At 45.9% G+C, this 72,089-nt stretch overlaps 1 protein-coding gene and 2 long non-coding RNA genes across 3 annotated transcripts; 1 reads left to right on the top strand and 2 right to left on the bottom strand.

Moving 5' to 3' along the window:
• Positions 1–1,763: 1,763 nt before the first annotated feature.
• On the bottom strand, positions 1,764–18,249 carry LOC108580772. The gene is made up of 3 exons (XR_002515410.2): positions 17,712–18,249; positions 3,251–3,428; positions 1,764–2,143 (listed from the first exon to the last, which is right to left on the bottom strand). It is a non-coding gene; the product is annotated as an uncharacterized LOC108580772 (long non-coding RNA).
• A 5,510-nt stretch (positions 18,250–23,759) lies between these two features.
• Positions 23,760–27,806, bottom strand: LOC116270723. The gene is made up of 3 exons (XR_004178886.1): positions 27,388–27,806; positions 26,780–26,878; positions 23,760–26,404 (listed from the first exon to the last, which is right to left on the bottom strand). It is a non-coding gene; the product is annotated as an uncharacterized LOC116270723 (long non-coding RNA).
• A 536-nt stretch (positions 27,807–28,342) lies between these two features.
• On the top strand, positions 28,343–33,994 carry RTL6 (retrotransposon Gag like 6). Its single transcript, XM_003905683.5, has 2 exons — positions 28,343–28,576; positions 28,814–33,994. The coding sequence occupies exon 2, from the start codon at positions 29,078–29,080 to the stop codon at positions 29,795–29,797; it is 720 nt and encodes a 239-aa protein (XP_003905732.1). The 5' UTR covers positions 28,343–28,576; positions 28,814–29,077; the 3' UTR covers positions 29,798–33,994.
• Positions 33,995–72,089: the final 38,095 nt, after the last annotated feature.

The following is a 72,089-nucleotide window of genomic DNA, read 5'->3' on the forward strand; positions in this document are numbered from 1 at the left end:
TTCTGTTGTTTCAGCCCCATCTAATGCATTCTGTTCCAGCAGCCTCCCCACACTGACGAAGACAGAATTTGATTTAACGGCAATCTAGTTCCAGCTTCCCATTTTTCAGGTAAGTAAAAGGTCAGAAGGAGTGATAACTTGTCCACATCTGTGCAGTTTGCCAGTGGCAGAGCTACAACTCCAATTTAGGGTGTTCTTCCACCCTGATATGTGTGTGTGTGTGTGTGTGTGTGTGTGTGTGTGTGACTGGGGGAGTTTGGAGAGAGTGGTGATTCCATTGGGGTCATAGTTGTTGAAGGAAAAAAGCAATTCACCCTTATCTGTATTCATGCCCCGCAAATGGGCTAGCTATATTAAAACAACTCTTAGTAAAACAAATGTAATGATCTGTGTTCATGCCCCCCAAATGGACCAGCTATATTAAAATAACTCTTAAACAAACATGCAGTTTCACCCCAGTCTGCCACTCCAAGAAGCCAACCCTGGGTGTTTGCCTCTACCCGCTGTCTGCCCTCCGTCATTTGAGTAACAATTTGGCACAATGTTTCTGCACCAGGGGCTGAGCCACGCTCTCTACCTAACTTGCTCTTGCCATCCTCCTGGCAAGCTGCAAGGTGTGGTTATTGCCCTCCCTGTTGTAGGAGGAGGGACCTGCAGCTCAGGGGACTGAGGCTCTTTGCCTGCAGTTATATGACAGTAGGTGGCTGCTTGGCATCCCAGGCAGGTTGAAGTGCGATTAGGGTCTGGACCCTGGTTCTTGCAGCCTTGGCAGTTGCTTCTGCTGCTGCCTGGAAAACTGAACTCCCAAATACTTACGCGGCTGGTACCTGCTCCTCATCTAGGTCTCAAATCAAAGGTCAATGCCTTCAGGAAGTCTTCCTTAACCCATTCCATCTCAGCCTCCAGCACTTTCCAGTACATTCCGTCTTCTATTGTCTTCAGAACCCTTGTTTTATTAATTTATCTTGTTTACTTATGTGTTTATTATCCCTATTAGAATGTAGGTCAAGGCCGGGGGCAGTGGCTCACGCCTATAATCCCAGCACTTTGGGAGGCTGAGGCAGGCGGATCACCTGGGGTCAGAAGTTGAAGACCAGCCTGGCCAACATGGTGAAACCCCATCTCTACTAAAAATACAAAAATTAGCTGGGTGTGGTGGTGGGCGCCTGTAATCCCAGCTACTTGAGAGGCTGAGACAGGAGAATCACTTGAACCTGGGATACAGAAGTTGCAGTGAACTGAGATTGCACCACTGCACTCCAGCCTGGGTGAAAAAAAATGTAAGTCAAGAAAGAAGGAACCTCGGCCAGGTGCAGTGGCTGATGGCTGTTATCCCAGTACTCTGGGAGGCCAAGGTGGATAGATCACCTGAGGTCAGGAGTTCGAGACCAGCGTGATCAACATGGAGAAACCCGTCTCTACTAAAAATACAAAATTAGCCAGGCATGGTGGCGCATGCCTGTAATCCGAGCTACTCGGGAGGCTGAGGCGGGAGAATCGCTTGAACCCTGGAGGCGGAGGTTGTGGTGAGCTGAGATAGCACTATTGCACTCCAGCCTGGGCAACAAGAGTGAAGCAAACAAACAAACAAAAAATAAAAAAAAGCAAGCAAGCAAGCAAGAAAGACAGAAAGAGTGAGCCTCATTTATATACTCATTTATATGCTCCTGTTAAACCAACATATATTGAATATATGTTGAATACATAAGTGAATGAGTAAAGGAATGAATGTCCCCTCATCCTGTGCCTTTCCACTAATTTCCAATAGTCTGCGCTTTCCTGCTATAGCCTTTTACTTGGGAACTTAGGTCATTTCCATTTTTGCACTATTGCATATCCTGTTACAATCAATGGGCATTTTTGTAAAATCATGACTGTGTGTACCCCATGAATAAAGACGCTTAAAACAACAACTAAGATGAATGTTTTATGAGGGTTCTTGTCACAAGAGGCCCCCCATGTTCCAAAGCCCTGCTCTATTCCAGGCTCCAGGTACACTCTTTCTTCCTGCCTCATTTTGTCCTTGCCTTGCTTTCCTGCTCTGAGAATCAAAGAGGAGAATCTTTTATATGCAAACGACGTGGTTTCACCAATAAGATGTAGAAAGAGCTCCGCCAGGCCATGGGTTCTGCTATCTGAATTCCTGAGGTAAAGAAGAGTGGGCTCTGTTCAGCTCTTCTGAAACAAGAGCCAGCCAAGAGCAATTCTGAAATTGCTGCCCCTGGAAATTAAATCACTGTCTGTGGTGGAGATTAGTGAGTTGGTGATGAGCTTGGGTGTGGGGGCTGGCCTTCGGGTCGCGGCTCTGCCACTTGTGAGCTCGTGCAGCTGAGTGAGTCCCTTCAGCTCTCAGCATCTCCCATCTCCTCATCGGTAAAATCGGGCTAACGAGGGAAGCGGCTACAGAGGGCTGCTGAGAGCATCACATGAGAGGCTGTGAAGTGCCTGGCAGCTGGTGTTTGCACTAGAAACATTCTCCAACAGGCAGTCTCGGGGCTCCCGCCACTGTCTGAGGTCTGTAATAATGACACATTAGTCCTGAGAGCCTCTGCTCCCTGGGCTGCCCTCCTGGCCCCATGATCCCCCATATCCTACCTTCCTGTGGCCACCTGCTAAATCAGCCAGGTCCCTGGACCCTTGGGATTTAACCAAAAGGTCCTTAGAAGGGGTGACAGCTCCCAAAGATGTGACTTGGACACTGCACTTGCAGATGTAGCACTGCCAGGTGGCTATGACTGCCAGATGCCACATGGCATTCTTCTTCATTCATTCAACTATGTGCCTGTGTGGTTGGAGACCCTGGGGCCCGTCCATCCATGGAAGACACAAAGGACACCTGGACTACAGGGGTTGCCGCTGCCCGGGGTGCTGCAGGGAGCACGGGGCTACCAGGTGGCGGTTTGTCTCTGTGCTATACTTTCACATCATGTTCCTCTAATTATTTCCTTGAGTTAATTTACATTTATCATCGTTACAATTCGCTGTGTTGTGCTCCTAATTTGCAGAAATGCTTCAGCAGCTCAGAACTGATCCATTAACGCACAACGGTGTGATTAAGTCAGTGGAACGACGACGAGAACACAGAATGAGTTCGCAATCGTAAACCAAGTGAGAGGTGTCTGTGTTGGTCCTGGGAGGAGAACCTCCTGAAAGATGACTTTGCACAGGCAGCCCAAACACACAAGCATGAGTTAAAATACAGCAAGTCCCTATTTCTGAAAAATGGATTGCATCGTAGCAGTGAACTCACCCGTCAGACCTTGTACTTTGTTATCTGTTGTGAAGCTTTATCAAACAGCCTCCTGAAGCGGAGGAACGCTTCAACTCTTTTTCAAGGAAAGTGTGGGGATCTCTTGGGCAAGCAAATCGCATTTCAAGCACAAAACCAGGCGTGCCCATGCAAAATTGAGTAATTTCACGAATAAAGGCTGAAATGAGACAAAAGCAACATCAGTCAAAGTTGGTCGTTCTGTAGCCAAAGCAGAGGAGGTGAAGTGGCTGCTGAGGAGGCAATAAAAGCAACCCCCAAATTAATGCCAAATGTGATGCTCAGGGAGAAAACTAAAGGACCGGCAAAATCCTCTATCAAATGGCACTCTGGGATATATTGTGGAAGAGCAATTCCTGGACGTGTGCCTGCCAGCAGTCACTTCTCTTTACGCAGGAAAACCTGAGGCAAAGAGGGTGAATTGGGTCCTGGCAGGTTCGGTAGGAAGAGAGGGTGAATCAGGTCCTGGCAGGTTTGGTATGAAGCATGATGGTTTTGAGGAAAGTGATCGTGATCACGGCCAGCATTTTGTGAGTATGTGCTTGGCCCAGGAAGTGCTAAAAGCACTTTACAGCATTCAGCCACATTTCCTTCTATTTTATTTATGTATTTATTTAATACGGATACTTTTATTATTTAGATTTTATAACTGACAAGCCAAGGGACATGGAGGCAGGCTACCTTGCCCACCGTGACACAGCTAGCTAGCAGTGGAGAGGTGCATGCCCTGCCAACTAGCTCCATACACACACTTAACCACCGTGCCAAACAGCTTCTGGCCAAACCTGAGAGAGAAGTGACTTTTTCTTCCCTGACTTTTGAAAGCTCATGTTTCAGGAAAAGAGGTTTTTCACAGAGTTAAGTTATGAGGATGATAATTTTCTGGTAGCCATGGTGTGGACTGGAAAAGGCATGTTCCCGTTGGTTCTGACAATGTGTCACCATCTAATTCCCTGTAGGGGCAACCATCAAACCCGTGCTCTGGCTGGGCGTGGGGGCTCACGCCTGTAATCCCAGCACTTTGGGTGGATCACTTGAGATCAGGAGTTTGAGACCAGTTGGCCAACATAGTGAAATCTCGTCTGTACTAAAAATACAAAAATTAGCCTGGCGTGGTGGTGCATGCTTGTAATCCCAGCTACTTGGGAGGCCAAAACGGGAGGATTGCCTGGGTGACAGAGTGAGACTCTGCCTTAAAAAAAAAAAAAAAAAATCGGTGCCCTAACTTTGTCTCACATCAAAGGAATTAACTTGAATCACTGACAGCAGGACGAAGCACAGCTGCTGAGGCATCTGAATTCTCCCTGGGAGGTCATTGACAGCAGGCACCACATTCTCACGAAGAGATTTGAAACAAAACAGCACATAAGCCTCTGCTTCTTGACACGGATAAAGTGAGTGGATGTCTCTGCCAGATGCCCAGGGGCTCAAGGAGGATCCATTTAGTGTCTGTTTAGTACCAGGAAGGCCCCAGGTCCGTTGTTTCAGGCCAGGAAAGTCACAGATGCTTCAAAAAGACCAAATCATAGTGAGAACTGCTGGGAAAAGCAGCTGAGGATCAGACACCAGGGATCCCATCCACGAGCTGCAACCAAACGTGAACGATGTCCAGAGCTGAGCACAGTGAAAAAGCGGATGAGGAGCCTGTTTCCTGTCTTATCTTTCTCACAGCCTCCTCTCCAGCATTCGACTGAGTCTGGCAGTGGCAGAATCCGTTTTCTGCAAGAAATCTGTCAAAAGTGACTGTCTCTTGTCTGATCTCAGCCTGTCTTTTCCAGAAGGGGCCACCGTGTGCTGCCTGCCATTGTCAAAGGTCGGGAATTGTGAGATGGGATTTTCTAATTCAGTAGAAATGAGGAGTTGGAAAGAAAAGGAATCCACAACTCAATCTCTCTGGCCTTGGGACCATAGCCACCTTGATACACATTTAATCTCTCAAACTTACAGGAAACAGTCATGATTTATGACTTGATTTTCAGTATCACCTTCACTTCAATTGCTTTCAAAAATTGTGATGAATTGGCCGGGTGCAGTGGCTCATGCCTGTAATCCCAGCACTTTGGGAGGCCAAGGCGGGCGCATCACTTGAGGTCAGGCGTTCGAGGCCAGCCTGGCCAAAATGGTGAAACCCCGTCTTTACTAAAAATACAAAAAAATTAGCCGGGCATGGTGGCCCACGCCTGTAGTCCCAGCTATTTGGGAGGCCGAGGCAGGAGAATTGCTTGAACCGAGGAAGCAGAGGTTGCAGTGAGCCGAGATTGTGTCATTGTACTCCAGCCTGGGCAACAGAGCAAAACGTCTCAAAAAAAAAAAAAAAAAAAAATTGTGATGACTCTCTAGTGAAAACAATCCCCTAAACTGTCTGGGCTGGGGGATCTCCTGACTTTTCTCTGGACATGGAGTCTTCCCTTCAAGAGGTCACAGCCAGGCTGGTAGCCTCAGGGCAGGGCAGGATGTGGTCCCCACATCTGGTTCTTCGCCAGAGCTCTCCATCTCCATGGCTGGGACCACCACCCACTCAGCCGCTCTGTCTAGAGGTCGTACTTAACATTTTCCTCTTCCTCATCTTCTTTTCCTGCTTTATCACCGAATCTTGAGGACTTTGCTTCTTCACGGTATCCAGTCTGCCTGTCTCCCCACATCTTCATCACAGCCCCTGATCCCAGGCCCCATCTCCTGGCTGGACCATCCCAACAGCAACTTCTAGGACATGCTCTGAGTTCCCCCAGGACCACTGTCATTCAATGGCCTGGGCGGCTGCTTCAGAGCACGAATGGGCGCCCTCCCTTCTCTCCTCTCTTGCCCTTGCACCGCAGACCTCTCAGTCACAGCTCCTGCCCTGCCCTGAGCTGTGTAACTCACCGAATCCCACAGCAAGCCCACGAGGGAGGCAGCTCTGTGTGGGCCACCGGGGAAGCAGATGCTGGTACAGGTTGCAGTCCCAGGAAGCAGGGTGAGGCAGGCCAGGAGGGAAGCCCAGAGCGTGTTACTGCTGCAGGGGATACCCAGCCCCTCCGGGGCCCTACGGCTGTGTAGAAGGCACCTTGACGATAAGACGCAGAGCTGTTCTCCACTGACCCCAATCCCACGAGTTGAGGTTTGTCCCGAAGGGTGGTGACTCCCCTCCACGTCCAGGCTCCCCATAGGGGGAAGGCTGAGTAAGCTCCTGGCTTCAGAAAAAGCCTGAAAGCACAGAGGTGGGGACATTTTGAGGGCACTAGGGGCAGGGCATTGGCAGTGGCCTGGGTCCCGGCATTGGCGGTGCTCTGCTGAGCCTGCCAGGGTGAGCTGAGGGGGTGGCGTGGGGCCAAAACGGTCTCCTACACCAGAAGGTGGTGTCTCCATTTTGCAGATGTGGAAACAGAGGCACAGGGAGGCCAGTGGCTTGTTCAGGCTCATGCCATCGCTAAAGACCAACACCATCCATTTGGTTGGCAGCATCTCTGCAAGAGCTGGTCCCGCTCAGAAGTGCTGAAGAGGCCGGGCATGGTGGCTCCTACCTATAATCTCAGCACTTTGGGAGGCGGAGGCAGGCAAATCGCTTGAGCCCTGGAGTTCAAGACCAGCCTGGGCAACATAGTGAGACCTGATCTCTACAAAAACAAACAGATGAATAAATAAATAAATAAATAAATAAATAAATAAATAAATGTAAATAAATTAGCCAGGCAGGGTGGCACCCACCTGTCGTCTCAGCTACGTGGGAGGCTGAGGCAAGAGGATCATTTGAGCACGAGAAGTTGAGGCTGCAGTGAGCTATGATCTTGCCTCTGCACTCCAGCTTGGGTGACAGAGACCTTGTCTCTAAAAAAAAAAAGAAAGTTCTGAAGAATTCACACCCCTGGAACACCCCTCATCCAGCGAGTGCTGAGGGTGGAGGATAGACACTGCCAGGGGTCCCTGAGGCACCAGCTCTCAAGGGACTCCCAGAGTCCCCAGCTTTTGGGATGAATACAGAATAGAAGCACGCTTATCTGCAGCCGAGACATGGGCCCTCGACCATAGGAGACCCCACCCGCCCAATCACAGTCCCTGGCCCCTTTTGGCTCAGTCTTGTCCTTTTTGGTGTGGGACAAAGACCCAGGCAGCTGGCACTTTCAGCTCCTCTTCCATTCACTGTGTATGTCAGTAATAAACTGTCTCCAAGAGTGGTTTATTGTGTGCACACTGGCTGAATCTGACCGTCAGACCTCGGCTTTGTCCAGCCTGCTGTGAACTTTTGAAGAGGCCCAAACTAAGACAGCTTCTCATTTATTCCAACGTACACTAGAAAAAAATATAACTAGAACCACACACCCTAAGCTAAATCAAGCATTTCAGTTTCAGTGAATTTTGATTCGAAGGTGAGAGTCCTGACCAGGTGGCGCCATGGACACAGGACAAATGGAGAGGCGGGTCTTGAAGCTGCTGGCTGAGAAAGGCCCCTGAGCGTTGGCCTCTGGGCCACACGGGAGGTGGGCATGTTCCTGGGATACATCCCAGATGGCTCCTGGTGCTTCCATGACCAGATCCCAGATCTCCGTCCTCCAGGTACGGGGACGCCTCTCACCTTTTCTGGTTAAATGATCCTGAGTCACCGCGGTCCCCAGATTTGTAGGTTGCCCTGCCCTCATACGGTAGAACATACACATTGTCTTCCTTCCTTCCTTCCTTCCTTCCTTCCTTCCTTCCTTCCTTCCTTTCTCTCTCTCTCCTTTCTTTTCTTTTCTTTTCTTTTCTTTTTTCTTCTCTTTTCTTTCTTTTTGAGACAGGGTCTTAGTGTGTGGCCTAGGTTAGAGTGCAGTGGTGCAATCATGGCTCACTGCAGCCTCTACCTCTCAGGCTCCAGCCATCCTCCCACCTCAGCCTCCTGAGTAGCTAGGACCACCATGACCAATACTTTTTTTTTTTTTTGGTAGAGACAGGGTTTCCCTGTATTGCCCAGGCTGGTCTCAAACTCCTGGGCTCAAGCAATCCACCCGCCTTAGCCTCTCAAAGTGCTGGGATTACAGGCATGAGCCACTGCGCCCGGCCCACACCGTGTTTTCTTTCTCTCCGTCCCTCCACCCACTTGCAGCTTTCTTCCCAAATTAGATTCGTGGTGGCATACAAAATCCATTCCTCATCCCTAAGATGCCCCCAGGCATGGGAGGCAACACTAATTTGATAGTTTTCCAGGACACTAGCAAACACGACTATAATTCCAAGATTTAAAAAAAAAAAAACAACCTCAGTGACAAGTGCATACCTCCAACCACACAATTCCATCCCGATTGCTCAATTTCTTTTTGGTGATCATTATCAAGATTTGAGCCCACGATTTCTTCTGAATCCCACTTGGCCACTGCATGTAACATCACACTTTGCTTTCCAAACCCTGTTTGTGATCTGCCTGCCCCCGCACTCTCAGAACTGGCAGAATGGATCTGAGTGGCATTGAGGAATCCAGGGGGTTTGTATAGGAGCGAGAGTTTCATTTTCCCCTTAATTGAATTACTTATCACTGGAAGTTAAATGGCTCTTTCTGAAAAGCAGCCAGACACTTTAGACAGAGGGATGTTTGGCTCCTGAGTGATATTCCTTTTTAGCACATGAATTGGTCACCAAAACCTCTCCAAGCCTCAGAAATGCTAGACTCTATTCTGAGAGATTTGGCAATTTTACCTGCCTTTTAATGCATCGGCAGGTGTGTGACAAGCATGGGGCTTACGCACAAAATGAATTTTCGGCCTTTTTGTCTATTATTGTAGCTCAGGAATACACTCACAGAATTGGGAGACTATGGTTGGGATGGCCCAACATAAAATTCCAAGAAGTAATTGCAAAATTCACTTGGGGGTGGGGTGGAGGGAGTTGAGGCAGCACTCAAAGACAGAGGCACTCATCCTCCTGAACAACCAACACTGAAGTGCTTCAATAGGTCCATGTGACTGCTGTGATATTGTGATATAATTAGAAACGTATATTTTGGTCTTTGTCCCTGGCTGCGGGCCAGAGCTCTGAAAACCCTTGTAATCTTCTGAGTGACAGGGGTGCTAGGAAAACCTTTTGTTCTAACATTTGGTCTGCGACCCTGGTTCCTGACAGTGATTCTGAATCCCTTGGAATTTCTGGGGAGACAGAAACACCTTTTATTCTAATGAGGTGATGCTTGGTGGCTCCTGGGTGGGGGTTGAGGGCTAGAAAGACCCAGACATGATTAGAAGCCTGGAGCTTTCAGCTCCACCCACCACTCTCCAGGCAGGGGAGAGGGGCTGGAGACTGAGCTAATAACCGGACTTGCCTCCATGATGAAGCCTGAACTACAGGTGCAGAGAGCTTCCAGGTGGGTGAGCACATCCAGGTGCTGGGTGGTGCTGCACCCCAACTCCGGGGCGACAGAAGCTCCTGCTCTTGGGGCCTTCCCAGGCCTCGCCCTGTATGCCTCCTCCTCTGCTATTCACCTGCCCCCTTTATCGTCTCCTTTATAACAGACCAGGGAGCACAAGTGCAGCGTTTCCCTGAGATCTGAGTCCTGGCGAATTAATCGAAACCGAGGAGAGGGTCATGGGTGACTTAGTCAATTTAGAGCCAAGTTGAATGGAAATGTGGGTGACGTGGGGATTCAATACTTGCAACTGGTGTCTGAAGTGGGGGACAGTCTTGTGGGACTGGCCTTTACCTGGTGGGGTCTGCACTAATGCCAGGTACATAGTGTCAGAACTGAGTTAAATTGTGGAAAAACCAGCCAGTGTCCAGGGAGCTGCAGAATTGATTCGTTTGGAAACACATATTTGATGTCAGATGGGAAGTGGTGGTGAGACTATAGAAACTTTTTTTTTTTTTTGAGACGGGTGTTTCACTCTGTCACCTAGGCTGGAGTGAGGTGGCACGATCTTGGCTCACTGCAACCTCTGCCTCCTGTGTTCAAGCGATTCTCCTGCCTCAGCCTCCCGAGTAGTTGGGATTATAGGTGCCCACCACCATTCCTGGCTAATTTTTGTATTTTTAGTAGAGACAGGGTTTCACCACATTGGCCAGGCTGGTCTCGAACTCCTGACCTCAAGTGATCCACCTGCCTTGGCCTCCCAAAGTGCTGGGATTACAGGTGTGAGCCACTGCACCTGGCCTATTTTTAGTTTTTAATTGCCAATTAAGAGAGACAGGCTATGAGTATAAAGATGCTGACATAGATTAGATTATTGTTCCAGAATATTCACCCCCTGCCCCGCACCCCCATGGGGGATGGCACTTCTTCACCCCTTGGTGCTGGACCTGGACATGTGACCTACATCGGTTCCACAGTGGGTGGAGCCCAGTTGCCCACTTATTGGTGTGACTTGTTTTGGTCAAATGGAAATGAGTAGCTTTGCCACTGCAAAGACCTGAAATGCTCGGAAGAAGTGGCCTCACCACACTGCGCTTCTACCATCCATGAGAAGGTTGCCCCGAGGTAGCTGCTGCTTCTTTGGCTTGCAGCCGCAAACAAACACAGGTGGAGCACACCTGGATTCAACCTGCAGCTTAGAGTCAAGCCTGGCCCAGTCCTTGTTCACTGACCTCCAACTAACCACAGGCATGCGGGAGAGAAGACTTGATTATTGTTTGAAGCTGTTGAGTTTGGGGTGGTTTGTTAGGCAGCATCACTGACTATAGCTGACTGATACAAATGCCAACATGGTTTCAAACATAAGCCTCAAAGGTAAGGGGGTCTGGCTGCAGTGGCTCACGCCTGTAATCCCAGCACTTTGGGAGGCCAAGGCAGGTGGATCACTAGAGGTCAGGAGTTGGAGACCATCCTGGCCAACATGGTGAAACCCTGTCTCTACTAAAAATACAAAAACTGTCTGAGAGTGGTGGTGTGTGCCTGTAATCCCAGCTACTCAGGAGGCTGAGGCAGGAGAATCGCTTGAATTGGGAGGCAGAGGTTGCAGTGAGCCGAGATCGCGTCACTGCTCTCCAGCCTGGGCAACAGAGTGAAACTCCATCTCAAAAAAATAAAAAAAGATAAGGGGAACCCCCCTGTCCCCGGCCAAGTGCAGGCATCAACTCGTGACGAAGCTGCTGATGGCAGGGACAGCTCTGCAGATGCCCCATTTCCATGTGGACAGCGCCTCATTTCTCCAGGCAGCCTGCACTGACTGAAGAGAAACAAATGTTTGGCTTTACTACTTCACCATCTTGTCCCATGAAACCCAATTTTAAAGTCAAATTAGCTGTGCACACTTAGGTTTCAGTCCAAATGCTGTGGTGCTACCAACGTCCACAAATTAACTGAAGTGATGAGGTTGAGGGGACACCAAGTGGGCTGAGGTCACACCCTCTGGCCTATGCAGCTGGGTCACCCTTGTGTAGGATGACTTGCTCGTCCCACGTTTAAAACGGAAATTCCCCAATCCCAGGACCCCTCTTAGTTTTGGGGGGTGGGGTCCCTCTATGCCCATCTAGGCTTGGGACTGGCCAGGTCTTTGACAGCCACTGTAAGATGAATTCATTCATTTCAGAAACATTTACACTTTGAAAAATTTGTGTCTTAGGATTATGGAGACATTATTCCTGCAGTAAACAAGATAAAAATAGATGCAGACATTAGGATGGAAATTAGGCTGGTAAAGATGGTGTATGAAACACACACTATTTCTCACTCTCCCTCTTCAAACCCACTAGCATGACATTCAGTGGATTTTTACAGATGTTTATCCACAAGGACAAAGAGAACAGGACAGGAGACGATGGAAATAAGATTTGAGAAGCAGAAAGAGACACGCAGCACCTGACCCAGTAGCTCTGAGAAAGATGAATCAGAACAGGTGTGGGGGGAATCTGAGAAGCCCTGACTTACCCCACAGAATCCCCCGGAAGAGGGATGAAGGGTGCCTGGCTAAGACGCAGTTTGATCCTGATTCTTCTCCCTGGTGCCATGCTGGGGTGGTGCCCTCCTATACCCTGAAGCTTATGCTGGCAGAGGAAACGCAAATTTGGTTGTAGTAAAGAAAGCTTTATTCAAAAGGGCTATTGCAAGTGGGTGGAGGGGAACTATTGTAATAGAATGAGGTCTGCAAGCATCTCCGGAGTTAGACAAAAAGAACTTTTCTTTTCTAGAGAGGAGTAAGCAAAGCTAGAAAGAGCCAGGTGTAGGGAAATGGGATGAAAGAATGGTGCGTGGCCATGTGCAGTGGCTCATGCCTGTAGTCCTAGCACTTTGGGAGGCCGAGGTGGGCGGATCACTTGAGCTCAGGAGTGACCCGCCTGCCTTGGTCTCCCAAAGTGTGGGATTGATTACAGGCATGAGCCACTGCACCTGGTCACAATTTCTTGATTGTTAGTCAAATTGAACTTTTCTTTCCTCTTTTTTTTTTTTTTTTTTCCAGTCTGTTTGCTGGCCTTTTGGGTTTCCTCTTCTAAGAAGTAACTCTTCAGAGTCTTTCCTTAGTTTTCTATTGGATGTACTCCTGGTCATAATTTAAACAACGATCTTCTCTCATCTTGACTTTGGCGTGTCTTCATTTTGTGTTATTTGTGTGTGTGCATGCTTGCACATGAGGAATTGTTACACATTTCAATTAACTGAATTTCCCTAACTCTCTTGGTAGTTTGAGTTTTGGTGTCTTACTTAAGGGAGACTTCATAACCCTGAGACCAAATGATACTGTCCTATATTTGCTTCTAAAAGTTTTAGAATTTTGCTACTCATCTTTAGGTCTTTTACCCATGTGTTACTGATTTTTGCAAAATATATGGAAATAAATGTGTCGCATCTTCCAATACAGCAGGGGAAAGTGAAAAAAAAACCAATGAACTGGAAACTATACCTGAAAAAAGTATCTAGAACATGGCACGGTGGGACAAAGTGGCAGGAAATCTGAAAGAGGCATTGAGAGACATAGATAATAGACATGGAGCATAGACCGAGAAGGATGAGAAGAGTTAGCATCCCCTGTGTTCCAGAAGGGGATTAGGGAGTCCATGTGAGTGAGCAACATGGGAGATGTTTAGACAGATTTCCAGAATGAATGTGAGACACCAATCCTTGAAATCAGGAAATCCTATAAATTTCCAACAAAATAAATAAAAGAAATTCACACTTAGGTAAAGAATAACAGGGATGGAAGGAAGAGTGGGGGCGAGACAGAGAGAGAGAGAGAGAGAGAGAGAGATGTGGGGAAGGAGGGAGAGAGAAAAAAAAGGAGGAGGGGTAGGAGGGACCAATGGCTGGCTCTCAGTAGCAAAAATGGTAATCTGAAAATAGTGAAAAATATCTTCAATACGCATAAAGAAAATATCTATCTAGCAAAAATGACTTTCAAGAATGAACGTAAAGCTCAGCACTTTGGGAGGCTGAGGCAGGAGGATCACTTGAGACCTGGAGTTTAAGGTCAGCCCGGGCAATGAAGTGAGAGCTTGTCTCTATAAACAAAAAAGGCCACATGTGGTGGTTCATGCCTATAATCCCAGAACTTTGGGAAGCCAAGGCAGGAGGATCACTTGAGGCCAGGAGTTCGAGACTAGCCTGACCAACATGGCGAACCCCTGTCTGTACTAAAAATATAAAAAATTAGCCAAGCATGGTGGCAGGTGCTTGTAATCTAGTGACTCAGGAGGCTGAGGCACAAGAATTGCCTGAATCTGGAGGCGAAGGTTGCAGTGAGACAAGATTGTACCACTGTACTCCAGCCTTGGTGACAGAGTGAGACTGTGTCTTAAAAAAAAAAAAAAAAAAAAAAGAGAGAAAAAGAAAAAAATGAAAGTAAAAATAAAGACATCTTCAAATATTTAAAAATCTGCAGGAATTTGCCCCGAAAGATTGTCACTAGAAAGAATTCTAAAGAAAAGTCAGATAAATAAGGAAGAATGATGAGCAAAAACAGTGCTCAATATGTGAGTAAATCAAGACAAAACTGATTACATAGAAAACCAACATTTTGTGGGGTTTTAAAAGATACGTGTTTACCTTATTCATCGATATTACACAGCAGGAAAAGACTGATCAGAGTTTGAGTGTTTAAGGTTCTTGTGTTATTTAGAAAAAGTTAAAGATTGTGATGAATCTCAGAATTCCTTACTAAAATTACTAGGGCAACCACTAAAGGAATAAAAGTAGAAGCTATAACTTCCAAATTAATAGAGGGAGATACTGGAATGAGGAAAAGGAATTTAATCCAACAGGAGTTAAGGAAGGTTAGAAAAAACAAAATTGGTAGCACAATTTGAAAGCATGTAATGCGTTGGTGGAAATGAATCCAAATAAAACTATAACTACAATAAATATAAATGAAGTAAACTTGTAAAACTCTACAGTTAAAGATTGTCATACTGAAATTAAAAAAAAAGAGTTTGAAACCAGCCTGGTCAACATGGTGATGGTGAAACCCCATCTCTACTAAAAATACAAAAATTAGCCAGACGTGGTGGCATGTGCCTGTAATCCCAGCTACTTGGGAGGCTGAGGCAGGAGAATTGCTTGAACCCAGGAGGTGGAGGTTGCAGTGAGCCAATATTGCGCCATTGTACCCCAGCTCTTGGCAACAGAGCAAGACTCTGTCACAGAAAAAAAAAAAAAAATCTATCTATAGGGTATTAACAATAGACACACCTAAAACATAAAGGCATAGAAAAATTGAATGCCACTTACTAAAAGAAAGTTATAGCTATATTAATATCAGACCAATTGACTTTAATGTAAACCACTTGACCAGAGACTAAAAGTGCTGCTCATAATGAACAGTTCAATTAACTAGGCGTCTGTAACAATTAAAATTTTGTATGTGTCTAATAATATAAATAAAAATACAAAAAGCAAAAATTGATAGAATTACAGAGAGATAAATTCACTACCATGTGGGGAAGTTTTAGTATACCTCTCTCAGCCATTGATAGATTAGGAAGATAAAAATTTAGGAAAGATGAGAATATTAGAATAACAAAATAACTAAGCTCAAAAGGAAAACAAAAGACAAACTTAATCCTGGTAGAGGAGGAGCGCCTGCAGCAGCATCCTGATAAAAAGCAATGTTCTCACCACGTTAGGAGACCTGCAGAGCAGAGGTGTACTTGGCATTGGTTGAGGTGAACCTGTTATTCATATTTGCAGTCAAAGCATCTCTGATATTTTATCTGCTATTTTAACAGTAGAAGCTGTTACAAATGTTTACAATTTTTTTTTTTTTGAGATGGAGTCTTGCTCTGTCCACTAGGCATGTGGCGTGGTCTTGGTTCACTGCAACCTCCGCCTTCCTGGTTCAAGCAATTCTCTGCTTCAGCCTCCTGAGTAGCTGGGACTACAGGCACATGCCACCATGCCCAGCTAATTTTTGTATTTTTTAGTAGAGATGGAGTTTCACCATGTTGGCCAGGCTGGTCTTGAACTCCTGACCTCAGGTGATCTGCCCACCTGGGCCTCCCAAAATACTGGGATTACAGGCATGAGCCACTGCACCCAGCCTTACAAATATTTTTATATATACAGTTCTGGAAATTGGGCTACAAAAAACATTGTGACAAAGTTCATGCTGAGTACCAAAATAGACTTCAGCCTCCAAGGCATCCTGTCTTTGCTGCAGTCATTAATCAGACCCTCGAGATGTTGGAGCCCTTTGTACATCAACCTAATGTCCTTGAGAGGGACGCAACTTTTTGTAAATAAGTCCTCTAAATTTTTGTCGCACTGTTTTCAAATTTGTTGGAAGTCTTTAATCAATGTGTTCAATAAATGAGTGCCAAGAATTTTGAGCTTTGAAGCTCTAGTGAATTATAATTATCAGAAACAATCCTTGCCAATAGAGAAACATGGAAATTCATTCCTACAAAAGCAAGGGAGGAGATGAAGAAATTAAATGCTGAGAGCTCCAATGGTGTACGAGGTATAATTTTTAAATCCCATAATTGTTTTTGGAATAGCTCAACATGTGGGGAAGAAACTTTTGATGAGATTCTTAGTTTTAATTGGAAAAATTTATATTCAGTACTGGAATGGAAGGAAATCAAGAAGGTCTACTGTTTTGCAGCATCTAAATTTGATTAAACATTCGAAAGGATAATCAATTTTGCCAGAGGGGAGGGGATAAGTTTTGGCTTATAAAAATATTTGTTGATGAAAATTACCCTGGATGGAACCAACATGATTGAAATCTATGGAGATATTTGAGCTGGAATATTTACACATTTCAATTAAAAAAAAAACTCAGAATATCCTCCATTTAGTAGAGTTTTTTTCTGAGCTTACCTATTACCTCAGCACCTATAGGAAGAGGATTTTCTCAAGTAAAATATGGTCTCCAGAAAACAGTTAATTAATGTCCACAGATGTAATTTATAACAAAAGAATACAACTTTGAGTAAGACTCTAAGTGATTTTATCAAAGAAGTAAGAATAGTAAGACCATACTTAAGAAAAAAATGTTTTTAGGAAAATGCCAGTGGCATTTATAGGTCCACCACTATAACAATCTAATTTTTGTTTGTTTGTTTGTTTTTTTGAGATAGAATCTTGCTCTGTCGCCCAGGCTGGAGTGCAGTGGCGTGATCTCGGCTCACTGCAACCTCCGCCTCTCGGGTTCAAGCGATTCTCCTGCCTCAGCCTCCCGAGTAGCTGGGACTACAGGTGCCCGCCACCACGCCTGGCTAGTTTTTGTATTTTTAGTAGAGGTGGAGTTTCACCATATTGGCCAGGCTGGTCTCGAACTCCTGACCTTGTGATCCGCCCTCCTCAGCCTCCCAAAGTGCTGGGATTACAGGCATGAGCCACTGTGCCTGGCCAACAATCTAATTTGTCAGGCAATACATAATATTTCAGAAAATGCATTACTTTAATTATCTCTAGCAACTTGTTTTTCTCTCAAAAGCATCCTAGCTTGAATGGTAACCCTAACTTTCCTAAGACCTTGACATGGTCGGTCACCCCATCTCCTCCTGGAAGCCTTTCCTTGGCTTCTGAGGCTCAGCAGTTGCCTGGTTTTTCATCTGCCCCATTGGCCAATCCTCAACTGACATCTCTGGTAGCTCCTCCTCAACCCCTAGGCCTCTAAACCATGGCCTGCACAATTTTCAGCCTTCTTCTTTTTCCTGTTTACACTCTCTGCCAAGGTGATCACAGGATTGGGCTTTAAATACCGGTTATTAGTGATTCTCCAAAGGACCTCTTTCCAGAACTCCAGAATCCCATATTCCAGAGCCAGCCTGATACCATTCCATTGGGAGAATTTGTTTATTAAATTTTTTATTTCCATAGGTAATTGGGGAACAGGTGGTGTTTGGTTACATGAGGAAGTTCTTTAGTGTTGATTTGTGGGATTTTGGTGCACCCGTCACCCAAACAGTATATACTGCACCCAATTTGTAGTCTTTTATCCCTCACCCCCCCCACCCTTTTCCCCTGAGTCCCCAAAGTCCATTGTGTCATTCTTATGCCTTTACATCCTCATAGCTTAGCTCCCACTCCAAGCTCAACCATCTGTGATCTTCTCCTCACCAAGCCTATTTGTCTCACCTTTGTTGCTGCTTCAGTTGATGCCTCCACTTTTATAGAACCTGGGGGCAGTCTTAAGTCCTTGCTGTTTCTCACACTTCACATCCGGCCCATCAGCAAGTCCTGTTGGCTCTGCATTCAAAATATAGCAATAAAAATGGGGACTTAACGAATTACAAATAGGGGTAGTTTGTTACGCAGCGATGGCTAACTAATACAGCCTGGATTTAATGAATGTGGACACTTTAATATTGGACTCCTATCTTTCTCCAGTTCTGGAAAAGTTTTCAGCTATTTTATCTTATCAGATATTGTTTCTCTTCCTTCTTTGTTCTTTTCTATCCTTCAAGTGTTTTACCTTTTTCATATTTTTCAAAATATCTGCCTCTTTGCTGCCTTCTGGAGGAGTTATTCAGTACTTCCTTCTAATTCATGATTTATTTAGCTGTGTCCAGCCTAAATTTTACACTCTCTATTAAGTATTTACTTCAGTTATTTTCTTATTTTCTTTTTTTGTTTGTTTTTTTAGATGAGGTCTTGCTCTATTGCCCACAGGGCTGGAATGCAGTGGTATGATCACAGCTCACTGCAGCCTTGACCTCCTGGGCTCAAGCAATCCTCCTACCTCAGACTCTTTTTTTTTTTTTTTTTTTTTTTTTTGAGACGGAGTCTTGCTCTGTCACCCAGGCTGGAGTGCAGTGGCCGGATCTCAGCTCACTGCAAGCTCCGCCTCCCAGGTTTACACCATTCTCCTGTCTCAGCCTCCCGAGTAGCTGGGACTACAGGCGCCCGCCACCTCGCCCGGCTAGTTTTTTTTTTTTTTGTATTTTTAGTAGAGACGGGGTTTCACCGTGTTAGCCAGGATGGTCTCGATCTCCTGACCTCGTGATCCGCCCGTCTCGGCCTCCCAAAGTGCTGGGATTACAGGCTTGAGCCACCGCGCCCGGCCCTACCTCAGACTCTTGAGTATCTGTGTCTACTGGCATGTGCCACTGGACCCAGCTAATTTTCTAAATTTTTGTAGGGACAGGGTCTCCCTATGTTGCCCAGGCTGGTCTCAAACTCCTGAGCTCAAGTAATCCTCCCACCTCAGCCTCCCACAGTGCTGGAATTACAGGCGTGAGCCACCATACCCAGCCACATTTTATTTCTTAAACTTTTTTTTGGTTTCAAGATTATTGTAGGTTCACATGCAGTTGTTGAGAAATAATATAGGAAGATCCATCATACCCTTTACTCAATTTCCCCTGGTTGTTACATCTTGCAAAATTATAGTGCAATATCACAGCCAGGATCTTGACATTGATGTAGTCATGACACCAGAAAGGCTGTCTGTTGCTCTTGTAGAGTCACACCCACTTTTCCTCTGCCCCAACCCCCTCCTTAAGGCCTGGCAACCACTAATCTGTCATTTTGTAACTTCAAGAATGTTACATACAATACATCCATGTAAGGCACAGGTACATTTGCATCCTGGATCTAAAATTTTTAAAAGGGGAATCATATCTTTTGGGACTAGCATTTTATTGATTGATTGATTGAGACTGAGTCTCGCTCTGTCACCCAGGCTGGAGTGCAGTGGCACAATTTCAGCTCACTGCAACCTCTGTCTCCTGGGTTCAAGTGATTCTCCTGCCTCAGCCTCTCGAATAACTGGGATTACAGGCATGTGCCATCATATCCGGCTAATTGTTGTATTTTTAGTAGAGACGGGGTTTCGCCACATTGGCCTGGCTGGTCTCGAACTCCTGACCTCAGGTGATCCGCCCACCTCAGCCTCCCAAAGTGCTGGGATTACAGGTGTCAGCCACTGCACCCGGCTGGGATTGACAGTTTTCACTCAGCATAATTCTCTACAAACTCATCTCATTTGTTGCCTGTATAAAAAGTTTGTTCCTTCTTTTGTTGAGTAGTATTCCATGGTAATGTTATATCATAGTTTTTCTAATCATTAATGTCTAGGTTACTTGCAGGCTTGAGCCATGTAGTTGGTATAAACATTTGTGTACTGTTTTTGGTGTGAACATAATTTTCCGTTTCTCTGGGATAAATACCCAGGAGTGCAATTGCTGAGTTGTACGGTAGTTGCCCGCTTAGTTTTTGTTTGTGTTGTGTTTTGTTTTGTTTTAAGAAACTGCCAGACTGTTTTCCAGAGTGGCTGTACCACTTTGCATTCCCATTAGCAATGTATCCACGTTCTCTGCATCTTTGCCTGCTTTAGGGATTGTCACTATTTTTCATTTTAGCCATTCTTAGATGTGCATGGTGATATTTCACTATGATTTTAATTTTCGTTTTCCTAATAGCTAATGGTGTTAACTACCTTTCCATGGGCTCACTTGCCATTTGTATCTCTTCTTTGGTGAAATGCTAGTTCAACGTCTTTTGCTCATTTTATAATTGGATGTTTGTTACTTTACTGTGGAGTTTGAGAGTTCTTTATACATTCTAGATACTAGTCCTTTGAGGGACATCTGATTTGCAAAAATTTTTCTCTTAGTCTCTAGCTTGTATTTTCATCCTCTTTCACATAGCAGAAGTTTTAAATTGTGATAGAGTCCAATTTATTAATTTTTCCTTTTATGGATCTTGCTTTCGATATTAAGTCTAAAAATTCTTTGCCTCGCCCTACATCCTAAAGATTTCATCCCAGATATATAATTTATCCTGTAGATATAGTTTTATAGCTTTATGTTTTGCATTTGAGTCTGTGATCCATTTTGAGATAATTTTTATAAATGTGAGACTCAGATAGAAGTTCTTCTTTTTTAAACTTATGGATATTTAATTGCTCCAACACCATGTATTGAAAAGACTGTCTTCCTTTAATTGAATTGCTTTTGTAACTTTGTAAAAAATCACTTGGGCATATGTGTGTGAGTTTATTTCTGAGTTTTCTATTTCATTGATCTTTGCGTCAATCCCTCCATCAACATAACATAGTCTTGATTATTGTAGCTACGTAATGTCTTGAAATTGGATAGACTAATACCTCCCATTTTATTTTTCTTTTTAAAAATCATTTCACCTATTCCATTTCCTTTGCCTTTCCATATACATATTAGAATAATCTTCTCTATAGCTACACAAAGTCTTGCTTGGACTTTGGCAGATGTTACTTTAAACTTTCACATCCACTTGGAGGATTGGAGGATAACTGACTTTGTGTGTGTGTGTGTGTGTGTGTGTGTGTGTGTGAGACAGAGTCTCACTCTGTCACCCAGGCTGGAGTGCAGCAGCACGATCTTGGCACACTGCAAACTCTGCCTCCTGGGTTCAAGCGATTCTCCTGCCTCAGCTTCCCGAGTAGCTAGGACTACAGGCACCCACCACCATGCCCGGCTAATTTTTGTATTTTTAGTACAGGCGGGGCTTCACCATGTTGACCAGGCTGGTTTTGAACTCCTGACCTCAAGTGATCCACCCGCCTTGGCCTCCCAAAATGCTGGGATTACAGGTGTCAGCCACCTCGCTCGGCCCACTGACATCTTTACTATGTTGATCCTTCCCATCTGTCTTAGTCTGTTTGTGTTGCTATAAAGGAACACCCGAGGCTGGGTAGTGTATAAAGTAAAAAGGTTTGTTTGGCTCATGGTTCTGGCAGGCTGTACAAGAAGCATGACACTAGCATTTGCTTCTGGTGAGGGTCGCAGGCTGCTTCCACTCTTGGCAGAAGGTGAAGAAGGGCTGGCATGTGCAGATCACATGGTGAGAAGGAAAGCAAGAGAGAGTGGGGAGAGAGACGCCAGGCTCTTCTAACAACCAGTCCTTGTGGGAAGTAACGGTGGAACTCACCACTGTGAGAATGGCACCAAGCCACTCATGAGGGATCCACCCCCGGGGACCCAAACACCTCACATCAGGCCCCAACTCCAAAACCAGGATCAAATTTCAACAGGAGACTTGGCAGAGCCAAACAAATCATATCCAAACCATAGCGCCATCCATGACACACTGTGTTTCTATTTAGGTCTTCTGATTTCTTTCATCAGTTTTTTTTGTTGTTGTTTTCTGCATGTAAGTCCTGTACCTAGTTTGTTAGATTTACATCTGAGTGGTTTTTTTGAGTTATTGTAAATGATATTATGTTTTTTTTTTTTTTTTTTTTTAGAAATAGTCTCACTGTTGCCCAGCCTGGAGTGCAGTAACATTGATCTAGACTCACTGCAACCTCCACCTCCCAGGTTCAAGCAATGCCACCATACCTGGCTAATTTTTGTATTTTCAGTAGAGATGGGGTTTCACCATATTGGCCAGGCTGGCCTTGAACTCCTGACTTCAGGTGATCCACCTGCCTCGGCCTCCCAAAGTGCTGGGATTACAGGCATGAGCCACCGTGCCTGGCCGATGGTGCTGTATTTTTAACTTTTCTGTACATGTGTTCATTGCTAGTTTATATAAATACAATGGATTTTTGCATGTTCATATTGTATTCTGCAACCTTGCTGAACTTATTAGTTGTAGGAAGTTTTTATGTTTGTTTGTTGTATAGATTCCTTGGGATTTTCTACATACACAATTATGCCTCTGAAAATAGGGACAGTTTATTTCTTATTTTCAATCTGTATATATTTTATTTCCTTTTCTTGCCTTATTGCATTGGCTACAACTGCCAGTACTATGTTGAATGAGAATAGTGGGAGTGGACATCATTAGCTGGTTTTCCATCTTAGGAGGAAAGCACTTTGTCTTTGGCTGTTAAGTATAATATCAGTTATAGGGTATTTATAGATACTTCCTATCAAGTTGAGGAAGTTCCCATTTATTCTCATTTTTATGTGAGTTTTGATCATAAATGGCCATTGAATTTTTTCAAAAATATAATTCACATACCATAACATTTTAAATAAACTTAGTAGTTTTTAGTATAGCCACAATGTTGTGCAGCCATTAATATTAATTCTAGAACAATTCATCACTCAAAAGAAACCCTATACTCATTAGCAGTCATTCTCCTTCCTTCCTTCTTCTCAGACCCTGGCAATCACTGCTCAACTTTCTGTCTCTATGGATTTGCCTATTCTGGACATTTTATATAAATAAAAATCATACAGTATGTGACTTTGTTTTGACTTCTTTCACTTAGCACAATGCTTTCAAGGTCCATTCATATTTTAGTATGTATTGGCATTTTATTCCTTTTATAGCTTGCTAATATTCCATTGTATGGTGATACCACATTTTATTGGTCCATTTATCAACTGATGGACATGTGGGTTGGTGCCTTTTCGTGGGAGGGGGAAGCTATTAGGAATAATGCTTGTATGAACATTTTTGTACAAATTTTTGTGTGGATATATGTTTCCAATGTACCTAAGCATACACCTAGGAGTGGTTTAACTTTTTGAGGAATTGCCAAATTATGTTTCATAGTAGCGGCACTATTTTACATTCCCACCAGCAATGCATGAGGTTTCCAATTTTTCAACACATTCACCAACATTTGTTATTGTCTGTCTTTTAGGTTATGGCAATATGGGGGTGGGGGTGTTAAGTGACATCTTATTGTGGTTTTGATTTATATTTCCTTGATGGCTTATGATATTGAGCATTTTTTCATGTGCTTATTGGTCATTCACATATCTTCTTTAGAGAAATGTCTATTTAACTCCTTTGCTCATTTTTATTAGGATATCTTTTTATTGTTGAGTTGTAGTAGTTCTTTACACACTCTGAATATTAGACTCTCATCAGATACGTAGTTTGCAAATATTTTCTTCCATTCTGTGGGTTGGTGTCTTTTGGTTTTCTTGATATGTTCTTTGAAACATAAAAGTTTTTTAAGAACAGAGTGTGGAGAAAAAGCCATATTGTACCAAGATCAGGTACCTGTGAAAAAGTACCTTTTTTGTTGTTATTTTTTTGAGACAGAGTCTTGCTCTGTCACCCATACTGGAGTACAGTGGCGTGATCTCTGCTCACCGCAAGCTCCACCTCCTGGGTTCAAGCCATTCTTCTGCCTCAGCCTCCCGAGTAGCTGGGACTACAGGCGCCCGCCACCATGCCCAGCTAATTTTTTGTATTTTTAGTAGAGACGGGGTTTCACCATGTTGGCCAGGATGGTCTCGATCTCCTGACCTCGTGATCCACCCACCTTGGCCTCCCAAAGTGCTGGGATTACAGGCGTGAGCCACCGCACCTGGCCCCACTCTGTTCTTTTCACAAATATTATTCCTTCCTTGTTCTCACTGAGCATCCCAAATACACTTACTTTAAAGTCTTTTTTTCAGACTCTTTATTATTTTAATTTTCTCTGGAGTTAATTCACATTATAATTATTGATTTTTCTTTACTATTCTTAGCATAAGATGTCTTCATGGGCTTCAGAGTTTTGAATCTCAGGCTCATTTTGTGTTGAAAGACTTTGTCTCTCTTTCTCTCTTGGTACTCCCTTCCCCCATCTAGCAGTTTTGGGTGGCTCCATTTGATGCCTGGTCTGTGGTAAAGAAACATATATACACACACATATGTATATTATATATATACACACATACACATATATACATATATATATGTGTATATTTTGTTGTGTGTGTGTGTATATATATGTATATATGTGTATATATATTTTGTTGGTGGTTTGGAATCCTGACCCTCTTGGTCTATTTGTTAAACCAGGGGGCAGGAGATTAATAAGACTGTATCTGTGTTCTCCTTTGCCCCAGGGCCACACTTTCACATAAACTGTCACACCCCACCCCCATGAAATGACTGAATCCAATTTTCAGACTTTTTTTTTGACATACGGTGACTCCTCTGTCCCCCATCCCCTGGCTTCAAATAGGAAGCCTGGCTGTGTTCCCAGCCTTGGGTCCCTATTATGTCTCAGGTCCAGAGCCCGGCAGGCCCATGTCAATACTCAGAAGTTTGTGTTTCTGGACCATTGTGAAGTTTATCTTGTTTATCTTTTTCAGCCCACTTATATCCTTTCAATAGTTTCTTTGCATATTTTATTGTTCTGTGTTCACAGCCCAGACAGGCGCCTCAGGGCATGAATCATAGCTTCATCTGGATGAGCAGTCACATATTCTTCTCCTGTTTTTATTTTAAAAATTCCATTAATTTTTATTTTGCTCTATTTTTATGGGCTGCCATCTAATTTCCCCTTGGAAGTAAAGTGAAATACAGATAAATTATTTATTTCTTTAAATGTTTTATAATTTCTGAAACTGGGGTGCACCTTACATTCAATGCACCTGGGAATTTAAGATTTATGGTGTCAACCACACTTGGAATTGTGGCAGACACTTCACACATGTGCACAGTATCCAGGGGCCTAGAGAGACAGAGAGACAGATGGAGTGACTCCAAGGACTGGATGGCATTCCTCTGTGTATTTAGAAGAACTTGGAGGGATAGAAGGCTGCAGGCTCATTTCTGTTTTTGAAGTCATTGACTTCAGTCAAGGTTAACACAGCTCCTGCCCCCATCTGATTTGGAAGGTCTCATGGAAGAAGTTTAAGGACACAGTCTTCCTTATTTCCCTCTTGCTTCATGCTCTAGAAGTTTTCACCTGGTCACAAAGGGGGCACACTTTGGCACACTGGGGTACAAGTATCCTTTCCAAGTTCTGACACTGTAGTTGTAGGACCAGCCCAAACTGGGCCTACCCTGTTGATAACAAAATGTCAAGCTGCCTTTTAGGTAGAACAGAGCCCAAAACTGCAAGTCATGTAGCCTGGGCATGTGCCATAACAAAAGTTTTGACCTCTAACAATACCCAGAACCAGTGATTCCTCCCCTTAGAACCAAGAAGACTGGGACATGACCAGAGCTTGCACACCAGAACTCATTCACAAGCAAGGGGGTCCATCGGCCTGGAAGGTCTGGGGCTAAAATCTACTTTAACATACATTACCACATATGGTCAAATTTGAAGCCCTCCAATCAGATCCTGGAAAGTCAGCATTCCTAAATACTTTCTCTTGCCACCTGATCCCTTAAAACTTGCCCCACGCCTGAAATCAGGGAGATGGATTTGAGCCCACCTCCTCTCTCCTTGCTGGTCAGCTTTGCAATAAAGCTTTTCTTTTCTCAAAAGCTGGTGCCATATTTATTGGCTTCTGTGTGCATCAGGCAGCAAGACCACTTGCTCAGTAACAACATCCTCATGCCCTAATTCTCTTGAGTGGAAACTGTAGGTCTGAGTGAATCCAGCTCTTGCTGGGTATCGTTAACTGAAGAATGACGAAGTTCATAAACCTGGAAAGGAGAGTTTTATTTCTCATAAAAGGTTGCATCCTGCAGAGTGGCCGTTTGAATAGGCTGGGAAGTGTAGCCTCTGGCCAGAAGCCATAAACAGGCACTTCAAGGGTTGGAAGAGTAAGACAGGAATTTATGTTGAACAGGGTGGCCAAATATACATATTCAATAAGCTACAGGAGGAGTCATAAATATTTATGAGAAGAGAAATATGCACATGTGCAACTGAGCTTCATGCCCCTTCATGGGTAGCATCTACAAAAAATGGCAGTGTTAGCATGATCTGAGGGTGGAGTTTTCAGCCCTTTAACGTTAAAAGGTGAATCAGAGGATACAAAAGCTTTCACTGCACATCCTCCACAGCCTGGCCAGAACCACTCCAGGGTTGGTGGTCTCTTACCAGGAAAGAATGCTGGTCAGTTGTTGTGTGCCACAAAAAGGGAGGGGCAGTGTCAGATGGTTGGTTGGTATCAATGCTGAAGTCTTTCAAAGGGGCTTGTTTCTGTTTAACCCTTAGGGAAAAAAGCCTAATGGTGGTTATTGGTTATGGAGGGGGGGGCAGTTAATGAGGTGTGTCCAACCTCCCATTCCATCATGGCCAGGAACTTGGCTTCCCAGGTTTCTCTGGGGTCCCCTGGCCAAGAGGCGTCTGTTCAGTTCGTTGGGGGGCTTAAATGTTTATTTTTATTTCTCAGTATCTTTTCTCTCCAGCCATGCCAGTTTGAAACTGACCATGCAGAAGGATCACCTAGGTCAAGCTGGAAATCCAGACCCGGAATCAAACAGTTCTTACCCTTTGGCCACTGTATTAGTCTGTTTTCACGCTGCTGATAAAAACATACCCAAGACTGGGCCATTTACAAAAGAAAGAGGTTTACTGGACTTACAGTTCTGTGTGGCTGCGGAGGCTCACAATCATGGCAGATGGTGAAAGACACGGAGGAGCAAGTCAGGTCTTATATGGATGGCAGCAGGCAAAGAGAGAACTTGTGCAGGGAAACTTCCCTTTTTAAAACCATCAGATCTCTCGAGACTCACTGTCACAAGAAGAGCACAGGAAAGACCCACCCACATAATTCAATCACCTCCCACCAGGTTCCTCCCATGATGTGGGAATTGTGGGAGTTAGGACTCAAGATGAGATTTGGGTGGAGACACAGCCAAACCTTATCAGCCAGGTATCTTCACTCCTTGGTATTTACCCTGGGGAACCCAGCAGAGAAAGGGGTGGGGATTTATATACAAGTGTAGTTTATAAAAACTTTAGCATGGTAAACAAGGTAAGGATCTATCAAAAAGGGTATGGCTAAACACGTTGTGGAACAGGATTTCCATGGACCACAGGCATTAACTGAAAATCAAGCTTCTGAACTATCTTTAATAGGAAAATGCTCAAAATTCAATGTGCTACTATGGTTACAAAATATTCATAAAAATGAATATTTTGTAGAACATATCATAGAAAAATGACTGGATGGAACTACAGAAATATTACTATTTGCTTAGCTGGGTGTGCTGGCCTCTTCCTGTGGTCCCAGCTGCTGGGGAGGCTGAGGTGGGAGGATGACTTGAGCACAGGGTTCCAGGTGGAGGGAGCTATGATGGTGCTACTGCACTCCAGCCTGTGCAACAAAGTGAGACCTTGCCTTAAAAAAAGTAATATATATATACACACACACACACATATATGTACATTATATATATATATGTATTACTATTTGCTATCGTTAGGTGGAGGGAGTCTGAGTAGTATAAAGTTTTACTTCTCTGACATCATTTGTTACATTACATTTATATTGAAATCACAATAAGGGTCTGACGTGGTGGCTCAGGCCTGTAATCCCAGAACTTTGGGAGGCCAAGGCAGGTGGATCCCCTGAGGTCAGGAGTTCGAGACCGGCCAGGGCAACATGGTGAAACCCCATCTCTACTAAAAATACAAAAATTAGCCAGGCATGGCAGCACGTGCCTGTAATCCCAGCTACTTGGCTGGCTGAGGCAGAAGAATCGCTTGAACCCGGGAGGCAGAGGTTGCAGTGAGTCGAGATCGCACCACTGCACTCCAGCCTAGGCGAGAGCGAGACTCCGTCTCAAAAAAAAAAAAAAAAAAAATCACAATAAGAAGAACGGTAAATTATCAAAAAAAAAAAAAACCCCAATGACAACCACAGAAAGAGCCTTGCAAGCCCTCTTGGGAGGAATGGCTGAGAGAACACCAGCAACCCGCCCTAATGAAGACGCCTCAGCAACCACAATCTTCCCTGATTGGCAGCTGGGAAGGACTCGCAGCGACGCCCCGAGCCGGGGGAGGCGGGGACTTTGTGCGTCACTTCCGGAGGCGGGGCTACGGCCATCCCGAACGCGCGGGAGCAGGCGGTCTCCATGGCAACCAGTGGGGCCCGCCTGAGGCCCGCCCGCCGCCGCCACCGCGCCGGCCCCGCCCGCACAAAGGCCGCGCGGTGACCCGCCCTCTGCCGCGACCCCGGCCCCGCCCCGGCCCCGGGCCCTGCACCTGCCGGAGGCCGCCCGCCGCCATCGCCAGCGCCGTCGCCCGGCTGCGCTGACCGGGAAGCAGTTCTCCGAGGGCCGCGCGGTGACTCATCGGCCTGGCCGCGTCCCCCGCGCGGGCCATCTTGGTCACGGCCGGCGGCGGACGGAGCCGCGGAGGAACCGCGAGACCCCAGGTACGCGCGCCCCCGGCCCACTGCCCGGCCCGGCCCGGCCCCGCCACTGTGGTGGCCCCCAGGCCCGCGACCGCGGAGGAGCAGCCCCCTTTGTTCTCCCCCGGGCGGGCGCGGGGCGGGCGCCGCGGGGCTTTGTGCAGCCTCGCCGCCCACGCGCGGGCCCTCCACGCCGCCTCTCACCGTCCTGCCCGCTAGTCGCAATTGAAACCTTAAAAACATCTTTTCTTAATCCTCCAGGGCCCAGAGAAGTCCAGCCGCCCGTCCGGCTCCGTAGCCCGCGAAATCTGCAGTAAAGGAGCCGCGTGGGACCGGGGCTGAAGTCCCCAGGGCCTGCCCCCCGCCTGGCACGCGTGCCCCTCTCTTGGGCCCTCAGCTTGGGGGTCTCGCAGCGCCCTCGCGTTGTGCACCCCACGCTGCCGCCATTTCTACAGGGGCTCACCTGGTCACCACACCCCCTTGGCCCACCCGCGGATCTCAGTCCGTGGCTGACCTCTGGCCAGCATGGTGCAGCCGCAGACGTCCAAAGCTGAAAGCCCGGCCTCGGCAGCGTCTCCGAACGCCCAGATGGATGATGTTATTGACACCCTGACCTCCCTGCGCCTCACCAACTCAGCGCTGAGGCGGGAGGCCTCCACCCTGCGGGCAGAGAAGGCCAATCTCACCAACATGCTGGAGAGCGTGATGGCAGAGCTGACCTTGTTACGCACCAGGGCGCGGATCCCGGGGGCTCTGCAGATCACCCCGCCCATCTCTGCAATTACTTCAAACGGGACTCGACCCATGACCACACCTCCAACCTCTCTGCCCGAGCCCTTTTCCGGGGACCCAGGCCAGTTGGCGGGGTTCCTGATGCAGATGGACAGATTCATGATCTTCCAGGCCTCCCGCTTCCCGGGTGAGGCCGAGCGCGTGGCCTTCCTTGTGTCTCGACTGACTGGGGAGGCGGAGAAGTGGGCTATCCCGCACATGCAACCTGACAGCCCCTTGCGCAACAACTATCAGGGGTTCCTGGCAGAGTTGCGGAGAACCTACAAGTCTCCGCTCCGGCATGCGCGGCGCGCCCAGATCAGAAAGACTTCTGCCTCTAACAGGGCCGTGCGAGAGAGGCAGATGCTCTGCCGTCAGCTGGCCGCTGCGGGCACGGGGCCTTGCCCAGTGCATCCAGCTTCCAACGGGACTAGTCCAGCGCCAGCCCTGCCTGCCCAAGCACGGAATCTTTAAGAATCCGCCACCACTTGGTAGCGTCTGCAGCCACCCAGGTAGCATACGCTCTTTGCTGTGTAGAAGAAATGCCCATAGGACAGCATCGCCCCTGTTTGAAGACCTCCCGTCTTGCCTCTCCAGACGTGTTCCCCAAGGAGATCTTCCTTCCATCCCTCCTGGCGCCCTGGTTGCCCACCTTGCTGCGCTTCCTCTTATGTGCTAGCTTTGTACCTATCGCTCACTGCATGCTCACCTCCCTCTTGCTGGCATCCCGGGCTGTTTCAATGACTACCGCTCTGCTGCTTAGGCACAGGGCCTCTGCCGCACGCTGACAAACCACGAGGGCTGACCCCTCCCAGCCTGACTTGGTTCATGGAGGCTCCTACTCTGCCCTCTCCAAGCTCCCTTGGCGGCTCCCCACCTGGTTGCCCAGTTCCTATTGATGAGCTCTGGACAGAAAGATGCCAGTTTGGCCAGGCTGGTGGCTTGATGGGTGTACCTGGAGAGGGAGTCTGGCTTCCCACCCAAGATGCCTGCCAGCCCTGCCAGGGCCCAGTGCAGCAGGCAGGGCCTCTTCCGTGCTGTAGTGGTCGAGTGGTCACTGCTAGGAGTGTAGTTCTACCATTTCCAGGGGCCAGGTTCCACTCTGCATGTGAGTATGCAGTCTGGGAGGCCCCACTGCTCTCACTGGGAAGGACCCGTGTTGCGTCTCTGTTAATGCCTGGCTTCAGCTGCTGGTGTTCTGATCGAGCCAGAAGTTTGGGGAATCTGGAACTTGCCTGCTAAATAAGGTCATGGTGGACTCTCAGCCACTGGTCAAGTCTATCAGGCTGCAGGTTCCAGCACACTTGCACCTGAGGGCCATAGCAGGCTGAGGGTGGATACCAGTGACTCCCTTTGCTGCCCAGAATCTCCATGGGCAGTGCCACATCGGCTGATGCTCAGTCACTCCTGCTTCTGCACCCTGTCACTGTCTCAAGCCTTGCCCAGCTTGAGACCCGTTCCCATCTCCATTCAGGTGCCATGTGGCCTTCACTGCAGCCCTGCAGCTACTCACACACCATCTGTGGGTCTCCAAAGGCACCTTGTAGCGTGTCCTTCCCATGCCTGGGCAATCAGATGGGCTGCCTTTGTCCAAGAGAAAACAGACTCCCTTTGGGAAACATCCTTAAGTACTTAAGGCCAGGGAGTGTCTGCCTCTGGCAACCCAGCCAGGGTCTTGGTGGCATATGTAAAAGCAAAGAGCTGTGGACTGTCGTCGTCTTAGTGTGGTGACAATGCAGCACCGGCATGCATGTCCTGCTTCTGAAGGACCTGGTCCTTCCTCACAGAGGGGTGACCAAGAAATCATTTTGTGGCTGAGTTTGGCCATGCCCTTTGGATTGAGCTGTTCCGCCATATTTCAATGCCAAATGCAACATATTGACATGACCTCCTGGACCGTAGGGATTCTTGTCCTGGGCTCATCTGCCCCTGTCTGAAGGGTCCTGGCTTGACTGCAGAAGGACAACCTCCGCACCCACCTAAAGACATGTATGTGTCTTGGGACCCCAGAGGTTGGGTCCTTGGACCTGGCTTCTTAAGAGTTTTGATGATGCTGGGAAAAGTGACTGCGATTCTGAAGAACCGCTGCCTTGCAAGGGCAGGGACATTCAGTGGTTGCTGGGGTCCGCAGACTACTGCCACCCACTCATCATCAACTCTGTTAGCCCAATTGCCCTGCTGAACAACTGCCTGAATACAGGCTTTAGGTTCCCCTGGACTCCAGCCAAGGCTGTTCAGGTGGGACCATGGTGCTCTTTAAGTATGGACGGAGGGAGGACACAGTGGGGCCACCATTCCATGAATGGGAGGTGTACAGATTACTTTCTCTTTGTGCCCAGTTCTGTTCTGTCTCCAGCAGCTGTATTGGTAAGACTAGTACCTGCCAGGCAGAGGTGCCCCCAAGTGAAGGGGTACAGTGGCACCTGGGAAAAGGCATCTGGAAGGTTTCCGTGTGGCCCAGCCCAGCATGGAAGCAGGGTGGGAACTCTGCCGTGTCGCCAGCCCTGGCTCTACCCAAGTGGCTTGTTAAAAGCCATACCATGTCTGTGTCAGGCTTGTGCTGCTCCACACCCCAGAGCTGCCTAGGAAAGACCGTCCACACTCCCTGTGCACACCTGCAGCCGGGTCCTCTGCCTATGGGCACCCGATCCAAGCGGCTGCCCCACCTTCGTTTGGCTGGTGATTTGTGTTTTTTCTCTCGGTGCTTATGTGTGCGGGCTTGGGAGGAGTGCTGGTGTGCACTTAGGACCTTCTTGATAGCTCCCTGCACTTGGGAACATGGAGCAGATGAGAGAGGTCGGGGCTTGCCCTTCAACTTGAACTTGGAAGAAGCCCACATTGGAGAGGTGAGGACCCCGTGGTGGCTCTAGTGGAAGATACCTTAGTCTCCAGCTAAGGAGGATGAGGCGTAGCCCCAGAGGGAGACCTCAGTGACTGGGGATCAGGCTGAAGAACAAAGTGGGGGAAGGGAGTGCTTTGTACATATTTTGGGGTTATAATTTCTCTAAATTTTAGGAGAACAGGTATTGATTGGTAAAACGGACAGGCAGTAGTGTTCAACAGCGCATGTGAAGGCAAGTTCTCTTTTCCATGGTTGTGACATCTTTGGACTGTATTGTGACTGCTCTCTGGTCCACATGGTACCCCTCTGGTAAGTAAGCTTCATTGCATACCAGGGCATCACTGGAGATGGAAGTTAGTGAAGGGGTGACTCCGTGGCCTAGTATAGTGTGACCCTGGGACTAACTTAATGTCCTGAAACATTTTGGTGACTTCTAGGAAACAGCAAAGACCTATTTCATTGGCCCCAGGTAAGTATGTATTGATCAGTGAGGAGGAGTGGAAAACAAAACCCAGAAAGTGTGGCAGGACCAGCTCCTGTTGTCATGGCAGACAGAGCTGCCTTGGGTGGGCACCACCCTGGCAGTTCCAGCCTTTAGGGGAATGAAGGGATATGGGTTGAGCTAGGCATGTGCTGAGGTTAACTTAGGGAACAAGCCCTGGGACTGGATGAAAGGGCCTATGCTGCAGCCACCGACTGGGGGCAGAGCTCTGGGTGGAAGAGGGAAGAGATCCTAGCAGAGGCGCCTCCATCTACAACCACAGCCGTAAGGCTCATGGCACCTCTGCTTGGAGAGCACTGGTTTAGGGACTTAGAGAGGTAGGCACAAGGTGGGTCTCCTGGGGAAGGGAAGCAAGAGCAGACTGTTGGGCCAACAGGAGAAGCTCCCCAGAGTAGGGGAGAAGATTGGGGTGTATGGCCTTCCATGTGGAACAGACAGCCCGCGTGTCACTGTTTCTTGGGGACCTGAGGTTGGGTGGGGTGGCAGTCGGCACAGCACAGATGGGGTAGAGATGGGAGGAAACCCAGCTCCTCACTTAACGTGTGCCTCATGCCTTTGCATACACAAGCACCAAACCTACTAGGTCTTCTCATTATCTGTGTAAACCACATGTTAGATAAATTTTTGCAAGTAGAGGAAAGAAGGAAGTAAAACATCACATTTTGGTGTCTCTCAGGCTTTCCCCCCCACTATAGTTTCTTTGCATTTTGTTTTAACATAGTTTTGCTGCTGTCTTCTGTAATAATACAGTTCTGTGCAGCTATTTTAGCATATCGGGGGCATCTCCCCTTCTGATTACTAAATATTTTATTTTGGAGTGGCTGTGTACTCCTCCATCGACTAGATGGACCATCGTGCCAGTTGCCGATCACTAATGCTGTTACTGATTTTTCATTTATAAATTGATGAATATCTGTGCACAGGCTGTTTCCCAATGTCAAGTTATTTTTTTGGGGTAGACTCCCAGAGGTGGGATTCTTGAACTGAAGAATATGAAAACCTTTGAGGCTTTTACTGCATATTGACAAAATGGTTTCCAGAAACATTTGTATCCCCTTACACTGCCACCAGCAAGGATAAACATGTCCATCTTGCCCGTATTGGGAATTATCATCTGGCTAAATATTTGCTAATTTGATAATGAAAACATAGCATTGTGTTTCAGTTGGCATTTCACTGATTTCTAGCACGGTTGAGCATCTTTCATGTGAAGCGATTGTATTTCCTCTTTTGTGGATTGTCAGTGTCCTTTGCTGTATCTTCTGGGGTCTGATAAATTTCTATGAGCTCGGTATATATTAAAGATATTAACCTGGTGTGTGTCATATTTGCTGCAGCTGTTTCTGGGTTTTTACTTAGTGTGTGTGTTTTATCTTATTGAGATTTTGACATAGTCAGTCTGTCTCCACAGCACTGTGTCTGCTAGACAAGAACACAAGGCAGGCAGGTAGAGTTTGTCTGTGTTGTTCATGGCCGTAGCACTAGCACCTATGACAATGCCTGGCACGTGATAGGTACTCAGTACACATTTGTCGAATTAGTTACTCCAGTGGATCTGCAACGCCTTGGGATCCATGGCACGTGATAGGTACTCAGTACACGTTTGTTGAATTAGTTACTCCGATGGACCTGCAATGCCCTGGGACCCGCACATGGATCCAGCAGTCCGCACTGCAGAGCCCACAGGCCAAGGCCAGCTCTCACACATTTTGTATCAGGGCCCTCTTGCACTATCCAAACTCACTGAGGGCCTCAAAGAGCTTCTGCTTACATAGGTTTTATCCAACAATATTTACCATATTATAAATTTAAACAAAGTTTTAAAATAATTATTTGGAAAACAAAAACACAAATAACATTTTAAATAAAAAAACTATTTTCCAAAACAAAACATTAGTGAGGAGAAGCATTGAAGAAGACATTTTTGCAAATGCCTGTAAGGTCTGGCTGAATAGAAGACAGTGGGAGCCTCCTACCTGCTGTGCTTAACCTGCAAGAGCGCATATGCCATGGCGCCTCTGAAAGCCCCACTGCACCCATGAGATGACGTGGAAAAAGCATGTGATATTTTGGGATTCTTATGAAAACGGTTTTACCTCGTGGACCTCCAAAAGGCTCTTGCCCCACTTTGAGAACTGCTGGTCTAAAGAGAGACAAGGATCGGCAGTTCTGCAAACATCAGCAACTGTTCCTTCCATCGCTTTAAACTTCAGGTCTTTCTTCCCCCTCTAGATTAATACACAGTTATTTCTGGGATTAATGTGGCATGTCATGTGAGAGGAGGCTTTGAATAGACTGTCTTTCAAAGATTTAAACAAACACCCTGAGTCCCCTTATTAAAAATTATTTCTCTCCCTTGGTCACGTGTGTTGTTTCCTTCGCACACGGGGAAATCTTACCTACGGTGGGACCAACTTCCCCCCTGTTTATTCAGTCGATCCATTTGCCTTGCCCGGTACTTCCCTATTTTAGCTGATTTGGGTTTTATAATTTCTTTTTCTTTTTTTTTTGAGACCGAGTCTCTGTCGCCCAGGCTGGAGTCCAATGGTATGATCTTGGCTCACTGCAACCTCTGCCTCCTGGGTTCAAGTGATTCTCCTGTCTCAGGCCCCTGAGTAGCTAGGATTACAGGCACCAGCTGTCACTCCCAGCTTATTTATTTATTTATTTATTTATTTATTTGTATTTTTAGTAGAGACAGGATTTTGCCATGTTGACCAGGCTGGTCTTGAACTCCCGACCTCCGGTGATCCACGCCTCAGCCTCCTCCCAAAGTGCTGGGATTACAGGCGTTAGCCACTGCGCCCTGCCAGGTTTTACAATTTCTATTCATATCTAGTAGGACTCTCCCCCCTTCAGATTTTCTTAGCTGTTGTTACTAGATGAACTTGAAAACATTCTACGGTTTCCCCCAAACCCTGGTAACAGGTGCAGGGCCTGGAGAGGCATAAGCGCTTTGGTGAGTTGTGTGCAGGGTGCAGCGTGGGGGGCTCTGTGTAGGGACTCTGCAGTTGTGGGCTGCAGAGTGGAAGGCTCTCCTTCCACCCTGCAGAAAGCCTTGCCCTGAGGTTTCCCCCATGTGCTGCTCTGTGACTGGTGGCTGGTTTGGGAGTGGGAGTGAAAATCAGGGTCCCCCCTGGCTTGCCCATTGCCTAGTCAGTGTCTTCCTCTATGGAAAGGCCTGGAGTGTACGTAGTACCCTCCTGCCTGTCCCCACGTGGCTGATCTGAGAGGTTTACAAGGACCTGGCCTTGCAAGGTCTCTGCCTGACATGGGGGGTCTAGGGCTGAGCCCCCTCCCCATCCCACTGTCTGGCCCCTTTGAGGCAAGAGAACAGATTATGGGTAAGAGCTGGGCCTCCACTCTCTGGCTCTGTGATGCTTGCTCTCACTTTGTGTTCCCATGGGCCCAGCCTGGTGGAATTCCATCCTGTGGCCGTGGAGACTTTCTGGGGAGCCTCCTCTTCTCCATCCAGGGCATCCCCAGCTTGGCGTCTGGGCATCTTTCTTGCCTTACTCCTCTCTCCTGCCCCTGCTCCAGTGCCTGGACATCGTGGTCCTCAATGACTCTCAGGTCAGCCGGGCTCTCTGTCCCCACCACCACTGCCCACTGCAGGTCTGGGCAGCCGGCCTCCCTAACGGCTTCCTTTCTACTGCTCTTATTGTTCTGTTAAGAAGGATCCAGTGTTACTCCCCTTAGGACCCTTCCTGAGCAACCAGGCCGGGCGAGGGGTCCCGTGGCTGTGCTCCTGCCCTGACACCCTCAGGCTCACACCTAGTAAGTGATGGACTTATGCCGTTACTGAGCCTGTCTGTCTCCCCCAACAGACTATGCTCCTAGAGGGCAGGGCTGCTGTGTGAGTCACCTGCGTCCCTAGCACCTCGCCCAGAGCCCGGCGGAGAAGCTACCGGGTGTCTGTTTAGCGGCTGAGCAGAAGGACCACACATCAGAGCACAGCCGGAGTCTCGGGTCCATGTCATGCCAACCAGTCACATTGCAGCTGGCCACCAAGCAGAGCCGGAGACCCCAGCCAGCCGCACACCTGTGTTGTCCTATTTACTTTCCTTTCTTACAGAATGGGACAATATTCTACATGCTTAATATGTGATGAGAACTTGCCGAGGTCATGACATGGTCTTTGAGAATAGGATTTGTAAGTACATAATATCCCATCTCTGGACTGGCCATGCTTCACCCAAATGATCCCTTTGCTTTGGAAGTGTGTTGACAATTTTCGTCATAGAGAACAATGCTGTGAGAAGCATCCTGGTCGCTAAACAATTCTTTGGGCGTAGTTTTCTGCTGTCGGTATGATCCTATGGCGAGTCTCACAGGCTTCCTTCATAGTTACCGAGAGATTGTTGCTGATACATAGGAAAGATTAATGTTGTGTTTTTATTTGACTGCCTCACTGAACATTTAGTCGTTTGAGGGATGTTTCAGCTAATTCCACAGACTGACTGGGTTTCCACCAGAATCATCAGTTTCCAATTAACTGCAATAGTCTGCCCCTGCTATGGATGCCTTGGGCCATCTGGGTTTCCTGCCAGGACTAAAGGGTCTGTTCCCCTGCTCCTGGGAGTGCTGGCCATGAGAGGGCTCGGCTGGGGTCCCTTCTGAACCTTGCCCTTGAGCGAAGGCGCCACTTCACCCAAGGCCATGCGAGCCTCCTTTCTGTAGCAGTGCTCACCCTGGGCCTGGGGGACGCGGGACCACTGTGCAGAGCCAGCCGGATCCAGAGCTCTCCGTGGAACTCATGGAGACTGCAGACATCTCCAGTGCCAGTCCTTGGCCTCATGTCCCACATGTGTCCATCCTGAGAGCATTTTCCATAGCCTTCCCCGAGGCAGATCTCCAGGGAAGGTTACTGGCGACAGTCCCTTCCTTCCCTCCCTCCCTCCCTCCCTTCCCTTCCTTCCCTCCCTTGTTTTCCCCTCCCTCCCCTCCTACCCTTACCTCTCCCTTCCACCCTCCCCTCCCTTCCCCTCCCCTCCCTCCCCCTCTCCTCTCCTCTCCTCTCTTTTCCTTTGCAAAATTTTTGTGTAGAGACAGAGTCTCACTATGTTGCCCAGGCTGGTCTGTAATTCCTGGGCTCAAGTAATCCACCTGCCTCAGGCTTCTAAGGTGCTGGGATTACAGTTGTGAGCTGCTGCGCCCGGCTGTTTCCTTATTTAGACTTTCACCTGTACCTCCTCTTAGGTCACTTGTGGAACTTCCCCAGCACTGCTGTTGCCAGGACTGATGGGTGACACCCTCATCCTGCTCCCAACACTAACGGAAAGCAGAATCGGTGGGCTCCATGGGTGTTCCCTGTGTGGTCGACTGTGCGACTTGCTGATGAATCTATCTCAGTTCATCCTCATAACAACCCCACTTGACAGATGAGAAAATTGGCTTGGAGTGCTGAAGACAATTTTCTGGATCATGATTGAGTTTATACAGAAACCTCCCTCTTCAAGTCCATGCTCTCGAAGTGAATAACACCACACACACAGACACACACGAGAGATGTATGAATGGAGCATTTGAAAATAATGAAAGGATGTTTATATGGACCAGAAGTGAAAACATCTCCCCCAAACTAAAATGCAAGCAATAACTGGGAACCACGTGCTGTCTGCCCACGGGTGGGGGCTGGAAATCTTGTCAGAGTTTGTGGCCAGAAAAGGTTCACCCATGGCCAGGGACAGAAGCAAGTCGTTGACATGAGTCCAGGGTCCATCCTGCATGGCATGAGTGGTGTGCACAGTGCCCTGAAGAGAGGCCTCCTTGACCCTGTGTGCACTGGAGGACCAGGGTGGATACAACCGGGGGACCACAACACATAGACACACAGACCCCAGTTCAGGAAGGAGAGATGCCCTACAGGAGACAGCTGCAGGAACAAACAAAGCATGCAGGACAAAATAGCATTGCGACAGTCACCAGACCACATAGAGGAAGATTCTTGCAGGATAGAGATGATACAGCAACCTGAAGAGGACTTGAGAGTAGTTCTGTTTAAAATCATTATAGGAGGGTGAGCATGGTGGCTCATGCCTGTAATCCCAGTACTTTGGGAGGCCGAGGTGGGCAGATCACTTGAGGTCAGGAGTTCAAGACCAGCCTGGCCAACATGGGGAAACCCCGTCTGTACTAATAACACAAAAATTAGCCAGGTGTGGTGGTGTGTGTCTGTCATCCCAGCTACTCAGGAGGCTGAGGCAGGAGAATTGCTTGAACCCTGAAGGTGGAGGTTGCAGTGAGCTGTTGTGAATTATGTGTAACTAGTTTATTGAGGAATCTCAACTTGTTGGGAATATAAATAGACACAATTTTATATTCCTATTGCACTAGCCTGGGCGATAGAGTGAGACTCTGTCTCAATAAAATATAATAAAATAAATACAATCATAAAAGGAGAATGAGGAAGCCATCTCCATGAAATAAGAAGTAGAGATGGTGAAAGAACAGATGCCATCAGCCTCTGACCTTCCCCTTCCTCCCCGGCCCCTCCACATCCCTCATATGTCCCCATCATTAGGACTGAGCTTCCAGAATTTTCTGTTCTAGGAATCTGCCCTGTGCTTGCACCCCTCCTCCACCCTCCCCACCACCACCTTCTCGTGCAGTGGGATGGACTCCCTGCAGCCCACATTTCCACCCACAGCCAGGGTCCGCCTCACAATGGTTTTATCCGTCCTTCCTCATTTAACATTTCCTGATGAATGGAATTATTTAGCATTTATTGATTTAATTGAATTATAATGGTAATATGTAGGTATTACATACTTTTAAAACTATAAAATATGTGGAGAATAAAAATCATCTGTACTCCCACCACCCAGAAAATATTACAATTTCTGCATCTTCCTTTCTAGTCTATTTTAATTTGCAAATATGCACATGCACACACACATGTACACACATGCACACTCACATGTACACACATGCACACACACGTACACACATGCACACTCACATGTACACACATGCACACACACATGTACACACATGCACACTCACACATACATTCTTACAAATTGGGATCATTCCAGAGAGACTTTAGAATTAAACATAATTACATTAGAATTTTTATTAGCATTTAATCAATTCTATAAACTTCTTTGAAAAACAGACATCTTTGCAATGCTCAGTCATTTACTGTGGGAACAAGTGCCATCTCCCCGTTCATTTAAATCCTATTTCATGTCCTATTTCAAATCCTATTTCATACGAAGTTTGCAGTTTTATCCACATTGCGGTCATTTCTTCAAAGATTGTTGATATGCATGTCTGTTTCCTATTGCAAATGTAAAATAGTTTGCTTTTTTTTTTTTTTTTTTAAACCAAATGGGTTACTCATTGTTTACATTAGAGATATTGATTAAGGTATTATTTTCTTTTCTTTTTTTTTTTTTTGAGATGGACTCTCGCTCTCGTCACCCAGGCTGGAGTGCAGTAGTATGATCTTGGCTCACTGTAACCTCCACCTCCCGGGTTGAAGCAATTCTCCTGTCTCAGCCTCCTGAGTAGCTGGGACTACAGGCGCCCGCCACCACGCCCAGCTAGTCTTTGTATTTTCAGTAGACACGGGGTTTCTCCATGCTGGCCAGGCTCGTCTCAAACTCCTGACCTCAGGTGATCTGCCTGCCTGGGCCTCTCAAAGTGCTGGGATTACAGGCATGAGCCACCACACCTGGCCCAAGGTACTTTTTTCAATGTTGTCACCTGCAGTGGACTGAATGTTTGTGTTCCCTCAATATTTGTGTGTTGAAATCCTAGCCTCCAATGGGATGGCTTTAGGAGGTGGGCCTTTGGGAGGCGGTGAGATCATGTGGGTTGCACCCTCACGAATAGATACAGCAAGAGGACAATCGGTCATCGGCCTGCAACGTGGAAGCAGGTCTCACCAGACACTGAGTCTGCCATCACCTTTATCTTGAATGTCTCAGCCTTCAGGACTGTGAGAAGTAAATGTTTGTGGCTCAAGCCACCTAGTCTGTGGTACCTTGTTAGAGCAGCCCAAATGAGGAAACCATCACATCCTGAAATCTCAATTTTTTTTGTTTTTTTGAGACAAAGTCTCACTCTGTCTCCCAGGCTAGAGTGCAATGGCGCAATCTCAGCTCACTGCAACCTCCGCCTCCCGGATTCAAGCGATTCTCCTGCCTTAGCCTCCCAAGTAGCTGGGATTACAGGCGCCTGCCACCGCGCCCAGCTAATTTTTGTATTTTTAGTAGAGGCAGGGTTTCGCCATGTTGGCCAGGCTGGTGTTAAACTCCTGACCTCAGGGGATCCACCTGCCTCGGCCTCCCAAAGTGTTGGAATTACAGGCGTGAGGCACCATGCCTGGCCTGAAATCTCAATATTTTTTATAAGTTGTAAAGTTGATTATTTTCCATACCTCTTGCACATAATGGTATTTTCATGACTGTGATATTTTGTCATTTTATTTTCTTCTCTCACGGCATTGGTGGAGGTCCGCAGGAGGTCCTTGCAGGCTTGCACTGCCCTGCTGGTTATCACTGCTGGTGACTCATGCAGCCGGCCTGCTGATGCCCTGACCTGGCCCATTCAGTTCGGTGTCCAGAGGGCTCTGCTGCGGGCCCAGGGGAAGGGAACCCACGGACCTTCCTCTGTGGAACTGTGGCTGCTTTCCCCCTTCCTCACCCCATTCTTCATCTGCCCTAGCCTGTGAAGGGAACTCCTCGTGCCTGGGCAGGCTAATGGGTGCTGGGGAGCTGGGGAGCTGGCTCACGCTCTGAGTGCGCTTCCCTGGCCTGTCCTGTGCCCCATCACCAGCCTCGCTCTGTGATCTTTGCCCTGGTGCACTGGGCGGTACCACCTCACCACCTCTTTCAGTGGCCCTTCCGTGTGTCCCAAAACTTCTGGATTTCAAATGTTACTGTGCTCACAGAAACCTGATGGTTACACACCAACCACCACCACCACAACAAAATAATGAGTAGAAACTGCCAACTCCCTCAGATCAGGTCACAGCATTTTCAGAAACAGCAGAACCCATGTGACTTACCCGTGGCTCTCCGAGAGCCATCTTAGTCACAGGACACCTGCCAAAGCCTCCGCCCACCTTTCAAGAAAAGCGATGTATTTTCTAGTTATACATATATAGCAGGATATTGAGTTGGGCTTTTTCTGTTGGCCCCAAATTATAGCGAAGCCCTGAAGCTGAGAACGCAATGCAGTAAACAGGCTGTATTCTGAACCTGGAATGCTGTCCACAGGCCATCAGCTACCGCACTTGAAGGGAATTCCTAGACCTGCCATTCTCCCAGAACACAAATGTTGCACAAACAGACTGGTTCTTTATCAATCCCGTTTTCTCTTCTTCCTGGGCAAAAAGCTCAATGACATCTCTCCGCCCACTCAATGACAAGGTGTGGCTCCATGCTTAGACTCTAGCCAATGGAATGTCGGTGGGGATCCCGTCCCTCCCACTGGCTGGATTCAAGCTAATGGGCAGGGTGACCTTGGAAACAGGCAGCGAAGGCGACAGGTTCGTGCAATGAGGAGGCCTGGGCCCCGAGTTACTGGCTGGAGGAGGACCTCCATCTGCTCAGTAGCATGCACTGTGGACGTCCCCTGAAGGAGACAGAAACACCAGCTCTGGCCGGGCACGGTGGCTCACGCCTGTAATCCCAGCACTTAGCGAGGCCGAAGTGGGTGGATCACTTGAGACCAGGAGTTTGAGACCAGCTTGGCCAACATGGAGAAACCCTGTCTCTACTAAAAATACAAAAATTAGCCAGACGTGGTGGTGGGTGCCTGTAATCCCAGCTACTCGGGAGGCTGAGGCAGGAGAATCACTTGAACCTTGGAGGTGGACACTGCAATGAGCCAAGATCACGCCACTAAATGTCCAGTCCTTGGGTGACAGAAGATGGGACTGTGGGAGTGATCTGCCCGGGGGCTACCATGAGGCTTGGTGGTAAGTGCTGTTTTCTCCTTCATGGGAGAAAGCTAGGGGAGAGCGGGCTTTGAGAACTTCATGTAGGTTGAAGGCACCTCTGAGACAGGGACAGGTGCATTCTGGTCATGTCTGGTTGGCCAGTGGACTCGCCACCTGCCTTCATCCCATGAATCATGGGTTAAGGGACTCAGAAGGAGAGGAGGTTTCCCATTCAAGGGGAGTCAGCATCAACCCCTTTAGCTTCCTGTTTCCAGAATGTATGGAAGCTGGATCCCCACCTGCTGGTGCCTGCTGCCCCCAGGAAGGTGGATGAGACAGGGAACCACGGTGTTGTGGGATCCCCATGGTGGGGAGCACACAAGAATGCATGCATCAGAGCACTGTGGTGTGACCGCCACCAGCCAGGGCCAGCCAGGAGAGGAGGGCAGGTGACATCACGGACCAGAGCCGCCTGGGAGGGCCCAGGTGGGAGCTGAAGTCTTCTCATGCTCAGCGGTGGATGGGAAAGTGGGAGAGGCCACCACCCTTCCAGGGCCCTCTCCCTGCGCCCTCTCTAAGCCGTCCCAACACGTGAATAAACACAGCCTGGTGAGGGCAACAGTTTCGTTGAGTCCAGAGGGGACCTTCCCCACTCCTCCAAGCCACCAGAGCCACAGAGAACTCTGACCACAAGACTTGAATTGTGTTTGAGCTGAACATTCTTTAGAAATAGACAGGGCTTAGTCTTAAACACCAAGAGGCTGTTCTAAAGATGAAAATGAGAAGAAAACCTTGGAATCTGGCCAAGATGTCATTAAGGGACCTCCTACCTAGCAGGAAAGAGGGCTTCAACAGATCCTGTATGGATTGGGGTTGGGGAGAAATAAAATTGCATCTATTTATAGTCTCAACAAGTTGAGGTTCCTCAATAAACTAGTTACACATAATTCACTTAAATTATGAAAAACACAAACAGCAAAGCTATTAAACTACTAAACAGGAAAAGAAAACACTGGTGCCGTCAGTGCTAAAGGAGCTTTTAGGGCATGGAAAGTGTAGTGTCAGAACAATGCTACCCTTAGCACGCCAGCTACCTGGAGCGGTCTAGAAGAAACTTTTGTATCTGAATGAGAAAAACAGCTTGAATAATGCACTGTACTCCAGCCTGGGTGATAAGGGCAAGACTGTCTCAAAAAGAAAAAAGAAAGAAATGTATCTTGTGTGGAAAGCATGTAGATGATAAGAACATACAGCTCTTGTCCCACTTTATTTCTCCATTTACTGGATGCATTTATGGAAGGTACATTACAGGTCTTTGTGGGAAGAAACAGAAAGAAATCACAAAACAATTAAGAGAGCTCAAATCATGGGATTTATGCCAGCTACATACGAGGATCTGCATATCTGAAGGACCCGAAAGTTAGTAATATCAGATGTTGGGAATAAATTCTATCACATTACCACCAACAAACTTATTTTGTAGTTAAAAAAAAATGCAGATGGGATCTTGCTGTGTTGCCCAGGTTGGTCTCAAACTCCTGACCTTAAGCAATCCTCACACCCAGGCCTCCCAAAGTGCTGGGATTACAGGTGTGAGCCATCACGCCCAGCCTCAAGTTTCATTTATTTTCTTTCTTTTTTTTCGAGATGGAGTTTTGCTCTTGTCGCCCAGGCTAGGGTGCAATGGCGTGATCTCGGCTCACTGCAACCTCTACCTCCCGGGTTCAAGCAATTCTCCTGCCTCTGTCTCCCAAGTAGCTGGGATTACAGGTGCCCACCACCACGCCTGGCTAATTTTTGTATTTTTAGTAGAGATGGGGTTTCACCATGTTGGCCAGGCTGGTCTCGAACGCCTGACCTCAGATGATCCACCCACCTCGGCCTCCCAAAGTGCTGGGATTACAGGCATGAGTCACTGCACCTGGTCCTCAAGTTTCTTAAGATGAAAACTATCTTCTGTTTCTATTCCCCAGAAGCTATGGATCTTCGTGGACCTTAGGAGGATTTCCTGCCCTTCCCCCAGTGGCCTGGAGCTCTTGTTTTTATATAAGTAAAGGGTCTGGGAAAAGGTGTTGTTTTTCGTGTCTGTGTGTCAAAAAAGGGGCAGCTTTTGATGCTGTCCTGCCCTGTCTCCAATATATCCAGTGAGCACTCAGAGGATGGGAAGAGTTTGTAGGGAACTGAGGTGACCTTCGCTAGCATCTGGGCTTCCAGTTATTCCAGAAGGTCACAGTATCCCATATTCAGCCCATAAGAATTTGTTACTATTTTAACCATTGTTCTTTGCCTGTCTTTCCAGCAGCCCTATGTTTTCTCCTTGCTTCGCTAACAACGCCACAATTCATGTGCCTTGTCTTCTCTCTCCTCAGTGGGTCTGGGCACTATTTGGAATTCACTTCCTTGTAATCTTAGCTCTCTCGTGGGCTCAAGAAAAATTCTGATTTTGTAGCTTACGCAGACTTTACTCACCGTTAGGTTGTGAGTGGTGTTTTTTTGTGGCCTTCTACATCCGAAGCCTCAGCTGACTTAAAAAAAAAAATTAAGAGGCTGGGTGTGGTGGCTTATGCCTGTAATCCCAGCACTTTGAGAGGCCGAGGTGGGTGGATCACATGAGGTCAGGAGTTTGAGACCAGCCTGGCCAACATGGTGAAATCCTGTCTCCACTAAAAATACAAAAAATTACTCGGGTGTGGTGGTGGGCGCTTGTAATCCCAGCTACTCGGGTAGCTGAGGCAGGAGGATCGCTTGAACCCGGGAGGTGGAGCTTGCAGTCAGCTGAGATCACACCACTGCATTCCAGCCTGGGTGACAGAGCGAGGCTCTGTCTCAAAAAAAAAAAAAAAAAAAAGCAATACAGTATAGCAACTATTTACATAGCATTGACATGGCATCAGGTATTATAAGTAATCTAGAGAAGATTTAAAGTACACCGGAGGGTGTGTTATATGCAGATCCTGCACCGTTAAGTAAGGGACCTGAGCATCTTTGGATTCTGTGGGGGTGGAGGTGTGTGCTGGAACCAATCCTGTAGATACCAAGGGAAGATTGCACTGCATGTCAATACACACGTCCGTTGAAGGCCGTGCTCACTCACGTGGCTGTGCAACCGCAGTGTCACCGCGGAGAGGAAGTGCTCTCTGACATTGGTCTCGTCCTAGTTTCAACCCTGTTCCACAATCAAGTTTTGTATTTTCCTTCAAACAGGTCTTATACATCTCTTGTTATAGCTACTTAGTTTAATTTCATCACATTTACCTTTACAGTCTCTATCTGACTTGTGCTGGGTTTTGTCCTTCTTTTTTCCTGTGACTCTACTTCTCAATTATTCATGACCTAGCTAGATAAACACGTCCTTGGCAGATAAGAGTGTCTGTTTCCTGCTTGAGGAAGCTCACTCCGCTGCCTTATTAAGTCTAATTGGCTGGAATTTCTGGTACTGGGTATCAGAGATGGGAAATAGCATTTTCTTCCCAGATGAGCTACTTCTGCTTTAATCATTTGGGAGGGAATAGAAAACTGTCCATTTCATGGAGATTTTCTAATTGATCAGCAAAGAATCTTGCGTAGTTTCATCTTAGGCTTTGAGAATCCTCTCTGCATTGATCACACCCTCTTTCTTCTGCTTAATTTAATCTATTTTCTTTCTTTATTGATTAGATTTGTCAGAGATTAACTGTTGAACTTATTTATTTTTAAAGAATCAGCTGTTGGTTTAAAATATTCTCTTAGTTTTCTTTCTTATTCATTAATTTCTCACTACAGTTTCACCATTTCTTCTTCCAATGCCAGCAGCTCCTAATAAGTGAGGAAGGGGCCACGTTTTAGTTTATACATTACAAAATATGCTTCCTGGATTGTCACTGGTGTCAGTAAGAAACTGTGTTCCACGGCAGTGAAACCCAGGAAGTAATGGATTAAGTAAAGTTCACACTCTTTTGGGAAGAAACAAGAAGGGAAACAGGAAGCGCATACACTGGAAAGATATTCCCCAGGAGGGAAGGTGAGGACAGAACTGAGAGCAGAGGGGTCCTGAGCCCTGTCACCAGGCAGAGCTCCTGCAGGGGGTGGACTTCACGAGACGCGGCTTTGTGGCCCTTCAAGTGATGACGGGCTACACAGTTCAGACCAACCATTCCTCTGAAGATAAGGAAACAGATGGACGGAAGATTTTAAGATCTTCCTGGAAGAGTGACGAGATAGTGAGTAAAATCCGAGAAGGAAATTCAGAAAGGTGAAGCTTGCATTTGGGGCACCTTCTCCCCGGAGAGCATTAGCTAATCTGGAAGAGGAAAGTCAGAGGCCAGGCAGCAGCTTTGACAGCCTCACAGGGTGACGGGGACAATCACTGGTGTTCAGAGCCTGCCAAGCAAGGGTATGGGTCCTGGCAGACATCCCTGACCCCATATTTAGGGTTGGGCTCCAAAAGGGTGTATGTGAGGTATAAAGAGTACATTGGAATAAAACCAGCTCTTTCATGTCCTATAGCTTAGCTTCCAGTAACCAGGGTAGTGCCAAACATCTCAATCCCTGAAACTGGATTGAGGTAAATCTAGAATGCCCAAGCACCTGGAGAAGGAAAGATAAAGTCATCCTGGCCTTAAATTATTATTATTATTTTGGAGACAGGGTCTCACTCTGTCACCCAGGCTGGAGAGCAGTGTCACTGCAGCCTCAACTCACTGCAGCCTTGACCTCCCAGGCTCAGTGATCCTTCCACCTCAGCCTCCCAAGTAGCTGGGACTACAGGCATGGGCCACCATGCCTGGATAGTTTTTTTAAAGTCTTCGCAGCAACAGGGTTCCGCTGTGTTGCCCATGCTGGTCTTGAACTCCTGGGCTCAAGCAGTCCTCCTGATTCAGCTTCCCAAAGTGCTGGGATTATAGGTGTGAGCCATTATACCCAGTAGATTACTTATACAGAGAGTTTTTCAGACATAATGTCCATCATCACACAATCAAAGACAACCAACACAGAAGGAGGCAAGATAGCAGGAATGAGAACCAAGACAACAACGAAAAGATCCACAGTTATCTCAGATGGTGGAACTACACGACACAGTCTTGACAACATGCTCACTATGGGTGCTCTTGGGGACAAAGTGGGGAGCTTAAAACTAAAAGCAAGGAACTAGAAACTAGAAAAAGTAACAAACATATTGGAAGAACCAACTACAAATTTTAGAAGTAAAGAAACCAATAACCAATATTAAGAATTCAATGGGTGATTTTAACAGCTGAAGAGATAACTGAAAATTTACCATTCAGAATGAAACTCTGAGGGAGAAAGGGATGGAAAACAGAAGAAAGGGTAATAGAAATAGACAATATAGTGAGTATATGAATTTGTAACTGGAGTTCCAGAAGAAAAGGAGAAAGGGTATTGAGCAGAAATAACATTTGAAGAAATAATAACTGATAATTTTCTACTTGATGGCAGATGCAAATCCATGGATTTAAAGAACTCAGTGAACCCCAAGCAAGACAAATAAGTAGAAATTCACACCTAGAAAAATCAAAACAAAGATTTAGAATAACAATGAGAAATCTTCTATGCAGTCATGAGTGGAGAGTGGGGTGGGATAGTTGAGTAGAAACAAATTACAATCACCTCCAGTTTCATGGAGTAACAATGCAACTGACAGCCATCTTTTCCATGGCAGCAATAGAAAAAAAAAAACAGAGAAATTATATTTTCAGTACTATTAAAGAAAATAACTGCCAACCTAAAGATATATACCTAGAAAGATGAAGGTGAGAAAAATGAAAGTCCACCAGGTAACAAGACTTTCCTCCCGTATGGGATGCCGGAGAAGCTGAGTGAGGAACCTAGACTTCCACCTCCATCTGGCAGTAATGAGGCAGTACCACTCCCCTACTAGTGTAGTATCATAGGCTGCCTGATAAATTAGATTTAAATAAGATCTGAAGTCTCATAACATAATGCCCCAAATGACTGGAATACAGTTGAAAATTACTTGCCATTCTGAGAGACAAGAAAATCTCAACTTGAAAAAGAAAAGACAATCAACGGATGCAAGCCCTGAGATGACACAGATGTGAAGTTATCTGACAAGGATTTGAAAGCATCTATCGTAAGAAATTTTCAATGAACTTGAGACAAATGAGAAAATAGAAAATCCTGGCAAAGATGCAGAAGATATAAAGAAGAGTCAAATGGAAATTTTAGAACTAAAAAGTAATAACCAAAATTTAAAACCTCATTGAATGGGCTCAATGGAAGGGACTGAGGAATAACCACTGAATTTGAAAATAGAACAACAGAAATTACACAATTTGAACAATAGAGAGAAATTAGCTTTTTTAAAAATGAACAGAGCCTCAAGGACCTGTGGGACCATTAACAAAAGAGCTAACATCCATATCATCAGAGTTTCAGAAGGAGAGGAGAAAAAGTGTGGAGCTGAAAGGTATTCAAAGAAATATGGCTGAAAATTTCCTGAATTTGGCAAAAGACACAAACCTACAAATTCAATAACTTAAATGAATCTCAACTAAAATAAACGTAAAGAAATGCATGCCAAGACACATCATAGCCAAACTTCTGAAAACTAAAGACAAAGGAAAAAATCTTGAGCCCAGTAAGAAAGAAATGACACCTTACCTACAGGGAAAAATCAGTAAATTTCTCGTCAGAAACCATGCAGTTCAACATTTTTGGATTCTTGAAAGAAAGGACTGACAACCCAGAATTTTATACCTAGCAAAAATATCCTTTAGAAATGATGGGGCAATTAAGACATTCTCAAAGGAAAACAAATGAAAAGAATTTATTGCCAACATGCCTACCATAAAACGATGGCTATAGGAAGCTCTTGAAACAGAAAAAACAAATGATAAAAGAAGGAATCTTGGGACATTTGGCAGCAAGAACAAGGGAAATAGTAAAACTATGAGTGAATGCAATGTAATTTTCTTTTCTTGAATTTCCTAAACTATGTTCAAGGATTGAAGCAAAACTTATAACATCATTCACTATGGTTCTCAATGTATGTAGAAGAAATATTTAGGAAATGATATTTTAAATGGGAGGGTAAACAGACTCCAAGAGAAGTAAAGTTTCTATATTTCACTTTAACTGATAAAAGGTTGACACCAGTAGACCATAGGTTATGCATGTATATTGTAATGCCTAAAGCACCCACAAAAAATCTGCACAAAGAGGAACACTTGAATATACTATAGACAAATCAAAATGAAATCCTAAAAAAGTGTTCAAATGCTCCACAGGGATGCAGAGAAAAAAAAACAGATAAAGAAAATTAGAGGAGACACACATGAAAAAAATGACAAACTTAACCTCTGAAATATCAATAATTACATTAAATGTAAATAGTCTTAATACACCAATGAAAAGACAGGTTGGTGGAGTAAATCTTCAAAATGACCCAACTAAATGCTCTCTGGAAGCAACTGACTTCAAGTATAACTAGAAAAAAGTTTAAAGTAGAAAGATAGAAATATGAAGATGAAATAAAAACATTTTCAGACAGACTAAAACTAAGAAAATTCATCAATAGTAGGTAGACCTATGTAAAGAAAATACTAGAAAGTGTTCTGTGGGCATGAAGAAAATGACCCCAACAGAAGGTCAGACTTGCAGCGAAAAAGAGGAATACAATGCAGATATGAGGGTAAATATAGACAACAATTATCACAATGAGATACTACTTCACACCTACCAGAATGGCTACCATCAAAAGGATAGACAATAACAAATGTTGGTGAGTCTCTTAGTCCATTTGTGCTGCTGTAACAGAATACCACAGACTGGGTAATTTATAAAGAACATAAATTTATTTCTCACAGTTCTGGAGGCTAGAAGGTCCAAGATCTAGGTGCCGGAAGGATTGATATCTGGTGAGGGCTACCCTCTGTTTCCAAGATGGCATCTTGTTGCAGCATCCTCCAGAGGAGAGGAACACTGTGGCCTCATATGGCAGAAGAGACAGAGGGCAAGAGAGGGTGCTAATCCCAGTCATGAATGTAGAACCCTTCTGTCTTAATCACCTCCCAAAGGCTGCACCTTTTAATACTGTTGCATTGGGCATGAGTTTTGGAGAGGACACCATCATTCAAACCATGACATTCTGTCCTAGCCCCCCAAATTCATGTTATTCGCACAAACAAAATACATGTATTCCATTCCAACAGCCTCAAAGATTCTTAGCTCATTCTAGCATCAACTTTAATGTCTAAGTCCAAAGTCTCATCTAAATATCATCTAACTCAGATACAGGTGGGACTCAAGGTACCATTCATCCGTAGGCAAATTCTTCTACAGCTGTGAGACTGAAATCAAATGAGTTATATGCTTCCAAGACACAATGGTGGGACAGACATAGGATAGGTATCTCCGTTCCAAAAGAGAAAAATAGGCAAGAAGAAAGGGGTAACAAGTTTCAAGTGAATCCAAAACCCAACAAGAAAACAGCATTAAACTGTAGAGCTTGAGCTGGGTGCAGTGATGTGTGCCTGCAGTCTCAGCCACTTGGAGAGGTTAAGGTGGGAGGAATGCTTGAATCTAGGAATTCAAGGCCAGCCTGGGCAACGCAGTGAGACCCTGTCTCTAAAAAAAAGTCACTTAAAGTTTTGAGAATAATCTTTGACTCCATGTCCTGCCTTCTAGACACACTTAGGTGGGAGTTGGTCCTTCAATGTTTCCATGGATCCCTACCCTAATAGCTTTGCTGGGTGCAGTCCACACAGCAGCTCTCATGGGTTGGAGTTTGGTACTTGCAGCTCTCCCAGGCTGGGATCATACTCCAATGGCTCCACAGTTCTGAGGTCTCGAGAGCAGCTCCACTCCCGTGGCTCCACTAGACGTTCCCCTGGTGCCCCTTTCTTCTGGCCTAGTAGGGGCTCTCCATGGTGGCCCTGACTTCACCAGGCATTGCCCTAGTGGGGACTCTGCAGTGGTCCTGCCCCTGCAGCATTTCTCTGCCTAGGCCCCGAGGTTCTCTGAGATATCCTTTAAAATCTAGGTTGAGGTAGCCATGGATCCACAGCTTGTGCACCCTCTGTGCATGAGCTCTGCCTGCAAAGTTAGCACCAAGTGGACACTGCCAAGGCTTACTGCTTATGCCTTCTAGAGTGGTGGCCTGAGCCACACCTGGGTCCACTTGAGCTAGGCTGGGGTGGCCAAGGAGCACTGCACAAAAATGTAGGGAGCATTTTTGAGACTTGAGGCAGCTGTAGGCAGTGAGCCCGAGGTCCCGTGAGTACCCTGAAACCTTCCCTTAGAACTCTGCTACCCTCAAGAATGTGGCCCGCTGGACCTGTGAGACTTGTAGCAGATCTCTGAAATCTTGAGGACGGAAGATCTCTGAAATGCCATCAAATGACTCTGAAATGGGCCATTTTTCCATCGCTTTGATGAATAGTATCTGGCTCCCTTCTATCCATGCTAATCTCTTTATCCAAGTGTAGCTTAGCCACACCCTTAATTTTCTCCCCTAAACATGCGGTTTCATCCTTCACATGGCCAGGCTGAGATTTTCCAAATCTTTATGTTGTGCTTCCCTTTTGATTATAAATCCTGTCTTTAACTCATTTCTCTTTTCTTGTATTTTATAAGCACTTAAGAGAAGCCATGCAGCCATGCTTAGAGTTTTTCTTTGCCAAATATCCTAGTTCATCACTTTTAAATTCTGCTTTCACAGAGCAGCAGGGCACAGATATAATTCAGCCAACTTCTCTGCCACTTTGTAACAAAGATGGCCTTTCCTCCAGTTTCCAATAAGAAATTCCTCATTTCTGTACAAGACCTTATCAGAATGGCCTTTCCTGTTCATATTTCTACCAACATTCTGTGCTCGACCTACTTAGATAATCTCTACAGTTCTTTTCTGGGAAGACCCAGCCCTCACCAGAATCTACCTTAATGAAATACAGGGTTTTTCCAGCACTCACTTCAAAACTGTTTCAGCCTCTACCCATTGCCCAGTTCTAAAGCCACATTCACATTTTCAGGTGTACACACACACACACACACACGTAACTATATATTATATATAAATTGCTATATGTATACATATATAAAATATATATATAGCAATACTCTACTCCTGGTACCAATTTCTGTCTTAGTCTGTTTGTACTAGTACAACAGAATGCCACAGACTGGGTAATTTATAAAGAATAGAAATCTATTTCTCATGGTTCTGGAGGCCAGAAGGTCCAAGATCAAGGTGTCAGCAGGATTGGTGTCTGGTGAGGGCTGCTCTCTGCTGCCAACATGGCGTCCTATTGTAGCTTCCTTCAGTGGGGAGGAACACTGTGGCCTCCCGTGGCAGAAGAGACAGAAGGCAAGAAAGCCCTCCCTCCAGCCTTGAGCCCTTTTACAAAGGTACCATTTCCATTCACCCCTCAAAGGCCACACCTCTTAATACTGTTGCATCGGGGATTAGGTTTCATCATGAATTTTTGGAGGGACCCCATCATTAAAACCACAGCAATGAGGATGTAAGGAAACTAGAACCCTCATACGTTGCTGCTGGGAATGTGAAGTGATGCTTGCACTTTGAAAAACAGTCTGGTGGATCTGCAAATGGTTAAACATGGACTTAGTGTATGACCTGGTAATTCCACTTCTAGGTATATACCCAAGAGAATTGAAAGCATATGTCCACCCAAAAACTTCTACACAGATGTTTATAGCAGCATTATTCATAAAAGCCGAAAAATGGAAACCACATAAATGTCTATCAATAGTCAATAAACAAAAGGGGGTATATCTTTGCAATGCAACATTATTCATCAATAAAAAGGAATGAAGAACCGGCACAGGCTATAACATGGGTGCTCTTGAAAACACTCTGCTCAGTGAAGACAGACACAAAAGACTATGTATTTTATTACCCCACTTATATGAAAGGTTAAATTAGGCAACTTTACAGAGGCAGAAAGTAAATTGGTGTTGCCGGGGGCAAGGGGGAGGGTAAGGAGAAGTTGGGAGGTGGGTCATGGGGAGTGGCTGCTAATCGGTACAAGGTGTCTTTTGGGGATGATAAAAATGTTCTAAATTTAACTATGGTAATGGTTGCGGAACTCTGCAAATAACTTAAAAACATTGAATTGTACACTTTAAACAGCAGAACTCTATGGCATGCAAACTATATTTCAATGAAGTTGTTTAAAAAACCGAAATGAGAACAAACCGTATATACATTCTTATGGAGTTTAAAATATATGGAATTAACATATAGAAACACAAGAGCATGTAACTTGGAAAGGGGGTAAATGGAGTTAGACAGATTTTAGATCCTTGCATTTCCTGGGGAAGTGGAAAAGTAGCAATTAATATTTCATGCTAACAAGAAAAGGAAGGGTATTGAAATTTCTAGGTAAGCCACAATAGAATTGTCAAACAGGACAAAAATGGAATAATATAATCAATCCCAAAGGGCAAGAACAGAGTGAAAAATAACACAGAAGGACTTAGTGTATGACCTGGTAATACCATTTATAGATAGATACAAATACAAAGTAGGATTAAAAAAGGGAAATTTGTCAGCAATTAGACTGAAATTACATGGGCAGATTCTCCAGTTGAAGGACAAAGCTTGTCAGGATGGGTTTTCAAAACTCTATGGGCTGTTTTCAAGAGATTCATGTAAAACTTAAGAATGCAGAAAAGTGAAAGGATGGAAAAGCACGTACCCTGCAAACACTAACCAGAACAAAGTCAGTCTAGCTTTATGTCTGGCAGGCAAAATAGCACGAAAGGAAAAGTCATTGGAAAGTACAAGCCCTTTGTAATAATAAAGGTTATGTTCATCAGAAAAACATAGCAATTGTATATTTGTATGTACCCAACAACAAAGCCTCAAGATAGTTAAAGAAAAATGACAGAACCACAAGGAACAGCAGACAAATTCACAGTCTTAGTGCAAGATCTCAGTAATTGGTATAATAAGCAGACACAAAATCAGTATGCATACGGAAGATTTGAAATACACCATCAACAGACTTGGCCTAATTGGCATATAGAGAAATCTGCATCCAACTGCAGAATGTACAGTATTTTCAAACACACACAAAAGATTATTTTAAAATTGACCTTATTTTTGGCCATAAAACAAATCTCAATACACTTCAAAGGATTGAAATCATACATAAAAATCTGACACAAGATAGCAACTATGAATTAAGAAATACTCATCTAAGGAATTCACAGGTCAAGAAAAATCATCATGCAAATTAGAAAATGTTTCGGATGGAATGAAAATAAAAGCAAGGCACATCAAAACATACGGGAGGCAGCTAAGCAGCACTTAGTGAGAAAGTTACAGCCGTAAATATTTACTTTAGAAAACAATCCAGGCTGGGAATCAATGGGCTAAGCAATCATCTTAAGGAATTAAAAAAAATAATCAATCCAGGGCTGGGAACAGTGGCTTACGCCTGTATTCCCAGCACTTTGGGACCCCAAGGTGGGAGGATGGCTTGAGTTCAGGAATTTGAGACCAACCTGGGCAACATAGTGAGACCCCATCTCTGCAAAACAATAATAATAATAATAATAATAATAATAATAATTAGCTCGGCATGGTGGTACACACCTGTAGTCCCATTTGCTTAGGAGGCTGAAGTGTGAGGATAATTTGAGCCTGGGAGGTCGAGGCTGCAGCGAGCCATGGTCATGCCATTGCACTCCAGCCTGGGCAATAGGATGCCTCAAAAATAAAACCAGGCCTGGCGCTGTGGCTCACGCCTGTAATCCCAGCACTTTGGGAGGCCGAGGCGGGCAGATGACGAGGTCAGGAGATTGAGACCATCCTGGCCAACATGGTGAAACCCCGTCTCTATTAAAATACAAAAAATTAGCCAGGCGTGGTGGCGCGCACCTTAGTCCCAGCTACTCAGGAGGCTGAGGCAGGGGAATTGCTTGAACCCGGGAGGCAGAGGTCGCAGTGAGCCGAGATCGCGCCTTTGCAGTCCGGCCTGGCTACAGAGCGAGATTCCATCTCAAAAACAAACAAACAAACAAACAAACAAAAAACCAAAGGAAATAGAAAGGGGAAAAGAATAAAGATGAGCTTAGAAATTAATGAAATAGAAAAAAGTACGAGAAAATTAATGAAATCAGTAATTAATTCTTTGAAAACACTTAAGAGACAAAGATTCACTTGTTTGAGCCTATTTCCTAGAGACTCTCAACACAAATGATGATCTCATGCATGTATCTATGATAGCCAGATAGAGTCAAAGGCTTAGGACAAGTATTCCGGGCCGGAGGAAGGTGGAGGGATATTTAACACTGGAAGAGAAGCCTGTGATGGAAGCAGAGCCTGGAGGGTTTATAACGGGTTCTGCAATCATCACCATAGTTAATTGGTATTTATAATACCAATTATAAATAATTGGTATTAATTCTTTCTTAAATATTTGGCAGTGAAGCCATCTGGACCAAGGCTCTTCTTTGTGGGAAGTTTTTTTTGTTTTTGTTTTTGTTTTTGTTTTTAAATTACTAATTTAATCTCCTTTTTACTTGCTCAGATTTTCTATTTTCCCTTAAGTCAGTTTTGGTAGTTTGTGTCTTTCTAAGAAATTATCCATTTCATGTAAGTCATCTAATTTATTGGCATATGATTATTCATAGTATTTAAATGGCATCTTTGAAGATAAGAGAAGCAGCTACAAACAAGCTAAGGAATATAGGTGGCCTCTGGAAGCTGTAAAAGTCAAAGAAATGGATGCATTTCTAGAGCCTCTGGAGGGAGCATGGCCCCGCTGACACCCTGATTCAGCCCAGTATAACCCATTTTGGTCTTCTGGCCTCCAGATTGTAAAAGAATAGATATGTGTTGTTTTAAGCCACCAAGTTGGTGATAAATGGTTGTAGCAGCTATAGGAAACTAAATTGAGGCTATCAGGAAAAACCATAGCAATTTAATTGAAATTTTACATAAAATGGATAAACTTCTAGAAAAACACAATGCTCCAAAATCGGCACAAGAAAAAGAAAATCTGGATAATCTTATAACCATTGACTTTTAACTAAAAACCTTCCCACAAAGAAAACTCCAAGTCCAGATGGCTTCACCAGTGAATTCTGCCCTGCAAATAACACTACTCATACACAACCTCTTCTAGAGAAAGAAAAAAGGGAAGATTACCCAACCCGCTTTATGAGGCCAATTTAATTTGATATGAAAAAGAGAAGAGAATAGACAACACGAGAAAGAAAAATTAAGGCAAACTCACCCAAAACACAGATGCAAAAATTCTAAACAAAACATTAGAAAAGTGACCCAACCACAAGGTAGATTTAACATTATAAACTCAAATGTTACTTGCCACATTGACAGTTGAAGGAGAAAAAGTATATGCTCATTTCAATAGATGCAGAAAAAACATTTGACAAATCCCAAACTCCATGTATGAAAAAAGAAACTCTTAGAAAACTAGAAATATAGGCTGAGCACAGTGGCTCACGCCTGTAATCCCAGCACTTTGGGAGTCCGAGACTTTGGGAGGCTGAGGCAGGTGGGTGACCTGAGGTCAGGAGTTCGAGACCAGCCTGGCCAACAGGCAAAACTCTGTTGGTACTAAAAATACAAAAATTAGCTGGGCGTAGGGGCAGGTGCCTATATTCCCAGCTATTCGGGAGGCTGAGGCACGAGAGGCAGAGATTGCAGCCAGCCATGATCATGCCACTGCACTTCAGTCTGGGTGACAGAGTGAGACCCTGTCTCAAAAAAATAAAATAAAGAAAAATAAAAATAAAGAAAGAAAAAATCTAATCTGATAAATGGTGGCTACAAAATCTATAGAAGACATATATTTATTGGTAAAATGCTAAAAACTTTCCTTTTAAAATTGTCAGCTAGACAAAGATACCTGCTCCCCCACTTCTCTTCAGCATTGGACTGAGAATCAAGCCTTACTGTAAGGCAATACAAAGAAATTAGGTCATAAGGATTGGAAATGAGGAAACAGATTCATCATTATTTACAGAGAATTTGCTTATGTATGTAGCAAGTCTAAAGATTCTATAGGTACATTATTGGAATTCATTAGAGAGTCTAGCAAGTCAATATACAAAAGTGAGTTGTACTTCTGTATACCAGAAACACACAGCAAATGGAAATTTAAAAGATGCCATTCAAATACTATGAACAATCATATGCCAATAAATCAGATAACTTGGATGAAATGGATAACTTCTTAGAAAGACACAAACTACCAAAACTGACTCAAGGAAAAATAGAAAATCTGAACAGATAAATAAAGAGATTAAATTAGTAACTTAAAATAAAAACAAACTTTACACAAAGAAGAGCATTGGTCCAAATTGCTTCACTGCCAAACATTTAAGAAAGAATTAATACCAATTATTTATAAATTCTTCCAGAAAAGTCAAAGAGGGAAAACTTTCACAACTCATTCTATGAGGCCACTATTTTCCTGATGCCAAAACCAGACAAAGACATTACAAAACTACAGATTAATATCTTTTTTTTGAATATAGATACAAAAAGTCTGAAATAAAATACTAGCAAATAGAATCCAACAAGGATTATCCACCATGACCAATTGGAATTTATCCCTATAAGCAAGGTTGATTTAACACCCAGAAACAATTAGTATAATACACCATATCCATACAGCAATAAGCCACATGATCATCTCAATAGATGCAGAAAAAGCATTTGGAAGTATTCAACACTCTTTCATGATAAAAATACTCAAACTAGGATTAGAGTTTACCCTCACTGCTTCTGTTCAACACTGCACTGGAAGTTCTAGCCAGGACAGTTAGGCAATAAAAGAGGAATCTGCATTGGAAAGGAAAAGGTAAAATTATTTTTATTTGCAAATTACATAACCTTTTGTGTAGAAAATCCTAAGCAATTGACACACACACAAAGTAGAACTAAGCAATGAGTTTAGCAAGTTTCAGAATACAAGATCAATATGCAAACATATATTTTTATACAATAGAAATAAGTGATCTGAAATGAAATTAAGAAAACAATTTACTTACAATAGCACTAAAAGGAACAAAATACTTAAGGATACGCTTAAGAAAGAAGTAAAAAATGTATATTCTGAAAACTATAAAATATTGTTGAAAGAAATTAAAGAAAATCTAAATAAATGGAAACACACCCCGTGTTCATGGATCAGAGTAATTAATATTGTTAATATGGCAATACTCCCAAACTGATCTATAGATTCATTGCAATCACTGCCAAAATCCAGGCTTGCTTCTTTGCACAAATTGACAATCTGACCCTAAAATGTATATAGACACTCAAGGGATCCAGAATATGTAAAGCACTCTTGGAAATAAAGAGCAGAGTTAGAGGACTCACACTTCCTTATTTCAAAACTTACTCTAAAGCTATAGTACTCAAAGCAGTGTAGTATTGACATAAGTATAGACATATATATCAGTGAAATAGAATTGAGAATCCAGAAATGAATCTTCACATTTATAGTCAATTGATTTTTGACAAGGACGTTAAGACCATTAAATGGGGAAAATAGTCTTTTCAACAAATGGTGCTGAGACACCTGACTATCCACATGCAAGGAAGTGAAGCTGGACCACTATTTCATGCCCTATAAAAAATTAACTCAAAATGGGTCAGACCTAAGAGTTAAAGCTATAAAACTCTTAGAAGGAAATCTGGGGGTAAATCTTTGGTTTCTTAGATATTGAGGTAGAAGGCTGGACTCAACTCCAGAGGCAGGGCTCAGACTCTGGACCAGATTGAAGACTAGCTGAACCAAGGAAGAGGCAAAAGCACTCTTAAGTCTCCATAACACATACTCACCAATGCCATGTCAGCTTACCATTGCCATGGCAAGACTGAAAGTTACTGCCCCTTTCTATGTCAATGATCCAGAAGTTACCACCCTTTTCCTAGAAATATCTGCATAACCTGACCCTTACTTTGCATGTAATTAAAAGTGGGTATGACTATGACTGCAGAACTACACCTGAGCTGCTACTCTGGGCACATTGCCTATGGGGTGGTCCTGCTCCACAGGGAGTAGTACCTCTGCTGCTGCTGTACACTGCCACTTCAATAAGAGTTGCTGTCTAACATCACTGGCTCACAGTTGAATTCTTTATTAGGTGAAGTCAAGAACCCTCCCAGGCTAAGTCCCAATTTTGGGGCTTGTCTGCCCTGCATCACCAGCACTTTGGGAGGCCAAGGTGGGAGGATCACTTGAGGCTAGGTGTTTGAGACCAGCCCAGGCAGCACAGAAAGACCCTACATCTACCAAATAAAAAGTTTTATACATATATATATATATATATATTTTTTTTTTTTTTTTTTAAGAATAATGCTTCTATGTGGCCAGGCACAGTGACTCATGCCTGTAATCTCAGCACTTTGGGAGGCTGGGGTAGGCAGATTGCTTGAGTCTAGGAGTTCAAGACCAGCCTGGGCAACATAGTGAAATCCTGTCTCTAGAAAAAATGCAATAATTAGCTAAGCATGGTGGTGTGTGCCTGTAGTCCAAGCTACTTGAGAGGCTGAGGAGGGAGAATCACTTGAGCCTGAGAGGTCGAGGCTGCAGTGAGCTGGGATCACACCTCTGTACTCCAGCCTGGGTGACAGAGCAAGACTCTGTCTCAAAAATAAAAAGAATAATACTTCTAGGAACGTTTGTGCACTAGTTTTTGTGTGGACATGTTTTCACTGCTGTTAGGTGTGTTCCTAGGAATGGCATTGCTGAGTCATATGGTAACTCTGTGCTTAACTTTTTGAGGAGCAATTAAATTGTCTTCCAAAGTGGCTGCACCATTTTACATTTTAGCAGTGAATGAGGGTTCTAATTTCTCTACATCCTCACTAACACTTGTTATCTGTTTTTTTTGATGATAGCTATTCTATAACTACCTCATTGGGTTTTGATTTATATTTCCTCGATGGCTAATAATGTTGAGCATCTTTTTGTATGCTTATTGGTTATTTGTACATTTTATTCAGAGAAATATCTGTTCAAATCCTTTGCCTACTTTTAGTTGGTTTGTCTTCGTATTAATGAGTTGCAGGAGTTTTTTACATGTCCTAGATACAAATATCTTATCATATAGATGGGGTGCAAAAATTTTCTCTGATTCTGTGAGTTGTCTTTTCACTTTCTTGATGGTGTCCTTTGAAGCACAAACATTTTTCATCTTGCTGAAGTTATATCTATCTATCTATCTATCTATCTATCTATCTATCTATCTTTTGGTTGCTTGTGTTTTGGTGTCTAAAAAACTATTGCTCAATTGAAAGACATGCAGATTTACTCCTAGGTTTTCTTCTACAAGTTTTATAGTTTTAGCTCTTAGATCTTTGATCCAGTTTGAGTTAATTTTTGTACGTGGTGTGAGGTAGGGGTATAATTCCATTTTTTTGAGTGTGAATATCTAGTTGTTTCAGCAACATTTATTGAAAAGATTACTCATTTCCCCACTGAATTAGTTTGGAACCCTTGGGGGATAAAAAAAAATAACAGTTTTGAGCACTATCCATGGACCAGGCTTTGTTCTAGGTGCTGGGGATACAGCTGTGCACAAAACAAAGTCCCTGCTGTTGGGGAGCTTATATTCTTGGAGGTGGGGGACAGTAGGGAGGCAGGTATTAGACAATGAATGAACAAAGCGTAATTTGTCAGGAGGGGACAAATGCCAGTAAGGGGGATGCAGCAGGGGTAGTAGGAGCAGGTGATTCATGGAGGGTGGTCCAGCCTTCATCAGAGACCTCATGAGCCTGGTGGCTACAAAGGATGGGGCCCTGACATCAAGCAGAGGAACAGCAAATGGGGTAGCCCTACATAAGGACTCAGCTTGGAGCATCCGAGGACTGAGCAGAGTGGAATATGGGGGTGCAGAGTGGACAAGAGTTGTGGAAAGACGGCGTCCTGAGCCTATGGGAGCCAGATCACTGGGAGCCTCCCGAATACACTAGTTTCCCTCCTACCTGGTTTTTCTATTGAGATTATGTGTGTGCATGCATGTGTGTGTATAGATATAATCATTTTTAATAAAAATAGATTATGCTCATAGCCACTCTTTCATAACCCCTTTGAAAACACAGCCCTATGTGTTGAACATTTTACCCCACAAATGAATATTGCTGTATTCCCAGGCACCATCGTTTTTAGCATCAATCACTTTAGTTCCTGGGCATATTTTTGTCATGTGAGCAGTGTGGGAGCAATTGTCCCTGCTCAGATGCCCTGACTCACGTGCTCAGGACAAATTCCCAGAGGTAAACTTTCCTGGGTGGAAAGGCATGCATGCTCCTACACATTCCTGTGGCTGTCATCAGTGTTCAGGAAGATGTGAATGGCTTTGTTTGCTACAGGCTGAAGGGGTACAGAACTGGCATCCCATCCCAGTCTGATACTCTCTGAGCTTCTTGGGGGCTGCTTCTGTCTGCCTCCAAGGCCTAGAGAGAGAAGGAGCGTGGCTGCATTTCTGTCCTGAGCTGAAGGTGTTTGCTGATGACCCCAACTCTTGGGACTTGCCTCACTGCCCCATGCCAGTGCTGACCAGTGCAGGGTCAACTCTACACACGGGGGCCCAGGTGGGTGACGGCCCAGGCATAGGTCTTTCTCCAGTCCAGTTTCCCCTCCATATGAAGCTGTTCCTTTCTCTAGGAATATCCCAGAATCAAAGAGCATGCTGTGTTGAAGGAGAACCTCAGGCTGGAATTCATCCCTTTGGTGGCTTTAAAAATAGACCAACCATTATGCAGGTAATATGTTAATGTCAGGATTAGCATAATATGGTAATTGGCTCAGAGGCCACAGGGCCCACCTCATCTTTGGAGAGTCAAACCCACGTGTATTTAAAGCAAAGAGTTTGCACCCTAGCAAGGCTCTCCTTCAAGTAAACCCACAAGGAGGGTGGAAGAGTAGAGGTCCCAGAGATGACTGGGAGAGAGCATCTCAGAGAGGAAGCCATGCAGGCAGAACAATCCAGCACCAGCTGCCAGCGCCAGAATTGTGCATTCATAAATGCAAAAGGATCCGCCTGGGACCTGGAGCAGCGGGCAGGAGATAAATGGAAAATTTTGGAATATAATTAACGTAATGGTAGTCCTCTGGCCCCGCAGAGTTCAATTTGCAGAAGCAATGTTTCAATCCTGGGCTGTTTATCACACCACGGAGGCCGGTTACACAGAGATAACAGAAAAGCTGTTGTGTGGTCTGAGCGGTGATTTGTCTTGGAGAGGATCCTGACGGCGATGTTTAAGGAAGCGTTATTACCAAGACATGTTGGGGGAAAAGAGTAGGACCAGTTGGCTGACTGGCCTCCAAGCACTCTTGATAAGACTGACAGTTTTGGTGAGCCTGTGAAATTGCCAGACCCCAGATTTCACCCCAGAAGCAGGAGTCGATGGGCTGAGGAGCCCAGGCTGGGGGCTTCTGTGGCCTCCTCTCAGGTGACCCAGCTGCTGTCTGCCACCCTGGGGGAGAATGAGCTCTGTGTCTTTGGAGGTAATCAAAGATAGAATAAATGCTTGGAGGTGGTAGTGGATGCTGCTAGTTGCCTAACTAATAGCTACTCTCCCTGATTTTGGTCAGAGTTGCAATATGCCCATTTAGAGCACTGCTTCTCCCAGCCTCCTTTGCAGCTAGAGGTGGTCTGATGGCACTATTATGGTAAAAAAGATGTGAGTGACACTCACTAGGGATGTCTTCTAGAAAAGCCTTGTAAAAGGACCAGAGCCAGCTTCCATTTCCCTTTTTCGGAACTTTGTGTCATAAAAAAAATTCCTGCCTGGAATACAGAGGTAGTGTCTTGATCTTAGCAGTAATTTTGTGATCATGGGGATCAAAGTCACAGGCAAAGGATGATGGAGTGACATTGTTGGACTGCACCAGCTGAACGTGATCTCTGGGCTTTTCCATGAGACAAAAACCCTTACTTGCTTAAGCTGCTGGACTCTGTGATGCTAACTGGCCCAGTGTGATCTTGCATCTCTCTGGAGCTCAGGAGAGATGCTGGATGTGCCACTCTGGTAGTTATCCCCACTCAGGTAGGAAATGAAGCCCTGCCAGGGATGAGTCCTCCTGGGGTGAGGAGAAGGGCATCCAGAGAAAGCCCAGAACATCGGTATTAGAGACAGGCAGGTTGAAGAACCAGAGCCCTCCTAAGAGTGAGGAGGGACAGAAGAATTTGGAGAACAAGTGTTACAGAAGTCAAGGGTTTCCAGTTTTTTCAGTCACTCCTGGCATATTCTCCCAGAGAAATAAAAGGTACTTCACCTGCAATGGCCACTAAGTGGAATCCATCCTCTACCCTCAGACCTCCTCTTCCGCCTCTACTGTTCATCCCCAAGTGATGGTTTCATCACCCACTCACATCCCTTCTCCCTCACACACCCTCCCTTGTGAAGCTCTTCCCTCTCCCCTCCATTCTATCTTGATCTCTGTCTCTAACTCTATCTCTGTCTCTGTGTCACAGTCTAAGCTTCCAGCATGTCCTGCCTAGACCATTTCATTGTGTCCTGCCTGGACCATCATGTCCTGCTTGGACCTTCTTTGAATGTCAATACATCTTCCATTCACCCTTTCTGTGCATGGGGACAGATGGCTTTCCAAAAATCTTTATGTTGCTCTCTTGCTTAAAACCCTTCGGTGCCTTCCCTGCTGCACCCCATCCCCGATAATCTGCTTGGCATGGACTGAAGGCTTTTTATAATCTAGGCCTGCCTCACCCCTGTTTAGCCAACACTGTAGGCATTTCAGATGATTGTGTTGCCTAAGTGAGTCGTGTTCTTCTAGCATTCTGAGACTTTGCTATTTCCTCCTCCAAGAATGCCTTTGCCCTGGCCCTGGCGGTGAGCTCCCCCAGCCCTCATCCCTTGGGAGTAGAGCACCTGGTTGACCGTCCCTGGAGCTCATGCAGAAGCAGGAGCCTTTGGGGACTTGGTAGGAAGACGTGAGCATGTGGGGCACACTGAACACGGAGAAGAGAAAATGCAGCAGCTTTGCTCAGAGAGGCTCTTTCCGCCAGGGCCCCCGGGGGCCGATCACCCAGGGCTTGGCAGGGCTGTGGCAGCGCTCCTCCGTCAGCTCAGGTGCAGGAGCAGGGCTGGGGGTGGAACCAGGAGAGCGAGGTCAAGGCTAGAGGGACGGTGCCTGGCCATCCTCACACCTCAGCTGCCAGAGGTGGCCTGGGGACCCACTCCAAAGCCCCTGGGTGCATCCCGCCTGGAGCAGAGCCCTGCAGCTGCCCTGGGCCCACATGGCTGGTTGCTAAGAGACCAGAGCCTGGAGGCCGACAGCCAAATTTCAGGCTGTGACTCAGTAAGGACCCTGGCTTTTGTCTCTGGCTCATGGAGTCTTTAGAAACTGAATTCTCAGACAGCCACCTGAGGTTGAGGGGAGCAGGGTGCCTAGAGAAATCCCTCAGCTGGGAGATAGGGTAGCCAGAGCTCAGCCCTCCCATCCTGCCCTGGAGCCAGTCCAGATGGGCCCAGAGAAGGTGGCACAGGGAGACACTCCCAGTGGGCACACCAGCTCCCCAGGGCTCTCTGTGCTGCAGGAGGGATGTCTCCGATGTCACCTGGACAGTACTTACCCTCCTCCTGCCACACTTACCTCCCTGCATGCCAACACATGCACACACGTGCATGCACGCACCCCACACAGACACCAGACATGCACACAGCACACTCATCACTCACAGGCCACACACCCATGCACACACACACACGCCACACCACACACTACACATGGTTGCGGTCACACCAGCTATAGATGCATGTTCCAAGATATCACTCTTTCTCTCCTCCAGGCTTCCTTCCGCCTTCTTCTAGAAAATCTCTAAGGTCCCGCATTAAATGTCAGATCATGGGAAAGGCTGTCCCTGAACCCATTCAGCCGGCAGACTCTGTGTTCCCTTACAGAGCACGGCCTGTGGTGCGACTGTTGGTTCAGGGGCCGAATGCACCTTACACTGTAAACTCCTTCGGGTCAGGAACCGAAGCTTCTTCGTGGATTATAGCCAGCATGTAACTCAAGACAGGGTTTCACCAAATGCTTATTAAATTAAATGAAGAGGCCAGGTGTGGTGGCTCACGCCTGTAATCCCAGCACTTTAAGAGGCTGAGACGGGAGGATCACCTGAGGTCAGGAGTTTGGTCAACAAGCTCTGTCTCTACTAAAAATACAAAAATTAGCCAGGCATGGTGGCGGGCACCTGTAATCCCAGCTACTTGGGAGGCTGAGGCACAAGAATCACTTGAACGCAGGCGACGGAGGTTGCAGTAAGCCGAGATCGTGCTACTTAAATCCAGCCTGGGTGACAGAGTGAGACTCTGTCTCAAAAAAAAAAAAAAAAAAGAAGAAAGAAGAAATGAATGAATGAGTGACAAAAAAACAGAACCAAGATTTAGCAAGTGCTGGGCCAGAGCCCTTTCTTCTGCCTCTCTCTTTTGAAAGGGTAAGGATATTTTACTCATTCTGCTTACGTTTAATGCATTTTGTTATTTTAGCTCAAACATAATTGCCTTTTCAGCATTTTTATTCAAAATGATGATTTAGGGTCATCCACATCTCAGTGCATAGTGATAATATTTCTATATGTTTTCCATTCAAAGTGAAGAATTTAAAATTTGGGGATGCTTTCAATAAGATCTAGTGAACAAAAGGAGCTTTTGCCTGAGATGATATCTTTAGATATAAAGTTGCTTGGGGTCTAGAACTAGATGATGAGGCTTTTCTAGGAACATCTGCGGACAGGCTTCCAGGCCCCTCCCAGAGTCTCTGCCCATTGAGGCCTTCTCCCCGGGAACCTGAGCCGCCACCACCTCCCCTCCAGCTTGCGTCCTCCTCTACGACTATTTGAAGGGTCCTGACCAACATCTGCACCTTCCCCACCAGGCTTTGCTCTCAGCCTTCCTTTTGAACAGGGAGGCATCTCGAAACTCAGTGTCCCAGGAATAAGCTGTTCGCATGGACCCTCTGAGCCTCTGAAAAGAGGTTCATCTGAATCTTCAGGAACAGGTGAACAGCATCAAGAAGCAACGGAGGTTTCTGCCCTGTCTCGGGCTCCATCGTTCTAGGTGCAGAACATCTAGGCCCTATCTAGCCAGGGTCTTTTCCCCAACTGAGGGCTGATTATTTTATTTTATTTTATTATTATTATTTTTTGAGACAGAGTCTCACTCTGTCGCCCAGTCTGGAGTGCAATGGTGCAATCTCGGCTCACTGCAACCTCTGCCTCCCAGGTTCAAGTGATTCTCCTGCCTCAGTCTCCTGAGTAGCTGGGATTACAGGCGCCTGACACCACGCCTGGCTAATTTTTTTGTATTTTTAGTAGAGACGGGATTTTACCATGTTGGTCAGGCTGGTCTCGAACTCCTGACCTCAGGTTATCTGCCCACCTTGGTCTCCCAAAGTGCTGGGATTACAGGCGTGAGCCACCGTGCCTGGTCTGTTTATTTCTAAACCTAAATTTAAGCTTTCATTCTCTCCATTTCACTCTCTGCTCTCAGTGTGGGTCATGGTCATCTTAAGATTGAAAACCAGTAATGAAGTGGATGAGTCAAGAATGCTGGACTGATGTGTTGGCTTGACTTCCCATTCTGCCACCAGTGGTAAGTCAGGTTTCTCATCTGAGCCTCTGTTTGCTCACCATGTAAAGTGGGAAAATCCTATGACTTTATTTATGTAAAGGTAAGTCAAGAAAATGAACTGTTATTAGTGGAGGGCTTTGTGACCATGAGAACTGTAAAACCTGAAGAAAAGCAACCAAATAGTCCAGGTATTCGTGCATGGTAAACTCCTGGAGGCAAGTTCCTCTGTGACCGTGCTTGTGTGTGCACATATACGAAGGTGACTGGCTCTCCCACGACTCACAGAGGTGACCACAGCAGAAGCACAATGCCAGCAAAGCAGGTGCTGGGGTGTGATGGTACCTCCTCCTGGGTGTTAAGTGAAGACCAGAAGTGCAGACGACCAACCTCCTAAAGGCAGAGGAAAATGGCAAGTGGCCAATCGCAGTTATACGTTTAGGCTACCATTGCACGTTCCGGGTTTACCACCTCTGTTTATCAGCCCAATGGCCCTGGACCTATCGCTTAATATTCTTGTGTCGCAGTTTCTTATCTTCAAAATCTGGATAATAACAGTAGCCACCTGCTCAGGATGTTTTCAGTGGCAAAGAACAGGAAACAACAAGAACCCAAATGGGCTTTTAAAATAAATGTCAAGATGACATTCATCTGGCAAACCGAATGGCTCAGGTGAAGTGTGACTCAGCTGTTCAATGATGTAACAGAACATCAACTTTTGTTTTTTGCTTTCCCTCTACTTTCTTTTCTATGGCATCAGATTCATCCTAAAGCTGGCTCCCTTTAGAGTCCAAAGAGAACTGCCAATGGCTCCTGGGCCTGCCTGCTTCCTCATTCACATCCTTTGAGAGAGACAGAGTTTCTTTGTCTCATGCAAATATCACTACAGGTCCAAGTCATTTCCCAGAGGCTGGTATTGCTCTTATCGGACCAATCTCAGTCCACCCCCAAATTGGAACCAATCACCAGGCCAGGAGATGGAATACCGCTGATTGGTTCAGATAAGATCACAGGCTCCAACCCTGGGGCTCAGAGTAGAGCCAGTTTACTTGGACATCCAAACGGACATAGGGGATGGTGGGAAGCGAGAAGAATGCTAGGAGGTGACGATTATTTATTACAATCTTCACAGCCCTTGGCTACTCAAGGTTCGTACAGATCCTTCCTCTTCCCGTGAACATTCGAAGTTGCCTACATCCATATAAACACGAAGAAGACAACCAAAATCTCTTCTAGCCTTCCAGGGACTAGCCTTCATCTCCCGGTTCAAGATCTCATTCCAGGAATATTTACAGTCCTTCCATCAAGTCTGGATGGAAGTTATCATAGTACAGGGACAGAATAATAAACAGAAATTAACTCACAGGACTGAGATGTCCGGCAGGGGAGAGGCTTCTGGTGTGTTTTGCTTTAGAGGTTCTCAATGGCATTGGTGCTCCAGACCTTCCTCCATAATTCCCTCATATCAACCCTCCACCAAGCAGGGGCTTTTCCCCAGCGGGGTTTCCTTATAGCTGCCAACAGCTCCCAGAGTTACATGGACGCTTGTCCATGTATCATGGTAGCAAGAAGGCAATCGACAGTTTTGAATCATTGTAAATGGTCCAGCATAGACTTTTGAGGTTGCAAGCAACCGAAATGCAACTCTAGCTTATAAGAAAAGGGAAGTTACTGGTGGTCCATGTGCCTGCGATGGGGAGGACACTGGATGCCCCATAGCAAGGGTGACAGGGCTCAGGCCAGTTCAGCCAGGTTCTAAGGGGCAGCCCCATTGTTGTTGTAGGTGGGCAGCACCCTCTGCCTACCCCTGGCTTCCCTGAACTGTGGCTCCTCAGCAAGAAGTTGGTCACACAACCCCCTCAGGTCCCGGAATCGAGGAGACGCTGAAGGGCATCCACACACCCAAGTGTCATGGTACCATGGTGCAGCAGCACACGTGCCCCCATGAAGGGAGAGTCTAGACTCCCCAGCCTCCCGTCCAAGGCCAGCAGAAGCACTTTTGCCAACATGCAGCAGGCTCCGCATGTTACCTTTTCAACCCAATTAAAGGTGGTTCTAGAGAGCAAGCTTGGAGCTGATAAATGTGCAGAAAGCAAACTGGACGGCAAACGGAAAGCAAAATCTTTCCCATCACACAGACCCAACTGGCCGAGCCTGTGCTGTGGTGGTCACGTGGGGAGCTCAGAGGCTGTGGGAATCCGGAGCTCGTGGGACAGGGATGCTGTGGCCCCCAGGCATGACCACTTGCCCTGACTGGCCTGAGTCTCCTCCACAGAGGTTTGGGTTGTGATTTTAATATTAAGGATTTGTCCTGGGCCCACATGATAATACTTGCCCTATTAAAATGCTTTTGGTCCCTGATACCTGGATGAGGCCAGAGCACAGGTGTGTGAGCAGGAAAAGTTGGGAAAGGAGCTGAGATTGAGCGAGGCCCTATTGTGAGCCAGGACTGCCATCCCCTGCCTCATCGCCATCGCCACAGTGCGGCCCTGTTATCCCCACATTCGTTTTCCTACGTGTGTGTTGGGGAGGGAGTTGGACTCTAAATGCCCCCTCCCCTAAATCTGGAATTGAAATTGCAGACATGGGGTGGGAAGGCAGGGGCCCCATGAATAACTGATGGATGAATCAATGCTATTTTGAAACCTGCATTTCATTTCAACTTGACAATATATTTGCATTGATCAGGTTGATTTCAGTGATGCAGCAGGAACAAACTGTCGAAGTCCCAGTGGTTTCAGTCAAACATGTGCTTCTGCCCAAGGAAAGTCCACCACAGGTGCAGGTGATTCCCCAGAGCCACAGTCTCCCAGGGATGGCTCAGCTGCCCCAGCTGGCCAGAGCACCAACATCCTGGAGCTGCAAGTCGGGAGTGCGGGGCCACCATGTCCGTTACAGTGGAAAGGGGGAGGCAGAGTGGTCCTTAATGCTTCTCCCTGGAGGTGACTCATCACTTCTGCAGTCAGAGCAGGTCATAGGGTCACCCCTGATTTTGAAGGAGTGTGCACCTGGAATGAGAGGAGAACCAGAAATCCTTGTTCTGTCTTCCCCAGTTCCGGTGGGCTCTCTTCTCCAGCATCACCTAAAACCTTGTTTGTCTTGGACTTGGCCTCTGTCCTAGAGCCTTCTGCTTCTCTGTCTGGTCTGTGTGGATGGGTGATTTCATAATATCTGATAAGTTCGTATCTGAGCTCTGATGAGTCAGAATGGGACAGACAAGGAACAGTAGGTCCAGCTGTTCTGGGGCATAACAGTATTGGCCATGGGCACTGCAGGGTGGACAGGGGCACCCTTCCTTCCACAGCCACTCTCTCTGTGACCGTTCAACTCAACCAGTGGTGGGAAGGACCATATATCCTGTGCCAGAGAACAGTTCCAGGTGCAAGTATGCAGCAGGGACCAGGGAGCTGCCCCTGACCCACCCTCTCAACTCATTCACCCGGCAAATCGTGCCTTCTCAACCCAGTTAAAGGATGCTCCAGGGAAGGAGCTTGCAGCTGATAAAACTGTAGAAAGCAAACCGGATAACAACGAGAAAGCAAAATCTTTCCCATCACACACACCCACATTATGGCTCAGCCCCCAAGACCTCTCTTGACCCCTTGTACACCCCTACGGAGAGGGCTCTCCATTTTTCTCCATGAGGAAACAAAGCTCAGAGGCAAGTCACTTACAAAGCCAGAAGGAGCAGAGCTAGGAGGCTGGATTAGGCCGTTTGCATTGCTATAAAGGAATGTGAATACCCAAGACTGGGTGATTTCTGAAGAAAGGTTTGTTTGGCTCACAGTCCTGCAGGCTGTACAAGCAGCATGGAGCCAGCATCTGCTTCTCGGGAGGCCTCAGGAAACTTACAATCACGGCCGAAGGCCCACAGGGAGCTGGCGAATCACACAGAGCGAGTGAGCAATAGAGGGGGAGGTCCCACTCATTTAAACAACCAGACCTGTGTGAACTCAGAGCAAGAAAGCACTCATTACTGCGAGGAAGGCACCAGGCCATTCACGAGAGGCCCACCCCTGTACGCCACACACCTCCCACCAGGCCCCACCTCCAACACCGGGGATCACATTCCAACATGAGATTTGAAGGGGACACACATCCAAACCATATCAGAGGCCAACCCACCAGCTTGACTCTGGGTCCTGAGTGCCCCCCACTCACCTTTGCTTGACTTCCTGCTCAGTGGAATGGAAGAATTGTAAGAGTTAAAGAGGAGGCCGGGCGCGGTGGCTCACGCCTGTAATCCCAGCACTTTGGGAGGCCAAGGCGGGCAGACGACGAGGTCAGGAGTTCGAGACCAGCCTGGCCAATATGGTGAAATGCTGTCTACTAAAAATACAAAAAATTAGCTGGGCATGGTGGCAGGTGCCTGTAGTTCCAGCTACTCAGGAGGCTGAGGCAGAAGAATCGCCTGAACCCGGGAGGCGGAGGTTGGAGTGAGCCTCAATCATGCCACTGTACTCCAGCCTGGGCGACAGAGTAAGAAGCAAGCAAGCAGGAAAGAGGAAGGAAGGAAGGAAGGAAGGAAGGAAAGAAGGAAGGGAAGAAGGAAGGAAGAAAAGAAGGAAGAAAAGAAGGAAAGAAGGAAAGAAGGAAGGAAGGAAAGAAGGAAGGAAGGAAGGAAGGAGAAGGGAAGGGAAGGGATGTCATTTGTGGTTTATGGTCATGCTGACCTTGGCCAAAGGGCTTTGGATTTAGGCGGTTTTTGATCAAGTTGCTTGTCCAAGATGGCGATGCTCCTGCTCTGTCAAGGATGACCTCCCCAGCCTGAATCTTGTGTGTGCCAGTTGTGAATCACCTATTGCTGTATAACAAATCACTCCCAAGCTTAAATCAATAGCATCCATGGTCTCGCTGTTTCCATGGTCAGGCATCTGGGGGCTTAGAGGGGTTTCCTGGCTCAGAGTCTCCCACAGGTTGCCAGGCTCTGGTGCCCACAAAGTGCTTGGCAAACATGCTGTGAAGGCA

This window comes from Papio anubis, chromosome 16 (genome assembly GCF_008728515.1).
Source record: "Papio anubis isolate 15944 chromosome 16, Panubis1.0, whole genome shotgun sequence".
NCBI lineage: Eukaryota > Metazoa > Chordata > Mammalia > Primates > Cercopithecidae > Papio > Papio anubis.

What these genes read in the sequence shown, in the direction of transcription:
- RTL6 (XM_003905683.5), top strand. Translation starts at nt 29,078, where the DNA reads ATGGTGCAGCCGCAGACGTCCAAAGCTGAAAGCCCGGCCTCGGCAGCG.